Below are 72,089 nucleotides of genomic sequence, written 5' to 3' on the forward strand. Positions count from 1 at the left end.
CCAAAAGTTTTCAGTTTACTCTCTACCCGTCTGACTACCATCCTCTGAATAATAACAATTCCATTCTTTTTTTTTTGTTGCTTAAACAGCATGCACACCTTAAAATAGATTAAAAAGCAAAATGTGTTGTTTCACATATTCAGATGTGAGATAGGAGATCATTCTCTTCAGCAAATATGTTACTCTTTATAACCTAACTGTTTCATGTTAGACATTAGAGTTCAATGTTAGTTTGTTACCAAGTGTAATATTAAAAACTTTATATATTGGTTTTCTATGTTGCAGTTATTAATGGTCTGAATTACATACTCTACATCATTTTTACACTCAATAGTAAACCATTTGCATTAAATCATGATGCTACTCTTACTTTCACCAAATTCACACGTTGACAAGAGCTTCAAATACATGGTTTGCAGACAAGCAGAAAAGTTGTAATATCTGCATGCATATGCATCTTTAGATCTATATTTTCCAATAACCCATTTATTTGAACTAGGAATGGAAGATATCACTGTGGCACTCCATGTTTAACTTCAAGTGGATTTGAATGCTGACTTTCTGAGCTCACCACGTTTTCTTATATTTAGACATGACATGATTAGCTTTAAACTTTTGGCACAAATTCCATGGTACTCAAGTTTAGAGAGAAAAACACAGTGGTTAACACTGTCGAAGACCTTATTCAGTTCACAAAAGGGTACTTGAGTGTGAGTATGGTCCTCGAATGCTGATAAAAAGTCTCTCACTAACACTTCTATTGCATGCTTTACAACAGTATCATGTTGCTTAAAATAAGGGATTTAGAAACACAAGTACGTCATTATGAACACACTGTAACGGAAAGCGTGGGTTATGATGGCTGTGAAGACACAAAATCTGTTAAGACTAAAATAACTATTTTTAAAGATTCAGGCAGGAAATTGCAACACACATTAAAGTGCTAAATTGTGGTTGGGATCATCCTGAACTAAATCATTCATTGAAAATAGGTAATGAAAAGTGTAGCACATTGACAACAAATAACAACAATGTGAAGTTCTTATCACAGTGACTGTCAAGGAAGACATCATGGGAAATTACTACAGGACAAACAGGTAAGCATTTCATTGTGTAGTGTATTATAAAAGCTAGTGGTCAAGTGAAGGAAGTTGTTAAAAGGAGGAAAATATACTGAGGTGAAAAAAGTCATGTGATACCTCCTACCTCGGCTGCTCTAGTCCATAATGCCTAATTTCACCACACTGTCCTAATTAATGCCTTCGTCGAACGTCCCACACTGATTTACTGATTTCTGCGTTTATTTCATGAAGTGTTACTTGTCTGTCAGCACTGACAACACTTTGCAAATGTCACTGCTGTTGCTCATTAAGTGAAGGCTGTTGGCCACTGCTTTGTCTGTAGTGAGAGGAAATGCCTGAAATTTGGTCTTCTCAGCACGCTCTTGACCCTGTGGATTTGGGAATATCGAATTTCCTAACGACTTCCGAAATGGAATGTCCAGAACGTCTAGCTCTCGTTACCATTCCGCTTACAAAGTCCGTTAATTTCCGTTGTGCGGCCATAATCACATCGGAAACTTTTTCATATGGACCATATGAGTACAAAGTACAGCTTTGGCAATGCACTTCTCTTTTGTACCCTGTATAGGCAATACTACTACCACCTGTATATGGACATATCGCTATCCCATGATTTTTGTCTCTTCAGTGTGCATTAATAGTTATTAGTGCCTCGAATTACTGTGAGAAAGTTCTGGAGGAATTTCAAAGGAACCTGACAGATCCTCTGGAATTCGTATCGAAACTAACACACAAAAGGAATGTAATTATTCCTTCAGTATCTCTTAGACATGACACTAATGGCCTGAATGGAAAAATAATGTCTGTGAATTGCTTCATGACAGAAAAAAATTAGTAGTCCATAGGAAGAGAGTATTCGTAATTTTCGAAGTCGAATGACTGGAAAGAAACGAATAAATATCTCACGATCCATATTTAAACAGACAGATCCATATTTACAATAGGCTTACCAATTCCGAAGACATAGTGATAATAGAAAAACGAATAACAGTAATAAAGCATACATAAAGGGACTAACAACAAAACGCCTATCCTGAAGTGACAATAGGTAAAGAGTGACTATGTTCAGATGGAAGTACCAAATAAGAACTGAGATTTTGGACCAATATGGGCATTAATGGACTACAGCAGCCGACAACTGATGCGAGTGCCTTTGTTAATAACACGACATCACCAGCAGCGCCGCTTCTGGACCCGTGACTGTATTGGTTGCATCCCAGACGACTGGGAAACCATGGCTTGGTCAGATGAGTCCAGATTTAAGTTGATAAGAGCTGATGGTAGTGTTCGAGTGTGGCGCAAATCCCCCGAAGTCATGGACCCAAGTTGTCAACAAGGCACTGTGCAAGCTGATCGTAGCTACATAATGGTGTGGGCTGTGTTTACATGGAATGGACTGGATCATCTGGTGCAACAGAGCCGATCATTGACTGGAAATGATTACGTTTGGCTACTGCAGGGGATTTCCAACGACTTTTTGAGTCCATACCACGTCGGGTTGCTGCACTGTTCCAGGCTAAAGAAGATGCAATACAATGTTAGGAGATATCACATGACTTTTTTCACCTCAGTATATTTTCCTCCTTTTAACAACTTCCTTCACTTGACCACTAGCTTTTATAATACTCTACACAATGAAATGCTTACCTGTTTGTCCTGTAGAAATTTCCCATGATTTCTTCCTTGACAGTCACTGTGATAAGAACTTCACATTGTGGTTATTTGTTGTCAATGTGCTACACTTTTCATTACCTATTTTCAATGAATGATTTAGTTCAGGATGATCCCAACCACAATTTAGCACTTTAATGTGTGTTGCAATTTTCTGCCTGAATTTTTAATAATAGTTATTTTAGGCTTAACAGATTCTGTGTCTTCACAGCCATCATAACCCACACTTTCCATTACAGCTTGTTCATAATGACTTACTTGTGTTTCTAAATCCCTTATTTTAAGCAACATGATACTGTTGTAAAGCATGCAATAGACGTGTTAATGAGATTCTTTTTATCACCATTCAAGAACCATACTCACACCCAAGTAGCCTTCTGTAAACTGAAATAAGGCCTTCGACTGTGTTGACCACTGTGTTTTGCTCTCTAAACTTGAGTATTTGTGCCAAAAGTTTAGAGCTAGTCATGTCATGTCTAAATATAAGAAAACATGTGGTGAGCTCAGAAAGTCAGCATTCAGATCCACTTGAAGTTAAACATGGAGTGCCACAGCGGTATCTTCTATTCCTAGTTCAAATAAATGGCTAAATAAATCTAAAAATTTTAATATTACACTTGGTAACAAGCTAACATGGAACTCTAATGTCTAACATGAAACAGTTTTGCTGAAGAGACTGATCTTCTATCTCACTTCTGAATGTGTGAAACAGCACATTTACCTTTTTAATCGATTTTAAGGCGTGGATGGTGATTAGGCAACAAAAGAAAGAATGGAATTGTTGTTATTCAGAGGACAGTAGTCAGATAGGTAGAGAGTAAACTGAAAACTTTTGGGTAATATTTAGCAGCAGTTAATATATCCTTGATAGTTTTAATAACAAGGTTGCTGAACTGCCTAATTTAATTGTAAGAAAACAAAGACAGGATTATATTACAAGGAACTGTACTTCTCTGCTCTTTCCATAAAACAGAGCAGCAAAAAGAAATAACAGCTATATTTAAATAGCAATCAAAATGTATAACAACTTCACTACATATGTTAAACTATGCAAATCGAATTATTTTAAAAAAGTTGCACACCTTCTTGTTAGTGAACCAGGTTCATCCTCCAGAAGAATTTTTGAAATTTCCGACATATATATATAACCCTGGATAGCTGATACCAGTATGAGCAAAATGACTAATGTTGTGTAGGTTGACAACACATAATTTTTAAACTATGGAAGCTTGGCACCACGCTCTCCGATTGGCCGTAGGATTGCCCTGTTGCCAGATGCTCTGCCTGCCGGAAATCACGATGTATCGAAACCGGCCGACATGCTCGGTGGGAACGCTCCAGCCTTCCACTCTGGGGGCCTGGGGACGAATCTGCCGGGGTCCTGACACATCCATTGTAGTTTCATGGTAATACATACAGGGAAAAAACCCATCGACAGCTGTTAGTTCGCGTGTAGAAAGTCTTGTACAAATTGTGTCAGCACTGAAAATTACTTTTTTCATAGCTAGGATATTGTTTACTTAAAGCAGGTGCTCGTACTGGCGACCCTCTGACGCAACACAAGCTTGGTAACGTCGAAAGTTGTTTTGCCGAGCTCTTTCAAAGAATCCTGGCATTGTTCTGATGTGATTCGCGGCATGTTGAATGTGATCCATTAATTCCTCTGCGTTTCTAGGTGGTTCATGTGGGGGGGGGGGGGTGAGCTAGAACCTCGAACAATTCCCACAGAATAATGTCCAGTGGTGTGAGGTCTGGTGATCACAGGGGCCATGCCTTACTAGCACCTCTGCCAATTACCAAGCTGTCAAAGAGTTCATTTAAATATCTGCACACAGCACGACTATAATGTGTCGGTGCCCTACCATGCTGCAACCACGTGTTTAGCCATGTGTCCAGGGGAACATCTTCCAGCAGGCCAAGTAGAGTTTCATGCAAAAAGTGAAGAGATTTGCACTGGTGAATCAAGGAGGTAGACTGACCAGCCCAGTCAGATGATCACCCACAATGCCTGCCTGAATGTTGAGCGAAAATCGTTCCTAGTGTCTGTGGACATACGGGACGTGAGGATTTCCCCTTGCCCAGTAATGAACATTACGAGTGTTGTAAAGGCCATCCCGATGGAAGGTCCACTCATCAGTAAACAACACAATGGCGGGGAGGTTGGGATATCATGCAACACATTGCAGTAGCCACCAGCAAAACACTAGCATGTGTTCATGGTCCATCGTGGGATTTAGGTCTTGGAAAGGGTGGAAACTAAATAGATGTCAGGCATAATCCCTCAAAACCTCCTAGACTAACCAATGAGCCACCTCCATGTGTTGTCCAACCCCTCGAGTACTTATCATATGTGCTTCCTCGAAGCGCTCGAGAACAGTCTCTTCAAATGCAACAGCCCGTTGTGTTCGAGGTCTTCCAGCATCACCACGACATCTCACTATTGAGTCTGTTTCGCCAAGTCGACGGTGAATTGCTGTAAACGTTTGCGAGTGTGGGTGGTGTCTTGCTGGATACCGTACCTCATACAACTGCCGAGCTTCATGCACATTATCGGCGGCTAGTCCGTAAACGTTCTTCAAACGATTACTGTGCCACCATGCTGTATGCTGTATGACTACATAGCAAGTGATGTGTGTGTGCTCTGAAGCGAAGCTTATGTGTGAATGCCTCTGACTTGAGGTGGAGACAAACAGCAAGACCAATTCGACATGTGTGTGTATCACGTTGGGGCAGTGATGGGGCGAGGGACGTTAGTATGTGTGAATTGACACCATAGCACTGCCCGTCAACCGATGAACGTCAACAGGGCAATCCCATGGCCAATCGGAGTGCGTGGCGCGAAACTCCAGTACTTTAAATATGATATGTTGTCGACCTACACAACATTAGTAATTTTGGTTCCTACTGGCATCAGCTATCCAGACTTAAAATTTCGTGACACAATTTTTCTCCACCCTGTATCTCTCTCTCTCTCTCTCTCTCTCTGTGTGTGTGTGTGTGTGTGTGTGTGTGTGTGTGTGTGTGAATTTTTATGAAATTAAATATCCTAACAGACTATTTTGCATGTATCAATGCAAAATGACTAAATAAAAATCTGAATCTGAACAATTGTCAAGTTGCCACTCGCAACCACTACATAAGTCCATGAACTATAATATAACAGTTTTTCAGTTAAATGAAACTGGTAGTTTTGTGAACAGTGAAGTGACACAATACTAATAGTTTCATAAATGTAGTAATTTTTGCAATCGGAATAGAAAAAGCTTTTTTCTTTATTGGACTATGTTTTTTGAGATATATTATCTCACTGTAGAATCTGTTGTATCCTAGATGCAGAAATGTTGATACTGCTGTAGCTGCAGGTGTGTTAAAATGAAACTTCTGTAACTATTCCACTGTATATGGTAGCACTTGAACTATTCATTCGTCTAATCACAGACGTACATCATTAATAAGTTGTTCTTTCTAGCATCAGCTACCAACAATGAGTGCAACATAGCAATTAAATGAGACATAATAATATTCACATAAAGAGCTAAATGAACTATTTACAGTGCCTACTGTAATTTAGAAGATGGCCGACAATTCGATATGATGCTGCTATGCATAGCACTGTTGACAGCAAATAAATAATAATATGATCTGCCTAAAGGCAGAACGTGGCTTTGGAAGTCTGGGCAATTCCCCAGAACCACCAAAAACTAGTGTCCCCACTTACTCAAAAAAAAGGAAGGAAGGGAAAAAAACGGCAAAGTTAAAAGCACAAGTGAAAAGTTTGATAAGTGCTACATGCATTGTTACACATTCATGATTTTTTTTAGTATGTTAATGATAAGCAATTGCGTTATGGAAGTAGCTGGAAGCTGAGCTGCATGGGTTTCAGTCCTTTTAGACTGTACTAACAGTACACATACATCTTAGAGATACATGGTATTTGTGGACATGCAGCCAAGTGGATAAAATCGTACATCAGCAACAGAAAGCAGTATGTGGAAAAAGAAACTGGATGCAGGTATGAAATCAGGAATATTAAGTATAGAGTGCCTCAAGGATCTGTGTTTCGCCCACTTTTGTTCAACCTATTTGTAAACAATACTGATGTTAGTCAGAAAGATTAAAAAAGATTATATGCAGATGACATGAGTCTAATGAATGTGGAAAAAATTCTGCAAACACTGGAAAGAAGTGTGTTTATTTCAATTACTAACACAGCAAAGTGGCTTATACAACATGGTCTAATTTTAAATCTAAAAAAGACAATGTCCATGGTGTTCACAAATATACAAGATGAAGAACACATAGATTTATTCATAAGTGAAACAAGACTGGAAGAAGCTACCACTATTAAATTTTTGGCGATTACAGGTGACAATATGCTCCAGTGTAGTCTATATATATATACACTCCTGGAAATTGAAATAAGAACACCGTGAATTCATTGTCCCAGGAAGGGGAAACTTTATTGACACATTCCTGGGGTCAGATACATCACATGATCACACTGACAGAACCACAGGCACATAGACACAGGCAACAGAGCATGCACAATGTCGGCACTAGTACAGTGTACATCCACCTTTCGCAGCAATGCAGGCTGCTATTCTCCCATGGAGACGGTCGTAGAGATGCTGGATGTAGTCCTGTGGAACGGCTTGCCATGCCATTTCCACCTGGCGCCTCAGTTGGACCAGTGTTCGTGCTGGACGTGCAGACCGCGTGAGACGACACTTCATCCAGTCCCAAACATGCTCAATGGGGGACATATCCGGAGATCTTGCTGGCCAGGGTAGTTGACTTACACCTTCTAGAGCACGTTGGGTGGCACGGGATACATGCGGACGTGCATTGTCCTGTTGGAACAGCAAGTTCCCTTGCCGGTCTAGGAATGGTAGAACGATGGGTTCGATGACGGTTTGGATGTACCGTGCACTATTCAGTGTCCCCTCGACGATCACCAGTGGTGTACGGCCAGTGTAGGAGATCGCTCCCCACACCATGATGCCGGGTGTAGGCCCTGTGTGCCTCGGTTGTATGCAGTCCTGAATGTGGCGCTTACCTGCACGGCGCCAAACACGCATACGACCATCATTGCCACCAAGGCAGAAGCGACTCTCATCGCTGAAGACGACACGTCTCCATTCGTCCCTCCATTCACGCCTGTCGCTACACCACTGGAGGTGGGCTGCACGATGTTGGGGCGTGAGCGGAAGACAGCCTAACGGTGTGCGGAACCGTAGCCCAGCTTCATGGAGACGGTTGCGAATGGTCCTCGCCGATACCCCAGGAGCAACAGTGTCCCTAATTTGCTGGGAAGTGGCGGTGCGGTCCCCTACGGCACTGCGTAGGATCCTACGGTCTTGGCGTGCATCCGTGCGTCGCTGCGGTCCGGCCCCAGGTCGACGGGCACGTGCACCTTCCGCCGACCACTGGCGACAACATCGATGTACTGTGGAGACTTCACGCCCCACGTGTTGAGCAATTCGGCGGTACGTCCACCCGGCCTCCCGCATGCCCACTATACGCCCTCGCTCAAAGTCCGTCAACTGCACATACGGTTCACGTCCACGCTGTCGCGGCATGCTACCAGTGTTAAAGACTGCGATGGAGCTCCGTATGCCACGGCAAACTGGCTGACACTGACGGCGGCGGTGCACAAATGCTGCGCAGCTAGCGCCATTCGACGGCCAACACCGCGGTTCCTGGTGTGTCCGCTGTGCCGTGCGTGTGATCATTGCTTGTACAGCCCTCTTGCAGTGTCCGGAGCAAGTATGGTGGGTCTGACACACCGGTGTCAATGTGTTCTTTTTTCCATTTCCAGGAGTGTATAGTGTTTGCTGTAAATTAGGCACTGCAACATTTGTTATGAAACAGATTGCACATTATGCCAGTAAGAAGCTTCTATGGACAGTGCACCATGCTCTATTTGAACAATACCTACAATATGGAATTACTGTTTGGGGAAATTCCAGCAGCAAAAATACAAAAAGGAGTTTTACATTGCGAAAAAAGCTGTTAGGACCATCTTGAGCAAGAAACAAAGAGACTCATGCAGAACTGTTTTGCATAGTCTAAAAATAATGATATTTCCATCTCTATACATTTACAAAACAATAATATCATTAATAAAAGGAAATGCAGCATTAGAAAGAAATCCAGACATTCATACATACGAAACAAGAAATAAAGGCTAGCTGAGAAGTACGCAACACAGACTGAGAGTTGCTGAAATACGTCCTTGATACTTGGGTGTCAAACTTATAAAAAGCCTTCCAAAGAGGCAGGCCAATGTGAGCAAAATGACCCTCCAAAAACTTTTACAGGATTATTTAATGGAAAAAGAATTTTATAGTGTTGAAGAGTATATGTATCAATGAAAGAAAAATGCAGACAGCATATGCTTTCACAACCAGTCTACATTCAATTTTTTTTTTTGGAAGTGCTAACTGGACAATGAAATGAATGAATGAATAACATGAAAATGTGAATACTGAGAGAAAAATGTTAATATGAGTCTGATGTAGTATGTAAACAATTTTCATGGCCTAAAAATGGGTGAAAAATGTATCCATCGTTAATATACGTATTGCCACTTTGACGTATTAAATTGGAATAAATCGGTTAAATATTAAAAGAAAACAGGTTTAAGTTGACATGTTCTATATTACAAGTACACACTTTGTACAAAATGTAATCACATGGGACCAAATAAAAATGTCAGTGAATCAATGGGCAATTAGCTTCAGCCACATTTTTAAACAGTCTTCTTTGGGGACTAATTGAACTTTCACAGTATTCTTTTAATGAACCAAAGTCTGCATCTGCTTCAGTATAGATAACTGCACCATCTTCAGAAAAGGGTCTGAGGTTGCTATTAATATCATATTACTTATGCATCTCTTGTCTACTTCCCACCCAAGGTAGCAGGTTCTGCTCTACTTATCAATGAATCTTCAACTCAGCGACGAATTTCGTTTGATACACCGTATTATTGCAGTTTCGTTAATAAGGCTTACAGGGCATAAGTTGTAATTACACAGAAACGAAGAGACTTGGTATAACTGCATAATATACACAAGTAAGGATAGCAGCATCAAATAAGCCTTTGGCCAAAGAATACAACAACTGTGTACAGTATTTTGTTTACATAAGGATGTACAGACAAATAGCTGTATCAAATGTTGATATACCAGAGAAAACAGAGTTTGTATCTTGTTTTAGTAAAGTATTAAAAATAAACTAGACTGTTTTTCTAAAAGGTTTTATTACTTATTTTGCTTTTTTTATCGAATTGGGATGAGAGTGGCTTTGGTAATGACATAGTTCTTGGATGAGGGGAGAGGAATTAGCATTGTCTGTGGAAGATGAGGTGTGGGTGGTGCTTTTGCTGAGTTGGGAGAGGGGGGAAAGGGCAAGTGTGGAGAAGAAGGAGAGGCCCCACTCTAGATACTTGCACCTAGCCCTTCCCCCCGCCCCCCCCCCCCCAACCCAACGCCACCAATGACTGTAATTGTGCCACTGCAGCTAGCATTTTAAATACTGACTTTATATATGTCTGTGAGTAGTCCAGAAATTGTCGGTGGATGTCCTCTTTTACTCGATGTAACTTTTTAAAAATTAGACTGTGTGCTGCAGAATAATTACGTTATTCCTATTGCTATTGAACAACTTATTTGTACCGTTAATGCGTTGTACCGTAATAAGTAATGTTCACACATTACGGTTTACCTGGAAAGATATCTGTGCATGAAATAAAACGCTGCAGAACTGCCGAGTTCACGCGACACTGTTCTACCAATCCGCTATCTGTCGGTTTAAAGGAAGCACTTTCAGGGCAAGTGGTTATACTCTCATGTCACCAATTCCTATTGAAACAAGTTTCTTTCTGTGATCAATATCTTCAACTTGTCCTTAAAAAAAAAAAAAAAAGAGGGGTAGCGATATTTCAGAGGCACAGAGAACAGTCGAAGTGGCCCACTCAGTGGCTCGTTAAGTGATGTCAGTTTTCCATAAGCACCTGAAGAGATACAATTATTCATCAAAGGCTTTAACTCTCACATGATACGACAGAAAACCTGTATGAAGGAATCGAATTCACCTAGTGAGAGACTGAAAGCAACATTGCGATTCATGGCAATAAAACGTTATAAAGATTTGGATTTTCTTCTGCATTATATTAAAAACTTGCACAAATGTTCACAATCATGACGAAGGAGTTTATGAAAAAGAGTAAATTTCCCAAATCGAATATAATTCATCATATTTAAGTTATCAACATAATAAGGATACTTCATTTTCCTTAACTCTCAACAGTAAACGGTCTGCAATGAATTTTTTTGCAATACAGTTTCTTTCTTTTCACAGGGTCTACAGCTCTGATTTTTTATTATTGTAATAACAATGATTATTGTTATTATTTTATTACACTGCTACTATACCCGATCGCTGTATTCCTTGCTGTCAGCATCCTACAAACATGTGTGACTCCTATATACCCACTTCAATATACCCAAAAATAAAGTTTTTGAAACACCAACGCATATCAACCATTCTAGAATTAAGTGTGCGCACACGTATTGATTAGGCTGAAGTAACAGCTGACTCAGCCACGCTTCATGAGCCAGATTTTTGGCAGTTTCAGATCCACGTACTACAATTTGTCTGTATAGATGTGTAATGCACCCATAGATTCGAGCAGTTTTTCTCCAACCTGCCTCTCCATTTGCCTCGTTAGTGTGCATCTATGCGCAGATATGATATTCGCAAATACTGGTGCAGGGATATCGTAGCGTGTGAACCAATGTATTTTTCCTTTTTATCGTTCTTGTGATCAACGGGCCGGGAGAAAATGGCATATTTAGTTTTGAGTAGTATGTAACATAACCGTCTGACGCCCCTACGTGCATGTAATTTATAAATGTACTCTACGTCATTTAGCAGAGATTCGAATAATTTATTCTCGATTGTAGGCGTCCTGCATGCAGTTGTCAGCACTGAAAAATGTAATCACTGCCCTTCTGCGCACTTTGTTTGACGCGTGACCGATGTTTATTAGCGATTGTAGCGTACGTCAAGGGGTTGTTGTCGATTGCATGTCATTGTTAGCAGCTTTAATTCGTGACGTAACTAGTTTCATGTAACGTAGAGTGCTCTACCACTTCTACCTATTTGCATGGATATTCGTCCTAGAGATCGGCGCAGAAATTCTTGAATGAAGTGACATATGAGTATGAAAGTTCATGGCAGCTAATTTGGACGCAAGTAGGTTACTCGTCGGTAAGACCTACATTTAAGTATTGTTTAAGATTTTCATGTTTTAATTTCAGCTGTACTCCAGTTATTGATTCTTGTCGTCACTTTTTTGGCAGCAAGCGACAATGGAATTGAAACACATGTTTTTTACTGATGATTATGGATAAAGAAAGTTACGGATGCTAATGGTACAAAATTTGTCGCTATGGCAGCTGACAGTAGCCCCTGTGTGAGTGAGGTGACATCGGCTATTAGTAGAATAAGAATGGGCAATAATTCTGACACGAAAGGTCCGCGTGTGGAGAACGATGTACCAACACCTTCATCTTCACCTCAGTCGCCGGAAACACCAGTGCTCGACATTACAGAAAACCATGTTGTGGATTCTTTCAGGTTCGTTTTTTAAAACAATTTACATAAATTTTGTAACTAATGCGCAATAAATACTAATTAAGTTGTTTCAAATGTTTGATGCACTGTTCCTTCCATACTCCAATGTAGGGACAGGAAGGGGTTTGTGAAATTGACCTTGTTTTGTCTTTGGAAATCTTGCCATTGGGCTGGCAGTTACCTGATTTCACAACTTTCATGCACATGCACTCTGTATGTTTTTATTATTGGAATCTGGTTCTCAAGAGTGACTTTTAAGTGATGCTTTGTATCTCTTTTTTTTAAACTAGAAATTGTAGCAGTTTGACTGGCCAAATTCTCACCAGATTGCAGGTAGTTGGTCACATGCCTTCCAGAATCTGGCTGGATCACTATCATAATTTGTGGAGAACAATCTGAAGAAACAGTGTTTGATTTATTATGTGTACCTTTTTGAATTAATATGTACGTAAAAAAACAAATAGAATATTGTTAACGCTGCTTAGTGTTACAATGTTTGCGATTGTATTTTCATTCCGTCAACACACCAGTAATAACAGTTTCAGACTAAGCTATTTCTGTTACCTTGTGCTGTATTCAGTGAATTATATGTAGCTTAAATTGATTTGTTAGCTAATGGCTCCTGACGTTTGTTTTTCAAGTTGTGAGATCACACTGTTTTTAATGTCTTTTAAGTAGCCAGTTTTGTTGGATGGTGTGATCAGGTACAAGTAGTAAATCGTTAATACTTTTGACAGATAAAATGCTTGCACAAGGGGAATAGCTTCACCTTACCAAATTCCTTTGCTACTCGGATGCCTGTTTATCTTTGTTCTCTGTTAAACCATTAAGCTTCAATCGGATGTTGGTGTCGGTTAATAAAGCAGTGTACCATTCAGGTAAACTGCATAATTCATACATCATAGACTGACTGATGTATCAGAATATACACAGCTGTGATTTCATTATAAGGTCATATTAATGAGTCCATTTCAAATTCTGTGGTATATTTTTTTTCAGTAATGTGTGTTTAATACTGTGTATTTCATAAAATGCTGTTCTTAAATTGTGGGGATTGGCTAAAAATTGGGGATGCTTTGAATAGAAGAGTAAATCAAAAGTCAGGTGGTTGGTTTTATCATCATGTGGAGCACAGGGCCTAAAGTGGTATATCCAGCTCTTGTGTTCTGTGCTGCTGTTGGCAGTTTGTTATTGTTTGTTGTGGCAGGTCAGATGATAGATTACGGTAGCCAATGAAACTTACTCGACCGTAGAATCTTGTTTATCATTAATATTTGGGTGTTTTTTTCCAAATATGTGTCAATTTCCTAGCTTGTGGTTAGGTTGGGACTTAATAGCATGGCTTCCATTCCTGGGAGTGAAGCAAGCAACAGTGAAATTTGTAATCTTGGTTGTGACAATTATTCAGATTGTTTTTGGAATATCTCACAATTTTGGAGGTGGTCGTCGGGTGGAACCTAATAGATCCACTTAAACAAAACACTGGTTAACATCATCTATAAAGCACAGGAAATTATGAACAAGCAATTTTTGTTGGCCACCCACATCCAGTTCATGATTCATCATGTTTACTTCCCATGATTCATTGGGCTAACAATTACCAACTGCAGCACTCAGTAGAAAAGCTGGGTACTCTGTAAGTATACTTCACTGTTGTTAGTAATAACTTCAAGAACCTAGACTGCAGGGTGAATTATGATGGTGTTCACATGCTTGAAACACTTGTCTAGTTACCTAGAGATTCTTACCCACACTGAACCATTAATTTATGGTGAGACAAGAATCCTGTTTGTCTGCGATATAACTTGATGATTTTACTGGTGCTGCCAGAAGCAGAGAAAATAGACTCTAGTTGAAAGATATTCATTTATCTCAGAGTCCTGCCAATGTAACATTGCTCTAGAAGGGAAGTATTACTGTGGACACTGTTAAGGGTAACAGTACCAGGACTGTGGCAAGCAGTCAACACTACCTTCCCCTCAGTGCAGCTCTTCCCTCAGCAGTGCATGGAGTGGGGGACGGGGGTGGAAGCAAGGCATGTCTCCTGCCATGACCTTCAGGCACTGCATGAATCATGTTTATTGTGGACAAACAGTACCTTGCAGTGCTCCATGCGACTGGCAGAATGTGTGACTTACGTAAACAGACGTGGGACCAATATGCAAAACTACAGATCAACGTTCTTAACTTGTGGTTGTCATTTGGTTTTGTGATGCTTTGTGCTTGTATGGAGTAACTGAAGTATCTGATATTGGCCATCGCCTTTGGTCAGAGATGTTGTCAAGGTGGGCGAACACCGTCATTTTGACCTTATGCAGTATGGCTGTAATGACATCGTGCAATCAAGATGCAAATGGGAAAACAGTCCCATTATAGAAACCAAAATAATTTGAGGAAGAACATGAAATGAATGGGACAGCTATGGGAAATAGGGAGGGAACAAACAAAATAAAAACATTCCTAATAGAAAATATGTATTCACACAAAAACTCATTCAAAAATCCAGTAAGCCAACATAACACGAAATCCATAAAATTGACGTTGGCAATTTCACTTGACACAGTTCAAATGAAGTCTATGGTACCATGAAACTGCAACTCACTCGAAAAGCTGAAGTCAAAATTTCACTTCGTCTCGGCAATGTTCCCTATACCACAAAACCACAACTCTTTTCCGGCACTAGTGTGGAAAACTTCAATAGATCCATATATCTAGAACAAAGCCCAATTATTTTTTTTTTTATATTCTGTAGATCCAGGTAAGCTAGCAAATTGCAAGAGTACCGGCATACGTATCAGACTACATGTAGTAAATATATAACATACATAAATGCAACAACAGGTACAATAGAAACAAGATATCGAATAAGGATATATATTCAATTTACAGAAAATAGTTACACTGTGGAAGAATGATATATAAAGACCAGAAACAAAGTTAAGCTAAAAATTACAATAAAGAAATACATCAATATGAAAAACCAAATTTTCACTTGTTTATAATAATGCTCAAAATGAAACTAAACTTGTTCTAAAAACAACAACAAATTAGTGGTGACATTTTATTTTTCTTGGAAGTTCATCGATTGTATAAAAATATTTCTGTGTAAGGTACTTTTTGAAAGTGTGTTTGAGTTTCAAAGATTATGTATGAAGGCATTTGATGTATGGTGGGAGTATATTAAACACCTTAATGCTGGGCTAATAAACTCCATTGTGGACCACATTGGGACCTTCTGTGTAGGCTGTTTAATGTTTTTGTCATAACATTTGCTGTTGTCTTTGTAGAGAGAGAAGCTGTTACAGACAAAGATCAGCAAGGAAAAAAATATACTGTGAAGAAGTGGTAAGGATCCACATCTTATGAAACAACTACCTGCAGGAATGTCTGTGATGGACACTACTCATTTTTGTGACTGCTATTTTTTGTGAGAGATCGGTTACCAAAGAATGTAGAATGGAGCAGTAATGAACAATAAGAAGCCAAAATAGGAAGCCTTAATGGTATCTACTTCAGCCACTGAAGCAGTAACCCACAATGAAAATATTGCTGAGCTAATTTTGAAAAGATGAAGAACATGGGTAGACCAGTTACTTTTGCAGCCTGTATAAGCACCCAGCAATTTCGTCTCCTCAACTTTATGTAGTGTTCCATATTGTTGCCTATTGTACATGCAAAAGCATACTAATGAATTTCCTTATCAAAATAAATACAAAGCAAAAATGCAATCTCCATCCATTTACAGTACACCCACCAAACTAACAGTTTCAAAGCTGAAAACAAATCTGTAGCCAATAACAACTGACTACAATAACTCACTAACAGAGTTCCAAAGATATCATTCTGATATGAAGTAATTACAGTGCTTGACAAACAGTGTCACATGCTAACACCACTCAAAAGCAAATGTGAAACTTTGACATTCAGCACTAGAGAGTGCCACAGCATACTACAAAACAATCTCTTCAAACACAATTCATTTCAAATTGGCCAGTAACCATGACGTTACACCATTATGTCACCAGTAAAAGTTGAAAATGAGAACCCACATTCAGGTTGACCCACTCGCACATGAATAATTAATTTTTCTGCCACATGTATTTTAATTGGATGATTAACAATTAGTTAATTGTCTTCATGTTTGACTTTTTAATATTTTCCTGTTTCCTCATAAGTTTGTGTTTTCTGTTCATCAGAAAATCGTAGGCATGTCATATGTCCACAAAGAATTTTTTTTCCTCTTCATTTTTAACGCTAGCATCATTAATCAGACCATGCATCTGAAATAAAAGTTCTAATGTATTATATTTGGTAGTTCATGGTGTGTGTTTTATTGTTTTTCTATATTTGCTGTGCCCTATGTCAAGAGGATGCAAACACAAATAGGGAGGAGGCTGTTAATCGGTGTTCCAAAAGTGTGGTGAATAATAACACACCTTAGGGAAATATCAGCAAGGGATGGGAAGAAACACCAGTGCGCACAGTGTGTATGCATGAGGGCCTCATTCTACAAGTTGAAAAGACTATTCCAGAAGTCATTGAGGGAACATGGTGCAACCAACTGCAGATTGTGGCACATGTTGTACCAAATGATGCCTGTCATTTTGGCTTAGAGGTTGATATCATGCTTGGATCATTCCATGACTGGTATAGAAGGATGAGAAGAAGAGCCTTGGTCAGGGAGTTTCGATAAAGCTCACAGTTTGTGGTGGTGTCCCCAGAACTGATTCTGACCTTTAGATTGTGAGTGGAGTGGTGGAAGGATTGCACCAGAGGCTTTGAAGATTCTGTGACAATCTAAGCTCTGACTTCCTGGACTTGAGCTGTAATGTTGAGAACTGTAGGTTCCCCTAAGTGGGTCAGGTGTACACTACACATCAGAAGCTGTTGTCAAGGTAGATAACCAAGTGTGGGTGCATATGAGGTTTTTTTTTTCAGTTTAGGCAACTCTCCACACTGTTCAAATAACAATAGCTTTAGGGGACCTGGGACTGTCAGTTTGAGAGCCAAATAAATGTGCGTACAGGTGAGAGTTTTAAAATTCTGGAGATTAGCTAACAAAGTGACAACTACCAAAGCATTCCGAACAAAGTGACAAAGTTTGTTCTCTCTCCCAAAAAGCAGTGGAGCTCACATAATACCAGGTACAGAAAGCTGATTAAAACCTGAAATTGAAAGGAGTAAGATTTTTAATATTTAAGTGTTTATCGAAAGGATAGACTACTGATAAATGAGGGTGGTGTATGTGTTGCAGTTGTCAAGGTATCTAAACTGTGTGCGAGATTGTCTGGGCAGGTCAAGGGTTGGCATAAACTTAAAACTGGATCCATCTATTGACCACCATACTCACCTACAGGTGTAACCAGAAACTTCAGACAAAACTTCATTTCACAAGTATCTAAGTTCCCCAATCATACTGTCATCATTGGAGACAATTTTAGTCATCCAACACTCAATTGGAAAAATTACAGTTTTATATGTGGCTGATGTGATGGAAGTTCCTATGAAACATTAGTAAAGGTGTTCTCTGAGAATTACTTAGAACAGGTTGTTTGGAAGCCCACTCATGTTGGAAATATATTGTAGCAATAGCGACACATAAAAATCACTTCTTTGAAAATTTCCACGCCTAAACTGGTAACCATGACAATGAGACAGTTGTTGCAACAATGAATACTAAAGAGCAGATGCATTGTAATCTGAGCTACGAAGTTGGCAGTTGTGTGTGCACGAGGTGTGCTTGCTTGTGCGTATGAATGGTGTGTGTTTTTCTTGTGCTGGTGAAGGCTGTGCCCAAAAGCTTTGTGTAAGTGCCTTTTAATTGTGTCTGTCTGCAACTTATTGTATCTTCTTTATTGTAAGTAGCAGTCTGTGTTTTCTTACATTGCAGATCCTCTTCCGTCATGTTGCACATCACTGACAGACGCTTGACCCTGACAAATTTGCAAATCAATCAGAAACAATCTTTCCTAAAAGTGTGAAATAATAAATGTGAGACAGTGTTGTTGGGTCAGACCTTTGTGAAAAATGTAAAAAATTCACCAACAAAAAGAAACCACCATACAAAATTACCACTTTTCCACAGTCCTTAAAAACCTTCTGGTTATACAAAAACTTCACCAGTTCTGAGAAGCCATTGTTTACAAATATCAGGTGGCAAGTCTTAAAATAATAGTAATGTCACATGTCAGTAGTGCCATCTATAAGGTTATGTGCATTCTAACAATTTCATAGGGACCAAAGAGTGTTTGTTAACTAATGAAAGCAAGACCTTCAGTAAATGAAAGTTGTCAAATTGTAATTATTTTGTGTGTTGGATAGATGTTCTTGTGATTTAGAAAAGTACTGTTTTTTTATGTGACCTAAGTTGTATGAGATGATACCAGCTTAGTTCTACGTTTCTATTTGGAAAGACAAGGTAATCGTTGTCCATTTGCTCATTTTTGATAGGTTACGAATGATAAACTCTGCATCAAATTGCTCCTCACCCAACAGAGAGAATACAAAAGCTGTATCAGACATCCAGATACCTATAGTGGGATATGAGGTGATGGAGGAACGTGCACGATTCACTGTAAGCATAATTATATTGGCATACTATCTATTTGGATTATTTGTGTGTTGTATAAATGTTTTTTGTTGATCTGTGTTTATTTTGTTTGTTTGTTCTACATTGATATTAAGGTAATGGGCATGTGACTTTAAGTATTGTTCTCCCTATTTAGTTGTTTAACCTATTCCCGACACTTGTAAAAAAAAAAAAAAAAAGGAAAAAAAAAAAAAAAAAGTGGAATATTTGTAAGAAAACAAATCACAGTTGGTAGCAATGCCATTTCCTTTTAACACATGTGGCATCAATATGATTGACTGTTATGAGTTTGCCTACAAACTGTGTGACAAGACATTGAAACTGTAATGGAACAAGGCAACAATGCTTAAGATTAAATTGTATCAGACAGTGAAACTGGGGTACTTCAGTGCACAGTAGAGAGTACACTCTTCAGCTAACATCGAGCAAGGTGGCACAGTGGTTAGCACACTGGACTCACATTTGGGAGGACAACAGTTCAATCTTGTGTCCGGCTGTCCTGATTTAGGTTTTCCTTGATTTCCCTAAATCGCTCCAGGCAAATGCTGGGATGGTTCCTTTGAAAGGGCATGGCCAACTTCCTTCCCCATCCTTCCTTAATTCGATGAGACTGATGACCTCGTTCTCTGGTCTCCTCTCCCCAACAACAACCCAACTCACCTTCAACTAACTTCTGACCTTTGTATCTGGCTAAGGTCAGTGCACATCTCTCAATAACTCAACAGTGGATGTAGCTTTTATGTAACCAGGATTGGATTGGATTGTTTGGGGGAAGAGACCAAACAGCGAGGTCATTGGTCTTTTATGCAACCAGTCTGCAGTGTACAATAAACAAAATGTTTACTTTAAAACCAAGTGCACCCAACCTTCTTTCCCTGTGTGTGTGTGTGTGTGTGTGTGTGTGTGTGTAAGTTGCCAACAATGTTCACAATCAGTATGACTTTGCACTGCATCTTGGTATTCGTGACAATCACCACAACCTAAAGCGTAGCTGCACGTGGTTCAGAAAAATAACATTCTTATAATGTCCCCATCTTATGATGAGCCTGCAGTTGCTTGAAAACTAGTTAATGACAAAAACTTGTATCAGATTCAAAAAGTGGCTGGTTGGATATCATGCCTACATAAATTGCCAGTTTAAATCACAATTGCAGTCCACCATCCACTGCCAGCAGGAATTGATCTAAAAAAAATGCACACAGTTGATTACTCAAAAAATGTAACTGCCTTGAGCCACACAGGATTTTACATTACTCTGACATCATATGTGGCAGCATTTGTGACATTATTTGTGAGCAGATTTGTACCCCCACACTGTGGTTATATACTGCCAAAGAGTCAGAAGTACAATTTTTTTTTAGGCATAAAAGGATTGCTACATTTTCAGTTTTTACCTCATAAGTGTATTCTTGATTGTCACATTGACACTGACATCACTAAAACTGCCATTGTGCTGTTCAAAACAAGCAGTAGATGATGCTTATTTAGGAATTCTGTAACACCACGAAAGACCCTATCTGCACAGTGCTTATTGCACACAGGAATTCGTATCATCATTTGTGTGAAAAGTTCTGCTACATATGTCACAAGATCCCCAATTATGCAATGAGTTCCACTTGTTTACAAAGACTGAAGTGAGTACCGGTGCAAAACTTTTACATGTGGCAATAAGGTTTTATAGCTGGTAACAAAATGCGTTACAATGAAGGCCGTGCCCGTGATGTCATGAAAATGCTCACAACATGTGAGGACATAATTTAATGTACCATATTTTATAACAGTACATGAAATGTAATTTGAAAATACAACACTATAGAAATATTTTGTAAATTATATACATTATTGCTGAGAGAATTTTTGTATTTTGCATTTAGCAACACAGTTATTTGTTTTACACAGGTTTATAAACTTCGAATTGAAAATAAGGCTTCTGGTAATTGCTGGTATGTGTTTCGTAGATACACAGACTTTGTGCGGTTGCACTCAAAGGTAAGGAACTTCTCATTTGACATATGTTTCTTACACTAAATTGTATGCTCGCTGGTGCTATGTAACTGGTGTGACATTTAATTACAGTTACGGAGTGAATTCCCTGATGTTAAGCTGCAACTACCACGAAAACGATGGTTTGGGGACAATTTTGATCCTACTTTCCTCAGTGATCGAATAAAAGGACTGCAGGGCTTTGTTAATGCCATATTGAACCATCAGGAACTTTGTAGTGCTCAAGCTGTTAAAGACTTTTTCTGTCTTGATGAACCACCATCATATACAGAAAGCCTTGAAGAGTCCAGGGTAACAAATTTATTTTCTATTTTCATGCAGATTTTAAGTTTGTAAGTACGGACATTGTTACATAAAGGTATAGCTATGTGAATCTCTCTGTATGACTAGTGTTTCTCCTCACACTCTCTAAATTTTGCTCATTAGCTTCAAAAACATCTTGAAATTAAGGAGTGAAATACGTATAATATGGTCGTGTGATTTTCTTTCAAAAATTTGATGATAATTGCCATAGAAATTATTTGTGATTAATTATATTGGAGTTTTGCCTGTCAGATTTTCTTGTTATTAGTACCAGATCAAAAATTATCTTTCATTCAGCTGAATGGTTTGGCTTAGGGAAAGTGTAGTCTTCCCATTCACAAATCTGATATACCTTATTATAGTCTGCAATTTATAATGTGCAAAAAATATACTCATGAGTTACATACGCAATACTATTTGGAGAAGATACTGATTTGATTCACTGAAACAGTTAATTTTCTGTTTTCTTTGAGAATTTTGCTTCTGTTGAGTGACACACATCTAGGAAAACAGACGATGAAAGTAAGGTGCAAATTCTGATAATTTACACTGAACGGGTGACATGGCACACCCTTGAATGATCAAGATGGGGAGGCTTGTACACCTCAACAACACAGATCTCTGTACCGTAGGTGCAATCAAAATAGAAGAGTATCTGTGGAGAGCCCAGACTAAGCTGAGTTTGTGAAGAGTAGCAGCAGTGCCCTTTTCAGTAGTTGCACGGGTAACTGTCTGGATGGTTGACTGATCTGTTCATATAGCATCAGACAATATGGCCTCACTGTCTTGGTGCTGCGAAGGGGCTGGAATCAAGAGGAAACAACAGTCATCATTATTTTCCCTGAGGGCATACAGCTTTACTTTATGGCTTCATGATGATAGCATCCTCTTGGATAAAATATTCGAGAGGTAAAATAGCCCCCACTTGTTATCTCCAGGTGGGGACTACTCGGAAGGATATCGTCATAAGGAAGAAGAAGACTGGTGTTCTACTGGTTGGACCTTGGAACAATGGATCTGTAGTGGCGAGGATTGAGACTCCTATTGTGTTGGGATGAAATGTGAAGTGTGGCGAAGCAGGCTAGTCGGCACACTGTGTACTAATGATACAACATTAGTGCAACAAGAATTTGTTTCATTAAAGCTGCTGGATGTCACTGTATAGCGTCCAGCTCATGTAATCATGGAGTCGGGTGGGTGGCAGGCTGAGTTTGTGAGCAGTGTAGCCCGTACAAGAGGCCTAGCTACCCAGGACAGAGACTGCATTTTTATCAGAGCACACTCATAGACATTGAAGTGGTGTGCTCGGTTAATCTCTCAGCAGCTCTGCACAGTGTTGAGATAAGCAACAGCATAGCCCTTTCAGTAAGGATGGCCGGGGATATCGATGGCTGCTTAAAGATATTTGTTGGTGGCAGCAGAGGTTAAGATGTTTCCTGAATACTGAGACAAGTGGGCAGGTGCCCAATACCATGCATTTGGCACAGCAAGCTGTAGGTATCAGGGGTTACGATATGGGCACCTCAAATGCAAGTATGGCAGACTAAAGATAGCAGTCTTGAAGGTGGAAGTCATGTTGTCAAACAGTAGCAGCACATCACGTTTGGCCTCTTCGCTAGTGTACTACAATGTAAAGATGGAGACCACAGCTCGGAAGCCTGAGTATTTATTAGTGCTTCTCTGAGGTAGTAATGTTATCTCTGGCACGTGATGACTGAACATAGCCTACTTTTCCAGGCTCATCTCAGTGGCATTCACCACCCCTCTATTTCACAAGAGTAGATTTCAGGGCTTCGGGTTGTTGCCTTTCTGCCATATCAGCAGGCTTATAGATGTTCTTGTGAAACTTTTACTCTCTATCTTATGAAATCAAGCTGTTCTGTTAGAATGATGTGTTGTTTTCTCCTCGTTGAGGTCATGTTGTCGAATTTAGGATTCGAGCCCTTGCCAGTGCGAGGTGAGGCAATATCATCAGAGTTTGTTCTGCTTTCTGTAATGTTGACATTCTGCCTGTTGTCATTCTGATTGTGACACAGGGATTTGGCATGGTTTGCTTTGGCTTGGTGCTTACATTTGTCCATAACAAATTTCTGTTGTTTAACATTTGCCTCTTCTTTAAAACATTCATCCCGAATTTTTCGTAGTTTGCTTCTGAAATAATCTCTTAAAATGCGTATTACGTGAGTAAATGCACATTCTACAATTTTCTGTTATTTAAACATTTGAGAAGCTTGTTCACTATGTTTCTTTGTTCTGTTCTTATTCTTGAATTGTCTCTTTTGAGCCCATATTTTATTATACAAGTTTACAATCTTATTCTGTTTTACACTTTTCTATTCATTATTGCTGCTATTTACCCACTTGACATATTTGACAGCTTGGTGAATCAGGTGCATGAATTGTTTTATGCCCTAAGCAAATTAGAGTGCACAAAGTGTTAGTGGAACCATGGCAGTCCTATCATTGGTAGCGCTTGTGGTGTGGCTAGGCTAGGCTAGGCTATCTGACGTCAGTATTTTATTCAACATCTCGAATGCTGTTGACAGTCTGTTGCTCATTCAAATTTTACACCTTTCGGCAACAGTCAGTTCAGTGGTTCACTAATTTTTGCAAAATGTTTCATGAATCTCCTGTAATAATTGCATAGGGCTAGAAATGACGGAAGTCATTTGGTTGTTTGCTATGTCGCGAAATATCATGAACTACCAAAAGTAGTTGGGAATCAGTCTTTAACACTTCTGCACTAATCACATTACCCAAGTATTTAAGATTTGTTTGTGCAAAATGACATTTATCTGCAGTAAGCATCAGATGTGCTGCTCGTAATATGTTAAATATGTCTTCCAAACACTTGATGTATTCTTCCATGTCTCTCAAAAATGCAGTTATGTGTAACTACACCACACATATCGTCTGTTTCAATCTGCGAAGTGCACCATCCAACGGTCTCTGGAACATAGGCAGTATGTTTTCAAGTCCAAATGGCATTATTTGGTACTGATAATGATGTGATGGAGCCATGAAAGCAGATTTTGGTCTGCTCAGAACTACTACTAGCTGGTGATACTGCTTCTTAGGTCCATTCCTGAAAAGCATTTGTGTTGACCCAGATTGTCCAAAGTCTCTGTAATACTGAAAATAGGACGTGTATCAGTGATGGTCTTGGCATTCAAGTATCTGTAATTGCTACAGAATCTGTACTACTTACTACCATCCAGTGACTCTTTTGGATGATGATGGTATTTGTGGTCTATGGACTATCACTATGTTATATTATTCCCTCTGCCAGTTGCTGGTTGATAAATTATCCCGTTAACAGTTGTAAACACTTGAGAATGTGGTATGGTTTCATACAGACTGGAGCATTGTTACCTGTTGGTAGGTGCTATTGAGAAACAGGCATCACTGGAAAGGACCATTTGTGCTAAACAAATCTAAAAGTGATTGCAACAAAAACGTTCCATTGCTTGTTGATCTCTTCCTTGCAAGTGATTCGCTTTTTTTGCTTAACTCAAATGCATTAATAGTTTTCTTATGGCTTGGGTCTTCACATGACCTATCAGTGTCTTCTTCATCCAGAACATCTAAACTGGCATCATCCAGACCTTTGACAGACTGGCTTCATCCATGCCAAAATCATCTAGGTTAACAGGAATCATGATCTCGCCATTTATATTACTAGTGCAAGCTGTACTTCTGCATACAAAACAGTGTGTTTCATCTACTTCTATGTTCCTTTTTCTTTGTAGTGGCTCTAACAGCCCCCCGCCACACACACCACTTCTTGCGGTATGTTGGCATCTGTAGAAATGCAAACCAACTTTCCTGTGTATGGTGGTATTTTGTCATGGGAACTAAATGTTAGCAGTTCAGTTGGTAACACCTTCATGATTGGTGTACCTTGTGGCATTGCCTTGCTTCCAGTTGTTGCTCCAAGCGGACACAAAGTTCCACCGAGTTCAGTTGTATACTGCAAAAGATCAGTTTTGACATGATGTTTAGTTACAAAGTCTAGTCCGAGAATGTCAGAATAACTTCCGACAACATTTGGCACCATGTTCATGGGTTCGTGAAAACTCTTAGTGCCATTGCTGAAGTCGAGCATTGTTGCCCATAATGACTTCACAGCATTGTCACATACTCCATGTAACCCGTATCGCGGAGATCTATGTCACCTCCTGTGTAAGAGATCCTCTCTAACTGAAACATGCACAGATGTGTCTACTTAAAAATTGTGTTACTTGCTCTGTAGCAGTTAATGAGCAGTCTCTGCATGTGTGTGTGCAGTCTTCTGTTATACTGAGAATGGCTTCCAATGGGCAATGCATATCCATTTGTATTTAACGGACACTTTTTGTTCTGATGTTTCCTTGTTTCTATTCCTGTGTGTTCGCACCTTATAACCGATTTGACCACACTCGAAACAATCTGGTTGGGAACATTGCTCCTGTGGCTGACCCTTAAAGTCCACCTGTGTAACACTTGACTGCAGAAGTGAAGACCAAAGGTCATTACGCCCTTCTGTATCAATATCCCATTTTCTCCAACATGTTGTGGTCCTAGTATATTCAGCCAGGTCAGATGGATTCTCCATCCTGACTCTAACTCTGACACACCAGCGGAGATAAGACAACATAGAGAGCCCATTTTTCACTTTCATTCAAATTAACTGCATCAGCTTCTGCTCTTTGTGTCAGCTCGTGTGTTTGTGCATGACTCTTACGGATTCTGTCTGAAGACAATTACACAGACTCATTTGTCTTCTGCACTAAGTTACTCAGTTTCTCTCAAGAAAGGAAAAAAATCTCACACTGTTTTGCTTCTGGTAGCACTTGTGTGAACCATCAGCCAGCTTCTGGAATGTTCCTGCCTTGCTAAGAACGTCATGATAAATTATATATGCTGTAGCTTCACCTGTTAACCCTATGCAAACATGTTTCAGTCATCCAATTGCACAATTCAGTGGTAGATATTAGTATCTAGTGAACACAGTGACATGCTCCATTGTTTTTCCAGAAAAAGATATTAAATTTGCTGCTGACTGACAGAGAGGTGGGGAGGGTGGACTCAGCACAATCCTTCCAACTCCTGATTGCAACTGCTGTACCATAGCTTGTAAGTTTGAACTTTTTTATGCAGGTTTTTATTTGCCTCCTCATACATTTTTACTTGTTCTGTTAAGGCAGTGACAGTTTCACCCATAATAACAGCATGTTTTCCACCATTTTGTGGATAACACCACTGCCATTCCTACAACTGACGATACATCAAATTAATTCCTATACTCATGACTGCCAACCATTATGGACTGTCTATAATTGTTATGGATTTTCACCTTAATTACAGAGTTATGGGATGTTGCAAAAAATTTTGAAAATAGACATTTTACGATTTGGGTTAAAAAAAGTAAAATAAACAAAGGCACTGTTTAGCAAAATGTAATCATATGCTACTAAGAATGATTTTGTCACCACGGCTGACTAAAGACACACTTACACTGAATTCAAATCGTGTTATGTGACATTATTCGCAGCTAGTACTGGGCTACCTATGTTGTCAACATATTGGAAACACAAAACCAGTGTTCCACGGCTGTATCTGTACAGATCAAAGGAATATTGTTCCCCAGCAGGATTCATTATCTGACTTCGGGGAAAAACAGTTGTCAGAAGGCTACGTGAGCTGCCACCATATGAAAGGATTGTGATACAACAAGAACAAAAAATTAACACAGTTTCTAGAAGGCAGAAATGAATGTATGTAGCAGGCAGCAGTCAGTAGTAAAGGTGGATGTGGCAGGGGTATCATCAACTCCAGATTCCTCCGTCAGATTCATTGGTCATGTGAGTAACATTGAGGCTGAAGTAGTTTTTGTAAATGAAAATGATAATTTGGATTAATTTTAGTGTGAAAATAAAATTAAATGCATTATCAATGAAATATATCATCTTTATTTGGTGTTGGAAAAGTCCGAAATATATTGTTTAAAGGCCTAAAACAGCCTTCTGATTTTTAAAGTTTTCTGGAATATGGTTACTGACAGCCTCTTCTCAAGGGTGGCAGCTATGCATACTATTCCCTGTTATTTCCTCTAAAAAGTGATAAGTTTGCAGGTTCCTGCAGTCTCAGAAACAACACTCTGAGAGGGGAATCAAAAGTCCCTGTGTGTTGTCACGGCCGCAACCGAGAACACAATCGGAAAGGCCAACAGAATAATTCCTTCTCACCGCAATGAATTGTCGAGATTGATATCCAGACAGTGATGACGACGATGCTGCAGAGATTGGTCACACTATGGAGGCATCAGCCGATGTTAACAGTTGTGACGTCACTTTTGTAGTGGCCTGGCTCAAAATCCCTACTGCATCAGGGCGACGGAGTGTGGAGTGCGGTGTAGCAGCCTGATTGTCAAGCTGGGTGCTAATGATACAATATTTGCATAACAAGAACATATTACATAAAAGTTTACAACTGTGACACAGAGAAGACTCTGTATCGGTGTTAAGGCCAGTGGCAGTGTGCGCCCGGCATTGGGACGTACTAATGTTGTCTCAGCAATCTCTGGCAGACATTGCCCTGCGACATCCAATTCGCATAACTGTGATGTCGGGCGGGTGGCAGGTTGTCCTGGTAAGCGGAGTGGTCCAAACAACAGGTTTTGCTGCTCAGGACGACGACTGCATTTTTACCAAATACTCTGGTAAGCATTGGAGGGTTGTGCTAGGCTTATCTCTCACTGCACGGTGTCAAGATGAGCAACAGCATATCCTTTTGAACGAGGAAGGCTGGGATGTTGATGATTGCTTACAGGTACTAGTCTGGGGCAGCAGCATTTAGCTTGCCTCCCAAATACTTTCAGACGGACAGTGCTCTAAACACCACGAGTTCGGCTCATTGAGTCGGGGGTGGAAGTCTTCAGGTCTTCTCATTAATGTTTGTGATATCGGCAGCCCACGGTAACTGAGTGCAGCAGACAGTAGCAGTTTCGAAGGTTGAAGTCATCTTGACGAGCAGTAGCAGCAATCACAGTTAGAGACTCGTAACTAGAGTACTGCCATGGATAGATGAAGACCTTGGCTTGGAAGCATGAGAATTTATTACTGCTTGTCTGAGACATTGAATTTATGTCTGGCTGCTGATGAACAAATGTGTCCTCCTTTTCTGGACTAGTCATTGGTCCTCATCACCCCTCTACTTCAGAAGAATGCATTCCAGGGCTTTAGCATGTTGCCTTTTCACCACAGCAGCTGGCTGATAAGTGTTCTCGTGAAGATTTTATTCTCTCTGATGAAATCAAGCTAATCTGTTGGAATAATGTGATGTCTTCTCCTTGCTGAGGCTATGTTGCTGAGATAATGACTAGAGCTTCTCGCCTGAACGAAGTGAGGCAATGTCTTCCTGGTTTGTTCTACTTTGCACAGTGTCAGTGTTCCACATGTTTGTCACTTTGATTATGACATAGAATGTTGGCCTGGCTCACTTCGGCTTGGTGCTGGCTGTAGAGGATGTTGAGGAAACGTCACACTTGCCCGTAATACATTTCCACTCTGTAACAGATTCCTTTGTGGGCAGGTAGGTTAGGCAATTTAAAAAGGGGAGTGGATAAGTTCAGTATGAATGCACTGGGAATTAATGAAGTGTGGTGGCAGCAAGGAGCAGGGCTCTTTTTGGGTCAGTACAGTGTTATCAACTCAAAAGATAGGAGTGATACAGGACTAGCCCTAATGTTGTTACTGTTGTGCTCTTCAGTCCAGAGGCTGGTGTGATGCAGCTCTCCATGCTACGCTATCCTGTGCAAGCTTCTACATCTCCGAGTAACTATTGCAAGCTACATCCTTCTGAATCTGTTTAGTGTATTCATCTGTTGGTTGGTCTCCCTCTACGATTTTTACCTTCCACACTGCCCTCCAATACTAAATTGGTGATCACTTGATGCCTTAGAACATGTCCTACCAACTGATCCCTTCTCTGGTCAAGTTGTGCCACAAATTCCTCCTCTCCCCAATTCTATTCAGTACCTCCTCATTAGATACGCTATCTACCCATCTAATCTTCAGCATTCTTCTGTAGCACCATACTTCAAAAGCTTCTATTTCTCCCTTGTCTAAACTATTTATCGTCCATGTTTCAAATCCATACATGGCTACACTCCATACAAATACTTTTAGAAAAGACTTCCTGACACTTAAATCTATACTCGATGTTAAAAAAATTTCTCTTCTTTAGGAACGCATTCCTTGCCATTGCCAGTCTACATTTTATATCTTCTCTACTTCGACCAACATCAGTTATTTTGCTCCCCAAATAGCAAAACTCATCTACTACTTTCAGTCTCATTTCCTAATCTAGTTCCCTCAGCATCACCTGATTTAATTTGACTACATTCCATTATCCTCATTTTGCTTTTGTTGATGTCCTTCTTATATCCTCCTTTCAAGACACTATCCATTCCGTTCAACTGCTCTTTCAGGTCCTTTTCTGTCTCTTGACAGAATTGCAATGTCATCGGCAAACTACAGAGTTTTTATTTCTTCTCCATGGATTTTAATTCCCACTCCGAATTTTTCTTTCATTTCCTTTACTGCTTGCTCAATATACTGTTTGAATAACATCAGGGATAGGCTACAACCCTGTCTCACTCTCTTCCCAACCACTGCTTCCCTTTCATGGCCCTCGACTCTTACAACTGCCTTATGGTTTCTGTACAAATTGTAAAAAGTCTTTCGCTCCCTGTATTTGACCCCTGCCACCTTCAGAATTTGAAAGAGAGTATTCCAGTCAGCATTGTCAAAAGCTTTCTCTAAGTCTACAAATGCCAGAAACATAGGTTTACCTTTCCTTAATCTAGCTTCTCCAAGATAAGTCGTAGGGTCAGTATTGCCTCGTGTTCCAACATTTCTACTGAATTTGAACTGATCTTACCCAAGGTCGGCTTTTACCAGTTTTACTATTCGTCTGTAAAGAATTTGTGTCACTGTTTGGCAGCCGTGATTTATTAAGCTGATAGTTCGGTGATTTTCACACCTGTCAACACCTGTTTTATTTAGGATTGGAATTATTATATTCCTCTTGACGCCTGAGGGTATTTCTCCTGTCTCATTTATCTTGCTCCCAAGGCTATTAGTAGTGCTAATGGAATGTTGTCTGCTCCAGGTGCCTTGTTTCCACTTAGGTCTGTCAGGGCTCTGTCAAATTGTTCACGCCGTATGATGTCTCCCATTTCATCTTCACCTACGTCTTCATCCATTTCTGTAATATTGCCCTCAAGTACATCGCCCTTGTATAGACCCTCTATATACACTCCTTCCATCTTTCTGCGTCCCCTTCTTCGCTTAGAACTGGTTTTCCACATGAGCTCTTGATATTCATACAGGTGGTTCTCTTTCCTCGAAAGATCTCTTTAATTTTCCTGTAGGCAGTATCTGTCTTAACCCTAGTGATAATATGCCTCTACATCCATACATTTGTCCTCTAGCCATCCCTGCTTAGCCATTTTGCACATCCTGTCGATCTCATTTTTGAGACGTTTGCATTCCATTTTGCCTGGTTCATTTACTGCATTTTTATATTTTCTCCTTTCATCAATTAAATTCAGTATCTCTTCTATTACCCAAGGATTTTTACTAGGCCTCATCTTTTTATCTACTTGATCCTCTGCTGCCTTCACTACTTCATCTCTCAAAGCTAACCATTCTTCTTCTGCTGTATTTCAGTAGAAGAATGGGTAGCTATGAGAGATGAAATACTGAAGGCAGCCCTAATAATGAATAAGAAAATAAGAATATCAGTAAGCCACTAGATGCCAATCTCAGAGATCTGTGTTCAGGAGAAAGTTAGGAACACTTGAGATAATAGTAATGCTATGACTTATTGTGGAAAATAAATTAAAGAAAAGAAAATCTAAATTTATAGCCTTCATAGAGTTTCATAGAGTTGACTGGACTACACTCTTCAAAATGCAGAAGGTAACAGGAATGAAATACAGGGAGTGGAAAGGTATTTACAACTTGCATAGAAAGCAAAGTGCAGTTATAACGAGGAAAGATGCACTTGAGAAGGGAGTGCACTTGAGAAGGGTTGTAGCTTATTCCAGATATTGTTTAATTTGTACTTTGAGCAAGTGATAAAGAATACCAAGGAGAGATTTAGAAAGGAATAAGTTCAGAGAGAATAAATAAAAACTTTAAGGTTTTGCTGATAGATTGTAATTCTGCCAGAGATGTCAGAGGGTTTGGAGGAATATAGTGGATAGTGTCTTGAAATGTGATTAGAAGATGAATGCCAACAAAAGTAATACAAGGGTAATGGTGTGTAATCGAATTAAATGATGTGATGCTGAGGGAGTTAGAGTAGCAAATGAGAAATGAAAAGTAGTTAGATTAGTTTTCCTATTTGGACAATAAAATAACTGATGGCCAGAGTTGAGAGGATATGAAATGCAGACTGACAATAACAGGGAAAGCATTTCTGAAAGAGAGGTATTGTTAATGTCTCATGCAAGTTTCAGTCTTATGAAGACTTTTCTGAAGGCATCTGTGTGGAGTGTAGCCTTACATGCAAATGAAATGTGGACAAAAAGCAGTTCAGACGTGAAAAGAGTAGATGCTTTTAAAATGTGGTGCTATAGAAGAATGCTGAAGAATGAGTGGGTGGGTCACATAGCTAATGAGGAGGTTCTGAATCAAATTGGAAAGAAAAACAAAAATTTGGCACAACTTGACTAAAAGAAGAGATTGGTTGATAGGAAACAGGACACACACTGAGACATCAAGGAATTGTCAGTTTGGCGTTGGAGGAGGAGGGGGGGGGGGGTAAAAATTATAGAGGGAGAGCAACACTTGTATACAGTTATTAGGCTCAAAAGGATGTAGTACAGTAGCCCTGCAAAGATGAGACTTGCACAAGGTAGGCTAGCAGGGAGAGCTGCATCAGAGCAGTCTTTAGACTGAAGACCACAACAGTGAATGTGAAATGGCATGTGTTTCCCAGTTAGTAGGTTGCTGTTCATAAAAATTTGATTGCGAAAGACAAATACATAAGCTACACTATCTTGGCTACAGTACCTTTTTTCCTCCTTGCTCCCACCCAATTATTATCTTTTCTATCTTAAATTATTTTATTAGCGTACTTATTTGCCGTGATTTGCTCTTTTGCAGAAGGGATGTGATGTGATGTCTACTAAGTATTAAATTTTGTGTGTCCAGTCAATTTATTCTGTGAGCATTGTTGGATATTATTTGGTATTGTGTTGAGCTCAATGAACTTTTATGCTGTGTATTTGTTTTGGAACAAAATACTTCATTATCCCTTTTTTTATAGAAAATTTTCAGGGTTGTGGTGAAAAAGATTTTTTATCTTTCTAGGCAATATTTGAAGCTTTGGAGGAAACAATATATCATTTACGGAGCCAGTTAAGAGAGAAAGAAACTGAACTTACACGAATGAAGTTCACTTTGGACATAGAAATGAAGAAGAATAACAGAATGGTCCAGCTAGTAAGGTAGTGATCCAGTCAGTCAGTAACTTGCAGAAGCAGTTCATTCTTATTATGTTTTGATTCTGTTGTTCTTACATTCCTTGTTTTACATTTGTTTTCATATTTATTATTGACTATATGTTTTTGAAATGTAATAAAATAAAGATTCACAGCCCAGTAGTGAGTTGAAACAATAAACTGTCTCACACTTACCAAAGTATTCTGTGTTATAATACCATGATTGAACCAATTTTTCTTTCTGCTTCCATTGCACTATGGTATTATGGTCTGGAATATTTTAATAACTGTGACATTTCTGCCAATGAAAGTGTACATTTTAAAGTAAATTGTCTGTAACAGACTGTGAGTAAACATAAACAGGAAGCCTGTAAATTATATATAGAATTTATGAATTAGTTAAATGCTAAATTCTGAATTGTATTCGAATTACCAGATATGTTGGGTGAGGAGGGCACTTTGGTGTACTCATCTAAGGTCTTGTTGGTCCTCGAACAGTAACTCTGTACACACCAGACCACATAAAGCATAACAAAAATTGTGTTGGCTTTTTTACTGCCTCTGAACTGCAATGTGTGTGCCATGGGCAGATGAATGGATTAACAGAAGGAACAATTGTTAGTAGCCAAGCTTTGGGGTACCCACTGAATTGGCTTTTAATGCTCAGTGGAAGGCTTTTATCTGGATGGTTCCCATCATTCAGTAGAAAAATGTCACACTGTTTCAGTCTTAAAGTGACATTAAGGTAACACTGACAATAGATGAGGACAGGACAGTAATAAGGAAATGTTGAAAAGAACTTCTTTAAGCACAGTAACAGGATCCACAAGTGTTTCAGACATGATTTATCACTGTCACCATAAGGAAGAGGCACCATTCGCTAGGTAGAATATAAACATCATAGTCATTAGTTGGAGGAGTGGGGGGGGGGGGGGGGGGTTCAGGAGATATTACTCAGGAGCAGATCACATGCTGCTACAGGATCCACATCTTCATGGCAACTCCGCAGTTCACACTTAACTGTTTGGTAGAGTCATAGAATCACTTTCAGACTTTCTCTCTGCCACTTCACTCTTGAAGAAGCACACGGGAAAAATGAAAACCAAAATCTTTCCCTGTGACCTTGCATTTCTCTAATTTTATCATGATGGTTGTTTACTCCTGTGTAGCTAGGATTTTGTCATTCGAAGGAGAAAGTTGATGATTGCAATTCTATGAAAAGATGTCACTGCAACAAAAACTGACTTTGTTGTAATGTTTCTCAGCTCCAATTCACTTATCACATCTGTGATTATTCCCTATTATAAGCTGAAATGCAGATTCCGGCATGTGAAAGATCATCAGCTGTAAGCTATGTCATGTTTAAAACTTCGTAGTGTGCAGTGTAAATCACATTTGATTTGAAGAGTTCTTGAGACACCTGCACTTCTATAACTTCTCTGTAGTAGTTCCGTTGCATGTTCTAAGTGTTCTGCCAATAAAATGTCAATTTCGGTTAGCATTTCTACAACATTTTCTGTATTATTGTTCCAGTTGATGTTGTTTGTAGTTGTAATGTGTAAGTATTCATTTGAATTTACAACTTTTAATTTTGTGTAATTTGTCATGTAACCAAAATTGAACTGGATTTTTTCAGTGCTGATGTAGAGAAACTCTCTATTGCTGAGGGTTAGTTACCACCTTTTGTACTATGTAGGTACCTTTTCTAAATCATTTTGTAATTCATTTTGATCTTCTTATGACTTGATGGTAAACAATGACATCTTCTGCAAACACTCTAAGAGGGGCGTTCAGATCGGCTTCCGAATCATAATTATGTAAATTAAGAACAGTAGAGGGCCTATAATACTTCTTTGGGGAACCCCAGATATAACTTCAGTTTCACATTATGTCAATTACTATGTACCATGACGCTTCTGACAGGAAATGATGAATCCAGTCACACCATAGGCATACAGTTTCAAGCAGCTTGTGAGGCAAAAAGCCTCCTGGTAATTTAGATATATGGAACCAGCCTGAAATAGTGCTCATTCCTTTGTGGGAATAATGGGATAGCTTGTTTCAGGAGAATAATATTTTCTTAATCTGTACTGTCTGTGTGTCATTTTTCTTTTAGGTATTATTTCCATATGTTGAAACACAGAATATGCTCCAAAATTGTACTACAAATTGATGTCGGTAAACTGGGCCTATATTTCAGATTTTTCTTGCATTTATTTTCTTTTGTAAAGGTGTGACCTGTACAATTTTTCAATCTTTAAATGCAGGTTTAAGTGAGTGCCATATTTGTTTCTTTTGGAAAGGTCACAGCTCATTTGGATCAGTGTCTTATCTTGGCTGGAATTCTACCTCTCATGACCTCATCAGTTGACATAGCTTCTGGGAATGTCTTCCTGTCTCTGTTAGTATGCTCAACACATTTTAAATTCAGTGTTTATGAAGTGTGATATTGAATTATTAATTATCTAACAAGTAGCTGGAGAAGTAAAGAGGGAGAACAGGGTGCTTAGGAGTTGTAAACTAAACAATTCTATGTGTGTTTACTTTTAAGTGCATTTTTCGATACAAGCAGGTTTTGGTTGCGAAGACTTTCAAAATTTGGGATCCAAAAAGTGCAGTCTCGCAAAGAACTCAACATTGTAGATAAACTTTGTGGAGATTTGGAATGGTTGTGATTCTATTATGTGTTTGAAACGTATTGACCTACATTGATGTCATGTTCAAAGATATGGGTTGTGGATTGCCATGTGGAATTCACACCTTCCCCAGTGTTGTTTACGACTTTCTGTGAGCCTAACCTGTATGCTTTATTTTAAGACATCAGCTAGGTCCCTCTTAACATGGATACGTCTCCTTGTCATCCTTTCTAACCTTTGCCAACTTACATCCCTGAGGGAGAAACTAACAGTTCAAAAAGCTGCAACAGTTTTTTTTTTTTATTTTATTTTTTTTTTTTATCCGTGTCTTTCAGTAATACTAATTGAAATTTTGGTATTGAAGTGAAGCACTGGCCAACCATACTGTCACTTTCCAATTCAGTTAGTTTTTTTTTGTAGTTTTGTTTTCTGAGCCATAAAAACTTGATTTGTTGAAATAGTGGTTAAAATAACATTTGTATGTAATTGTTTTCAGGACAGCTGTTGAAAAATGCACAACTTGTTCTCGAGTGCTACCAGTCCTTGATGGCCCTAATTTGACATCAACACCTGTTAAGGCAGCTGATAAAACCCCAGTTGGACCACGTGCTGAAATGCAGACATCGGCAGGCGAAAGATCATCAGCTGGAAGCCATCGATAGAATATGTTATGTTTAAAACTTCTTAGTGTGCAGTATAAATCGCACATTTGATTTGAAGAGTACTTGAGACACTTGTACTTCTGTGAGTACACTTGCTTCTTCAATTGGTGATCTGCTTAAATTAAGCAAGATTGTGAACTCAAGTTACTTGATGATTTATTGTGTTGACAATACTTAAATATTATTCTCAGAAAGCAATTTTTTGCTAACTTACATGTTTAGGCTGTGTCGTGTTATGGGTTTGTGTGTGTGTGTGTGTGTGTGTGTGTGTGTGTGTGTGTGTGTGTGTGTGTGTGTAGGGCAGAGGGGGGGCTTAGTCAATAGCTCTCTTGAGAAGTATTACCATGGTGATTATTCTCAAAATTACATTATGGTGCTCATGGTACTTGTGTTGAACCTTGACTTTTTTCATTTCATGAATGCTCCAATGTATGTGCTCCACGCAATGAGCTCATTATGAATTCTTAAATGTAAAATGTAATTATGACTTATTATGAGAAAAAATCTAATGTTATGTTTTATACATACATCTGCTAGTTTTCTTCCATGTTAATATTTGTTTCTGTTTTACTAAATTGCACTTTGATTTTGTATAGTCAGTGTATTTTCCAGTGTGTATCACTGAAGGCGACAACTTTCTGTTCATTATAATAAAAAATTCACACACACACTTTGAGGATATAGTCTGCCAGGTCGGTAGATTACAATAAGGGGAGTCACAAATATCACGTTTTTGTTTAGAATTTAGTTACACACACCACCAATAAACATCACAAAAGTTTTGTTTAAAGCCTGTCTTCTTATCACTGCCATGGTGTCAAATGCTGAGTGGCACAGCAAAAGCACAAAAAAGTGAAGGATTTTTGTGGCCAAAAATAGTGTATAATACTGTTAGAGCTCATACTTTCTATGGAATCAAAGTTTATAAAACAAAATGATTTATTTTATATACTCGTGTTCTTTTGAAAATAGTGGTTAAGACTTTGAACTCTACGGTTAATGTTACAGTGAAAATGATGCTATAAACAATATAGAACTTTGTTTGGGGCCATATATATTTGTATCTACACCTGATAACTTTTGTTTGTTGTTGTTTGAAAGTAATAGCTACTGAGTACTGTATGTTCTGAAGATAATTATAATACTAACGGTCCTATGATCATCTGTTACGTGGTGCAGGAAAGCTGCATTTTTCTGTGATGCAAAAGGTTGTTAATGTTCTGAAAGTTATCAGCTGTATTGATGGTAATGCAAAGTCTAAGCAGGAAATACAATTTTATGATGTTCTTACGCCAATGTAGGTTATCCTTTGTGTAAAATCAACATAATGCATTGATTATTCTATGTATCATACATGAATTAATGTTATGTGTGAAAAAGTAATTTTTCAGAATGAAATCAAAAGAGCAGAAATAAAATTTCAGGTATCAGAATGTTGGAGCTGATATTGAAACGTTGCTTTATGATAAGTTGAAGTTAATACTTCAATCATTTTGCTTGAAGAAAGCATTTGATTTGTAGGTTGCTGTGTGTGTTTGTGTGTGTGTGTGTGTGAGAGAGAGAGAGAGAGAGAGAGAGAGAGAGAGAGAGAGAGAGGCTGATAAAGATGTCGGACTGCAACATATTCAGCAACAAAAATAAATGTTGGTCTATGTTTGAAAATGGTGACCTACTTGTATAATTAATTTTTAAAAATCGTGACATCACATTTGTTCAATATAATCTGTCAAATTCATCTTTTGTTTATCATCATAAAAACCTTTTGCTATGTAATTTTTGTTATGGTCTGATCTGTTATGTCACCTAGTCTTCCATTTCCAGTGTATCTTCCAAACTGAAACATTCTTTTGTCTGAACATCAAGTTGTTCAGATAATTGAGTCTAAAGCAGTGTATGCAATGACTTTTTTGAACTAATGATTAGCAGCATCACATGATATGTTTTTTATTTGTTGATGACTTTCTCTCAAGTTGGCTGTTGTGATTACTGTATTAGAAAGCTCAAAATTTTATGTACAAATAATATAAGAAATTATATGCAAAGTTAATGTATGGATGTGATTCAGTCGTAGTAATGGTGCTGTTGCTGTATTATGTTTTTTGTTTTACACGTGTAATAAATTTCATGCTCTAAAAGTAGACTTCCATTATTGAACACACCATTTGGATAAGAATGTGAGTTATCGGCAGAAAAGTACCTTGAAGTGTGCGTAGTTTATAGCACTGCATGGTGTCAATTTCACTCATGTACACAGAAATGTATTTCTTCAGGGAAATCATTGTCCTGCATTGGTTGTTTTTATTTTTAAAATAAACACTTTATTTCATGATTTTTTTTTCCCTAATAGCTAATTTCACCCGCTTGGAAATTTCAAGCTACCAGATAGTGAAACAAATGCCAAAATTTACAGCAGTTTCAAGAATAGAAAAATAAAATCAGAAATATGCATAAAAACTTTTTACAAACTTCGGTCACAGTGAAGAACTACAATTGCATTATCTTATTGAGGAAGCTCCATCTTCAATCTAAAACATCAAATGGTATGCATGTTAGCAAATTTAACTGTATGATTGTGTCAACAGAGAGATAAATATAGCTTAAACAAAAGAAATAAAAGACTTGATCAAAATTATTACTGCATATTCCTAAACTAAAAGTTATGCAAAAATCCCATAAGTGAAATTGCTTATATCAGTGACATTTGGAGTTTCAAACATTCTGAGGAATAATCATCTTGTGAATGTTGCAGTTCTTATTTCTGTGCTTGCTAAGAATTTTGGAATGTACAAGACTTTCACTATGTGTATTGGGGAGCAGAGAGCAGGCCTAAACACAGCAAATACAAAAACATGGTTCAGTTGCAAAATTGCCGCAATACGCATATGAAACCTAAGAACCTTGTTCTGCAAGTCTTCTACCGGCTCTCTGAGCGATTGCATACAATAGGCTCACAGCCAGTGAGACCACTTTTTATAACCCCCCTGCCTGTTATCTTGCAGAACAGGATCTTTTTAAAACAGTAGTACAGATAACAAATGAAATATTAAAATTAATGCTTGTGTGGACCCAATACAACGAAACAAAACTGCTTCGTGTATTCAGGAATCGTACACAACTTGTGGCAAGAAGGTCCATGTAATTGGCAACAATTACATCTAAACCACTTGAGACAGGAAGGTCCATTATAAAAAGTTAAGCTTACACACAATTATTAGTAGGGTGGCCCATTACAAACACAAGGGATAACCGCATAAAATTATAACTGTTTCAAAGTTGGATGGGAACTGTCTAAAACTATTTCTTAACTCCATCTGTTTGTTTAAAATCTTTTCTGGGTGTTTATTAAAATGGTTATAAATCTCTCTCTCTTCTAAAATGTTAATGTCACTGTCTTTATCTACTTTGTGCAGAGTGTGTAGTGTACCTTTCTGCCACACCTCACTTCGGATATAATGGTTATCAATTGTGTTGACCTTCCTGCTATGAGTGGTGTATGGTTCCTGGATACTTCAGGCAGTTTTTATTTCATTGTATTGCATCCTTAACATGTAGCCATTTTAATATTTTTTGTTATCTGTAATACTGTTTTAAAAGCTCCTGTTTTGTAGGACAACATGCAGCAGCTAAATGAAATGGTCCCATCGGCTGTGGGAGTATTGTGTGCAATTGTTCGTTGAGCTGGAAGGAGACTTGGAGCATATGGCCCCTAGTTTCTTTGGCGTATTGTAGCAAATTTTTGACAGAGATGTGTTGGTGTTTTTGTCATGTCTAGGCCTGCTTCTTGTTCCCTCACACATGTATTGAAAGGCTAGTGCACTCCCCACCTTTCCTCAAAATGTTTCAAGCTTCTCATGTCTCCGATGTAAGTACATTTTACTTAAGAGATTTTTGCATAATGTTTAATTTAGGCATATGCAGTAATGCCTTTGACCAAGTGTTTATTTCTTTTGTTTAAGCTATTTTTATATCTCTGACGGCATAACCATACAGTTAAATTCTCTGATTGTACGCTGTTTGATTTTTAGATGTTGACCATGGCATGTGCAGTTTTATTTTAAATACAGACCAACAGATTTAGTGTGACTGATTCAGGCTTGGCGACAAGACCTGCATAAGGGTTGCATTTTATCATTTTAGACAGAATTCACGTCTGTTGAGGAAGCTGTAACATTGTTTTATGTTAATACCAAATGTAGCTCATATTATTCCATTTTTATGTGAAATTGTGCTGACTAATGACATATATGCAACTTGTACCTGTTATCACCATGTTCATAAACACCCTTTATTAGAGATACTATTAGATGGAGTTACTTCAATCATAAATATTTGCCTGTTATTGAATCTGTTGTAACTTTTGTCATTTGTTTCATTACCAGGTAGCTTGAAAATGCCCAAGGGAGCGAAATCAACTAATAGAAAAAAATCATAAAATAAACTGTTTATTACAAAAACAGCCTATCCAGGACAATTACTTTCCTAAAGTGATTCACAGTTTTTGTGGATCCATATATACAGAAGCGTATTGAGAAATGTATTTTTCATTACAAGCATTAATTTTTATTTCCAGATGTAACTTGCAGAATTACCTTGTACCCTGAGTATTATGAATACTAAGAAAGTTGTGGGATACGTTTTTACACGAACTGAAATGGATTGTGTGCATAATGTCTGTTGAAAGAGATTCTCATTATGTGGAAGAACTGCAACAACATTTCTGTAAGAATCAGATATTCAAATGATAACTCCAACCAGTATTATTACATAATCAACAGCAGATGCTACGGAAAGTTCAACTATTTTCATTTCCATCTATATTGTTATATTCAACAGGGCTGAATTTATTTAGCCATATCATAAGACCCTGGCCAGCTTTTCCAGAAGACTGCTGGTTGCTTCACGTGCTTCTGATTCACCAATGCTTTTGTCACCCATGCAGCACTGACTCTTACATATTTTTGTTTACATGTGAACAGCTGCCACCAACCGTCTCAAACAACGGGTGTTCACCTTGCCCTTGCCCACATCTCTTTCATGAGTATGTGCTGGGCCAGCACGGAGCCCTGGCCCTTGCAGTGTGATTTCCCTTTCTGTGCTGCAAGTCCATCCCTCTAGTCTTCGTATTCCTCTCTGTCTTTCCATTGGATGGTCATATTGGTAGTGACCATGCTTGGGCTTGATTTGTGATTCTGGACACGTTTTTTTTTCTTCTTCCGGCTCTTTATATATGCTACAAAGTATCCACTGTTTGGTATGGTCTACCTCTTCCAACTTTTACAGAAGTGTACATTTCACTTTTATGCCTTTCATCTTTGCCTCCTTCCTTTCTGGCAAAAGTAGAACACCCAAAACCGTACGTGGTAATCATCCTATTGTGGGGGTCATCAAGTACCTGCATGCTAGAAGTCTCCTGACCACGCAGAGATTGCACTGTAGGTGCCTGCACAGGAATGCCCATATGTCGAGGGGTATGTGCCCTTTGGGGCAGGGGAAAGGGCTCTGGGCAGCCTTTCACTGGTGGCTGCATGGTCCTGGCGGTCTCTCTATTCTCAAGGAAAGGATTACTACAGTGTGGAGAGATTATGACCCCACAATATCTCCTTCTGTAACTATGCTATGGGAGTAACTTAGGGCTAAGAGACCAGGAGAGAAATACTCCCTACAATACTTAGCTTGCTGTAGGGTCAACGGAGAGGCCATTTTTAGCCACAAAACATTTGTTCTTTATTAAACATGTTGAGGACATGTTTGGGGAAGTAGCAGTGATTTCAGAGATGGAAAAATGGTTCAGTTGTGAACAAAACTGCATCCTTGCTCAGTTGCTGGCGTGCTCACCTGTGACAAACTGAATGACAGTCCTCTACCACCCCACCCGTAACAGTCTCAGGGTATCACCTTCCGCCTCAACCTCCTTTCACAGACCAATTACGAGTTATGTGCCTGTCTGAAGCAATGGGATGTACATTTCATCTCTTGTGTCCAGCAGGGACTAAACGACAGTAGGGTTGCTACTAGGTCTATCTTGGCCATTGAAAGCAACTCATTGTCTGAAAAGGTCAAGATGACAGTGTATCAATGCAATGTTAAACCTTACATCACCCATCACACGTGATGCTTCAAATGCATGGGATTTGGACACATCTTCGCATTGTAATGCCAATCCCATCTATAGGGATTGTGGACACAAGTTGTACATGAATACTTTTTGGTGAAGTGTCTCAGAAAGTGGTGCTTACACTGATTTATCATCTCCTCCCCAATCTCCCTCACTGTGGGGGACCCTTTGTGGGGTGGAACTGCGTTCACTGGCCATGGTAAACCTATTTAAACCTTGCCCACAGAACTCAATCTTTGTCTCTTGAATACCAGGACCCCTACACACTTCAGTGTGGCTTATGGATCTTAAGCCATTCATCTTTCCATTTGCAGCCTTGGTCTTCTCCCATCCATCCATTGAGAATCCTGATGACCTGTGTGACTGGTCATTTTCTGATCATTCTGTTCCTCTCTCAGTATCACTTGGATGTCCACCCAGATGGGCTCTCTAAAATGCTGCCTGGGATGCATTTGCTTCTTCCATTGCCCTTAGCATCCTGTCACTTGGGAGTATTGTTTGGCTGTCCATCCAGAACGCAATATAGCCATTCTATTGGCAGTAGAGTTAGAGATCCCCTATTCCTTGATATACCCCATAGGGAGATGGTATCCTGGCAGACTTCAGAGATTGCTGTGACTATTAGGGATCGCAGATGAGCTCTCCAACAACAAAAGCGACATCCATTGATAGAGCACCTCATTGCCTTAAAAAGCTCCGTTCTTGGGACCACCATGTAGTTAAACGACAGAAACAAGAATGTTGAAAATGACGCATTACTTGGCAAAGGTTCCACATATCTATGGATACCAGCTCCCGACAGGTGTACGTGGTAGCTCCACGAATGGTGACTTGCTCTGCTCTGAGCATCAGCAGCCTCGAACAGCGGGTGGAGTGAACTCGCCTTTCACTACATGTCACCTGGAGCCATTTAATGCTTGTTTAATTTGTGGGAATTCCTCAGTGTCTAAGCCCTTCCGCCCTGACATGGCTCCAGGGCCAGACCACATCCACACTCAAATGCTCAAACACCTATTGAGAGATTGCCAACACCATGTTGCTACCATATTCAACTGTATTCGGAGCATCTCAATGGCAGGAAAGTGTGATTGTACCTGTACTGAAACAGGGTAAATACCCTCTTGAGATGGTCAGCTGTCGCCTAATTAGTCTCACAGATGTTCTTTCCAAGTTGCTCGAAAATATGGGGAGTTGGGGACTCTGTTTGCACCTTGAATGTCGGGGTCTTTTGGCCCTGTTCCAGGGTGTTCTTCGCCAAGGCCTTTCTACTGCTGACAGTCTTGTCTGCCAGTTAGTGAATTTTTGCCCAGTGTCAACACCTCATTGCTGTCTTCTTTGACTTGCGAAAAGCCTATGACACCACGTGGCACCATCCCTTCCTTGTTACCCTATGTAAATGGGGTCTCAGGGGTCCACTCCTGATTATTCTCTGGATCTTCCTGTCACAGTGTCATTTCCAAGTTTGTGCTTCCCACATACCCCTACCTCCAAATGGGTCGCACAGGGCTGGTACTGAGTGTGCCACTTTTTAGGGTGGATATCAATGGTCTAGCTGCAGCTGAGTGATTGACATTGTCACCTGCTTTGTATACTGAAGATTTTTACAATTAATATTGATCCTCCGTTATGCGTGATGCTGAATGCCAACTGCAGGGCGCCATATGTAAGGTGCACTCCTGGGCTGCCACCGGTTCTGCACTTTTGCAACTTTACAAAGTTTGCTCCTGTCCCTTCTTGATTATGGGAGTCTGGCATACGGCTCAACATTATGTTCAGCATTGCAGATGCTGGACCCGATACACCATTGTGGGCTGCAACTTGCGACAGTGCCTTTCAGACCAGACCTGTGAACTGCTGCTTGGCTGTGTGATACACATTTGTTGCTACTCTGAGCATCCAAACTGTTGAATTCTTTTTCCTGATAGGAAATCAACTTTCCACAACAAGAGACCTAGCACTGGAGTCATGATTGCTGTTCGCATACAGTGTCTCTGCTCTGAACTCCCATCTTCTCCCACTGTTGCCCCTTGTCAGAGCGCAAACACACATGCCTCCACAGTGTACCCTGTTCTTGGATCTTCCTTGACCTATCCTTTGGATCAAAAGACTATGTTGATCCAACCAAAGCAACATTGCATTGTACTTATGAATGACACAGGTACTGCGCTATCATATTTACCCATTGACACAGGCAAGCAACTTCTGATTACAATGTCTCCCCTGTAATGGAATATACATAATACATGTATGAGTGGAGGTAGTAGACATTGGCTGATGACATGTGGAAGTTTGGGTCCACCTGTGAGAAATGCTTGAATAGCCTAATTGTAAGGTGACTGTGCATGATAAGTGGGAAATCTGGGTTTGAGTCACGGTCTGGCAGAATTTTCAGTGTCGTCATTCCATTATAAAGCTGATGGTTATTCATATTTGCAACTGCGAATACATTTAATGTGTTTCATGACTGTAATCACTGCAGTGCCCATTCTTTCTGACATGCATGCGTGTCCAAAGGAACATTGCATTGTACTGATGGACAACATAGGCACTGCAATATTGTAGTGTATCTGTTACGTTATTCATTACGTAGCGATAATCAGTAAGTGAAATCGACCTAAGTAGGAGTATCATCAGAAATTAAAAACACCATTGAATAGAAACTGTTTTAAACTAACATAAGTTTATGTTTTTAACACACATAAGATTGTAAAAACATTAAAGAAATTCAGTTCATTTGATCTCATAAATTTTTTTTTACAGATGCTGCACAAAACACAAACTCATCTCTTACAACAAAAAAATAGCAGAAAATGCCAGAAACTGCTTATGGTGGTCACTAATATGCATTTCAGGTGGGATTCTAAAATTGTTCACTAGATTGAAACACTGACTAACTGTTCCTAGTTACATTATCCTCAAGATACAACACACTCTCATAATTTAGTACAGTTATACCCTATAAATCTCTTTAACGTGCATATTTCCAGCCAAGAAACTCCCTAAGCATTCTTCAATCGTATCACGCCAATCGCCAGTCACTGATTTGGTTTGTAGTGAATCCCACTATATATATTCCATGGTACAGTGGTATAGACACTACAAGAGTTCCATGTTCCATCCCACATTTTGTTTATTCTTTATTTCTGATTATTTAGTTATTCCTTGTTTTGTCTCATTCACACTGAATGTCATACAAACCACTTACTTTTGTGTAATTAAGTTATGTGTGGGAATAAATCTTTCCATCAGTTAACCACAGGTTGTTTCATGGAACAACACTTCCTGTAGATCATACTAAATAGTTCCAGATTTTGTACTGAAATATCATTATGAGTACATAGTAGGTCAAAAGTCAACAATCGCGACATCCAGGGCACATATATAACTTACAATTTCTCTTTTGCATTTTTTGTGAAGGATATAGTGTATTTGTTTAGTCTGATGCCTGCTATATCAAGTATCTTGCAAACTTTCATTCTGTTGGCTTATATTTTTTGAGGAGCAAATGCACATTATATGAATGTAGCTTTATTCAAACCACTGGAGATTGTAATTGCACTATATGGGTTCATGAACTAATTAATTACCCACATAAAAGATCTTGAAAATTACTGCACAAACAGCTGTATCCATAACAATGAGGCCAGAGGGCACCTGAGCGGAATACGCAGATCGAGCCAAAAAGTCATTGTTCTGGACATGATGTCAGTGTCAAAGCACATGGGTTTAGAAGTGCAAAAGGTATAGTTTTGTAGAAGCTTAGATTGTGTGTGTGTGTGTGTGTGTGTGTGTGTGTGTGTGTGTGTGTGTGTGTGAGAGAGAGAGAGAGAGAGAGCACAAGTGTGTGGGCGTGCAGGAAAGTTTTGTTTATTCATGTGTTTTTGAACAAAAAGCCTGGGTATACTACTGCCAGTTGCTTGTCTTGCAACAAGAAGACAAAGGCAACTGGTATTCCCACAGTCATACAGTTTCAAAGAGTGTGGACCATGAAGTCTTGCTGAAAAGACCACTTGAATCTGTCAAATGCTACTGCTTGCTCACGGGATTATAAAATGGATGATTACATCCAGGTTTTGAGAGCAGAACTGTTGGATATGCCCATCAGGAAAAGTTCTTAAACATGATGCTGTGCAGTTTTTGCATTTTCCAACTGGTGCAAGTCATCATGCAGGTGCTGAAGAGCAATTAAAAGAGAGCAGAGAAGACTGGCATCAGGCAAAAGAAAGTCTGAAAAAGGCTTTGCACACTTTTGGGAACTTCACATCCAAGAAACTGAAGGTCGATTAGTCCACACTAACCGACTTGCCGAACCTAGAAAATAAAGAATTATGTCAGCTCAGGAATCCAATGAAACAATTAGAGTATAGGAACAAAAAACTCGAAACTATGTGCAGTGTTTTGAAAGTAAGAGAGAGATTTGTGACATGGAAAATGAAGGCCTTTTGTCAGATATAAGCAGAGCCAGTGGGCTCCAAATAATATGGTATCTAACAAAGTAAAGGACCTGGTGGGAAATTCCATGTAGGTGAGTAGGTGCAGTAACACACACACACACACACACACACACAGTTACAATGAAACTGACCAACTTTAGTTCCATATAATGAAAGACACTGAAATACATACATTAAAAACAGCTACTGTCAATGTTCTGGTCAAAGAGTTACAAAGGTAAAGACATTAAACACACACACACACACACACACACACACACAATGTTCATTGGTCGCGATTTCAGTCATAAAGGCGACCTTTTCCTGTCACTGTCCCCACAGAGCTCTCCCCTCCAGTGCAGAATGAGGAAGGTAGGGAAGACGGAGGCATTATTCACCCTGAACGTACTTGTGCAGTAAGGCCAGGGTCTGGAGCAGCCGGTCATAGTGAGAGCAGGGAGGGTTGACAGCATCAACTCGAAGTAATGACACCAATGCAACTGTCTCTTTGACCAAGGGTGAGGATAGAGCAGTTCACCATTGTGGGGATTATCAGAGGTAGGTCTTGTTAGTGGGCTGTCCTTCACTTTCTTCATCTCACATTACCCATCCTGGTTTAAGAAGTTGAACAGAGATGGTTAAGAGTTTGCTGTTAACTGAAACAGTAAATATTTGATTGTCATGCAGTAGCACTTTATGAGGTAAGGGTTACTTTAGTTGTAGGGCTGCCCCGATAGTACGATCACGCAACATATGGCTACAATCTCTCAGTGCTGTATGGACAAATACCCACTGTACATCATGCACATGATGAAGGAGTGTGCAAACTTGAGTGATATGCTGTTTACCCTAGTTACTAAAGCTCTGACGAGTTCATTAGAGACAGAGCATAAACTCAAAATAGGAAAGGATGCAAATGGAAATCGGTCATGTCCATATCGGAACAACTCACCCATCATTTACCTGAAATTAATTAGGGAAGCCACAGAAACCTTAAGTCAGGGTGGTTGGATGGGACTTGTCTTGTATCAATTCTGGTAAATATATTGACTTTTCAAGTAAATGAGATTGTGGGGCATGGTAAATCAGGATCTATGCCACCTATGGCGACTCACCTGGTTCTGATACCTAGAGGCCATTATAAGTCATATTGTCTACCTAGAGAAAACCATACAAACCAACCTCGTGAGATGCTATTGAAACCTGGCTAACTGCTACTGGATTGGACAACAGTTTGCTCTAAGGACTATATACCTGTGATGATCATGACCTTGTGAAGACTTATGGAGTTTATGGTATCTTCCGTCCATGAATAAGGTTGCTCACTGATATTGACCCACCTCATTTAGAGTGAATTGGAATTTGTTCTGTAGTTCTATTGTGTATTAATAAAAGCTGTGCTTGTTGGTACACAGGAACCAGAGAAGCATGTACAAAAGTGGCAATGAGGATTCTGGCCACATTTCTAGGACACAAGGCTTCAACCCAGCATATTTTCAGTGAAAGAGTTTCTGAAACTATTGCAGCAGCAATTAATGATGCAACAGCTACTACATCAACAACAACTTCGACAACAACAGGCCAGCCGGGGACAGTGGATGGAGTTGTAAGCCCAGATTACACAGCAACTTGTGCTATGAGCAGTACAGTTGACATACCAGCTATCACCATTTCCACTTTCTCAGCCAGATGCTGAGAAATGGGACAGCTATAACTGGCACCACCACTTGCATTCCCAGATATTTAATGCTTCTGGTAAAGTGTTACAATTTGCATGTCTTTAGAAGTTCCAGAAATTTGTACATTACTTTCTTCATATTATGAGTAAAACTGTCATGCAACTGCAGCAAGGTAAGAATTCTTTCTGTGTCATAAATGCTCTAAATCAATCATACGCAGCATGGGCAGCTGAACTTTAAGGCCTTCCTGCGAATGTCGTTTTACATCTACTAACTTTAATTGTACTCAATCATATGCATATTTTCTTATGTGAGATGTAATCATTATGCTTGTTTCACATCAGGACATGTGTTTATAAGGATTACATTTAGGGAGTTCAGCCCTAGAAGAGGTTCATAAACTTGCTACAGCTCATTAGTTTTAAAGTCAGGTGTAACATTCATTCTTGGAGGAAGATGTGTCTTCTATTGATAGCTCATCCCATTCCCGTATGAATCTGAGTGACTGGGACTCGGACTACTCTGCTTTTAATGCTGATAGCTCTGCATGTTCTGTTCAAATAAGTCCCATTTCCATACTAAATCCTGGACCCTGGATTCAAATCACTTTAGTACAGGCTGCGCGAAGCTAGCTCGCCATTCTGTAACTCATAGAGCACATTTGGATAACCAACCTTCTGCATCCAATTCAGATTCAGACCAATCCCGTGATAGCTCTCCCGCCAGATGCACACAGTGTTATCACATTCACCTCCAACACCACTGTCCTCATAAAAACAAACAGTGCTTGGAATGTCACAAGGTCAACTACATTGCCATCATTTGCAGCATACGCAAACGTCCTGCGCCACAAAGCACCTTGCCTCAGTTAAATACCTGTACAGTGCTGCAGTAGAAAATATGGATCGCAGTCGCCATTTCTAATCACATGATTAGGTTTCAAGTGGATGAAGGAGCTTCTGTGTTTGTTACAAATGAGGACACCAACGCTCAGAATGGTCTCCTCAGCTACTTCCAACCCATCAGCTGCTAACGAGCTACAGCCAACAACACATACCCCTCCTTGGTCGCTATGAAGTAGTGGCCCACTAAAGAATGTAAACACTAAATCGACATTTTACTTTGCTCCTTCAGATTGCGCCCTAAATATTTTTGGTCTTGACACTTTTCATGCATTAGGCTTCCAGCTTGTTGATTCAGTAAACAAGATTTGTCCTGTGGTGCCTTTCACTGATCTCCACAGTTGTGTGAGAAATTCTCATCTCTCTTTGATCCCAGTTGTGGTTACACCAGCAAAGAGGTGGTGCACATTTACCTGAAACCATCAGACACTTGAAGCTTATTTTGTACCCACCCAATTCCCGTCACACTTCCTGACACATTCAAACCTGAAATGGACCATCTTGAAGCATTAGGCATATTGATACCCACTGATACAAGTCTGTGGCCTATTGTGGTGGCGTTTCTCCGGAAGCCTGACGGCAGAATTCGCGTCAGTGAAGATTTTAATACAACTGTCAATGCTCGACTGGTTATTGGGACTTAACCTGTTCTTTGGCCCGAGGAACTTATATCAAAACTAGTTGGAGGAAAATAGTTTTCCAAAATTGATCTAGCGGGTATCCACAACTACTATTGATCAAGGCTTCCCATTATTTCATGGCCATTAATTCTCCATTCCACCTCTGTCTCTATCATTGCTTCCCTTTCAGTGTGGTTAGTGTCCCTGTAATCCTTCAGCCTTAGCTGTAATAGGCTGGTGAAGTGAAGGAAACATATTACCATAGTCTTAGCCTTCTTTTCCAAACCTAAAATGCAGTCATCTTTGTTGCAACTTAAAGAAATGTGAATTCCATAAATCAGAGGTCGACTACCTAGGCGAATTCTTAGTACAGACAGGAATAAGGGAAATCAGAGCTCACACAGAAAGGTATAGGTGATCGTTTTCTTCGCGCGCTGTTCGAGATTGGAATTATAGAGAATTATTGTGAAGATGGTTTGATGAACCTTCTGTCATGCACTTAAGCGTGATTTGCAGAGTATCCATGTTGATGTAGATGCATGCACAATGAACACAAGTGTTGAAGCCATCATTGAACCTCCTCCACTGACTAACATTGAAGAATTACAATCCTTCATGTGCAAACTCAAGTATTAAGGGATGTTGATCCCCCAGGCTTAAAAATATCCAAACCTCTCAAGCTCCTGAGGAAAAAAAAAGGCTCCAAATTTCAGTGGACCACTGCTTGGCAACAGGCTTTTAATCGCTTAAAGTGGGGCCTTTGCTGTGTGTCACATGCCTAGCTATGTTTGATCCCAGTAAACTACAGGTCCTTGCCACCAATGCCTCCCAATGTACAATGGTGCTGTTTTACCTCATAAACATTTCACTACATACACCTGAAAACACTAAACTCTATTCAACTCAGCTATAGCTACAACAAAAAGAAAAACTGTCAATTATTTTGGCATTAAAAAATTTCCAAAAATTTACTGATTATGAATCACAAAACTCCAGTCACCCTCTTTGTATCTTGCAGCCATATACTGCAGAAAACAGCTCCATGATTACACAGGTGGTTTTATTCTGAAGAAAGCACCAATAATTACCAATACCATGTCCACTGTAGATCACCTCTCAGCATGCCAGTGTGGGTGTACTACCCTGGCTCCCCTAGGGTCCCATTCCTCTCTTTGACGAACAGAAGCTGAAGTGTTTTGCTACCGATGGGGAACCACAGAATGTTCTAGATGGAATCCTCATCACTGCAAAAGAAATTACTCAAGTCAAAGCAGAGGTAGAGAGACCAACCCTCAAACAGCTCCTCTGTTTCATCACAAAGAGCTGACCTAACTGCCTGCCCACTATCATCACTGTGATCGAGTTTTGAACCTTGCACTCATGAGGTCTCTGTAGATATCGTTAAACAAGATAACACAAGTTCACGTTTCCTGTGTTGTCCTGACCTACCTCGATAGTCAAGATGTTAGAATGTTGCCCTATCCAGCCCATTCTCCACGTCTCTGACCTACTGAAAACATTCGGTCATTGGTTGCTGAGAGACTTTCACGCCACCGCCTGTCAGCCACATTGATCGATGAACTGTGGCACAAAGCTGAAGCAGCAAGGAAAGATGTACCTATATCTGCCACCCAAGTTCAGTTTGGCTCGATGCCTAGCCAGATTATAGCCATTGTTGCGCCAGAGGTGGCAGCTCTATGTAACAAACTTCGTACCTCGTATCTCCAATCTCCATCACCTCTTCCTCCTCCTCCTCCTCCCTTGTCTGTTTTAGTTCTCTGTGGAGTCAGCAATATATTGATTGAAGCAATTTTAGTGACATTTGGTCAGATGGCCTTCCTGACCATCCTGTAACCTCCCACATTACCTACAAATTTAATCATGTATTCTTCCCACTGTACCACATATGTGCAGTAATTAATATTTCTTTATTTGCTATCATTCCTGTTGTTGCAGTTTTAATGGCCAGCAGTGTAAATATACCCACAATGAAATTTATTATATGTTAACACACGGTGAGTGTTTTAATTTAAGTCTATGGTTCTGCACTGCATGTATAGGATGGGGCCAATACGTTATTTGCTGAGAAGTTTAATAGTGTCAAAGTGCCAGCAAAGAGTGCCATGCAATACTTAGTTCGAAAATGGCGTCAGAGAAGATATGTTTTGAAAAAGTCATAACACATTCCAAAACATCCCCCCCATGAACCATGGACCTTGCCGTTGGTGGGGAGGCTTGCGTGCCTCAGCGATACAGATAGCCGTACCGTAGGTGCAACCACAACGGAGGGGTATCTGTTGAGAGGCCAGACAAACATGTGGTTCCTGAAGAGGGGCAGCAGCCTTTTCAGTAGTTGCAAGGGCAACAGTCTGGATGATTGACTGATCTGGCCTTGTAACAATAACCAAAACGGCCTTGCTGTGCTGGTACTGCGAACGGCTGAAAGCAAGGGGAAACTACACCCGTAATTTTTCCCAAGGGCATGCAGCTTTACTGTATGATTACATGATGATGGCGTCCTCTTGGGTAAAATATTCCGGAGGTAAAATAGTCCCCCATTCGGATCTCCGGGCGGGGACTAGTCAAGAGGATATCGTTATCAGGAGAAAGAAAACTGGCGTTCTACGGATCGGAGCGTGGAATGTCAGATCCCTTAATCGGGCAGGTAGGTTAGAAAATTTAAAAAGGGAAATGGATAGGTTGAAGTTAGATATAGTGGGAATTAGTGAAGTTCGGTGGCAGGAGGAACAAGACTTCTGGTCAGGTGAATGCAGGGTTATAAACACAAAATCAAATAGGGGTAATGCAGAAGTAGGTTTAATAATGAATAGGAAAATAGGAATGCGGGTAAGCTACTACAAACAGCATAGTGAACGCATTATTGTGGCCAAGATAGATACGAAGCCCACACCTACTACAGTAGTACAAGTTTATATGCCAACTAGCTCTGCAGATGACAAAGAAATTGAAGAAATGTATGATGAAATAAAAGAAATTATTCAGATTGTGAAGGGAGACGAAAATTTAATAGTCATGGGTGACTGGAATTCGTCAGTAGGAAAAGGGAGAGAAGGAAACATAGTAGGTGAATATGGATTGGGGGACAGAAATGAAAGAGGAAGCCGCCTGGTAGAATTTTGCACAGAGCACAACATAATCATAACTAACACTTGGTTTAAGAATCATGAAAGAAGGTTGTATACATGGAAGAACCCTGGAGATACTAAAAGGTATCAGATAGATTATATAATGGTAAGACAGAGATTTAGGAACCAGGTTTTAAATTGTAAGACATTTCCAGGGGCAGATGTGGACTCTGACCACAACCTATTGGTTATGAACTGTAGATTAAAACTGAAGAAACTGCAAAAAGGTGGGAATTTAAGGAGATGGGACCTGGATAAACTAAAAGAACCAGAGGTTGTACAGAGATACAGGGAGAGCATAAGGGAGCAATTGACAGGAATGGGGAAAATAAATACAGTAGAAGAAGAATGGGTAGCTTTGAGGGATGAAGTAGTGAAGGGAGCAGAGGTTCAAGTAGGTAAAAAGACGAGGGCTAGTAGAAATCCTTGGGTAACAGAAGAAATATTGAATTTAATTGATGAAAGGAGAAAATATAAAAATGCAGTAAGTGAAACAGGCAAAAAGGAATACAAACGTCTCAAAAATGAGATCGACAGGAAGTGCAAAATGGTTAAGCAGGGATGGCTAGAGGACAAATGTAAGGATGTAGAGGCCTATCTCACTAGGGGTAAGATAGATACCGCCTACAGGAAAATTAAAGAGACTTTTGGAGATAAGAGAACGACTTGTATGAATATCAAGAGCTCAGATGGAAACCCAGTTCTAAGCAAAGAAGGGAAAGCAGAAAGGTGGAAGGAGTATATAGAGGGTCTATACAAGGGTGATGTACTTGAGGACAATATTATGGAAATGGAAGAGGATGTAGATGAAGATGAAATGGGAGATATGATACTGCGTGAAGAGTTTGACAGAGCACTGAAAGACCTGAGTCGAAACAAGGCCCCCGGAGTAGACAATATTCCATTGGAACTACTGACGGCCGTGGGAGAGCCAGTCCTGACAAAACTCTACCATCTGGTGAGCAAGATGTATGAAACAGGCGAAATACCCTCAGACTTCAAGAAGAATATAATAATTCCAATCCCAAAGAAAGCAGGTGTTGACAGATGTGAAAATTACCGAACTATCAGCTTAATAAGTCACAGCTGCAAAATACTAACACGAATTCTTTACAGACGAATGGAAAAACTAGTAGAAGCCAACCTCGGGGAAGATCAGTTTGGATTCCGTAGAAACACTGGAACTCGTGAGGCAATACTGACCTTACGACTTATCTTAGAAGAAAGATTAAGGAAAGGCAAACCTACGTTTCTAGCATTTGTAGACTTAGAGAAAGCTTTTGACAACGTTGACTGGAATACTCTCTTTCAAATTCTAAAGGTGGCAGGGGTAAAATACAGGGAGCGAAAGGGTATTTACAATTTGTACAGAAACCAGATGGCAGTTATAAGAGTCGAGGGACATGAAAGGGAAGCAGTGGTTGGGAAGGGAGTAAGACAGGGCTGTAGCCTCTCCCCGATGTTGTTCAATCTGTATATTGAGCAAGCAGTAAAGGAAACAAAAGAAAAATTTGGAGTAGGTATTAAAATTCATGGAGAAGAAATAAAAACTTTGAGGTTCGCCGATGACATTGTAATTCTGTCAGAGACAGCAAAGGACTTGGAAGAGCAGTTGAATGGAATGGACAGTGTCTTGAAAGGAGGATATAAGATGAACATCAACAAAAGCAAAACAAGGATAATGGAATGTAGTCTAATTAAGTCGGGTGATGCTGAGGGAATTAGATTAGGAAATGAGGCACTTAAAGTAGTAAAGGAGTTTTGCTATTTGGGGAGCAAAATAATTGATGATGATCGAAGTAGAGAGGATATAAAATGTAGGCTGGCAATGGCAAGGAAAGCGTTTCTGAAGAAGAGAAATTTGTTAACATCCAGTATTGATTTAAGTGTCAGGAAGTCATTTCTGAAAGTATTCGTATGGAGTGTAGCCATGTATGGAAGTGAAACATGGACGATAACTAGTTTGGACAAGAAGAGAATAGAAGCTTTTGAAATGTGGTGCTACAGAAGAATGCTGAAGAATAGATGGGTAGATCACATAACTAATGAGGAAGTATTGAATAGGATTGGGGAGAAGAGAAGTTTGTGGCACAACTTGACCAGAAGAAGGGATCGGTTGGTAGGACATGTTCTGAGGCATCAAGGGATCACCAATTTAGTATTGGAGGGCAGCGTGGAGGGTAAAAATCGTAGAGCGAGACCAAGAGATGAATACACTAAGCAGATTCAGAAGGATGTAGGTTGCAGTAGGTACTGGGAGATGGAAAAGCTTGCACAGGATAGAGTAGCATGGAGAGCTGCATTAAACCTGTCTCAGGACTGAAGACCACAACAACAACAACATTCCAAAACATGCCCACACACCAGAAAATGTGGCCGCAGTTCACCAGAAAATGCCTCAGAGTCCTACCAAATCAGCATGATACCTGTCACAAGAGACTGGCATATCACGTCGATCATGCGGACGAATACCTCACCTGGACTTGCACATGTATCCCTATTGAGTATCTGTTGTTCATGCATTAAAACCAGCAGATGTTCTTCAGTGCCTCCAGTTTTGTGAGTGGTTGTTCACTGAAATAACAATGAATGGCTTGGACGTGGATCTGTTCTTGATGTCTGATGAAGCCTGGTTTCACCTGAGTGGTTACGTCAACCCACAGAATCACAGGTTCTGGGCAGTGGAGAATCTGCATAACTTCACGAAACACCACTGCATGATCAGAAGGTTAGGATTTGGTGTGCATTATCTACATGCCACATTATTGGTCCCATCTTCTTTCATCAGACACAAACTTCGGCACATTACATTGCCAACATTTTGAAACTATCTGTGGCAGCATTAATGGAGGTGGAAAAGACCTACAGTTACTTTCAACAGGATGAACCAACTGCCCATATAGCCAGCCGAATCTTGGAGCACATTTACAAAATCTTCACTCCTGACAGAGTTATTAGCAGAGATCAATCTGGTTGTGGCCCTGGCTGGCCACTGAGGTCACCCAATCTGTCTGAATGTGATTAGTTTGTGTGACGAGCCCTCAAGTCTAAGGAGCATTGCAACAACCCTCATAGCCTCCAAGTCCTGCAGCAGAACATTTCGGATGAGATTGCAGCAGTTGATCTACCTTCAGCAACTTGCTGGCCAGGGCACAAAAATGTCAAGAGGTGAATGCATATCAGGTGTGGCTACTTTACATCTGATGTTGTGGTGCCAGCTGCAGAGGTCCAGAGGCACATGCAGAATTCCAGCTGGTGACAGGTCCTGGACTGCAATGTTTCTGTGTGCTGATAAACAAGCATGAAGCACATCTTCCATACAGGCAGTACTGATGGCTTTGATCATCTGCGATTTGAATGTGGGCACAAGATTCTCAGCTTCGCAATTTGAAGTGAGATGGAAAGGGACAGTAAACAACTGTTGTATCCACAAAAGTATCTAAACCGAGCAGACAAAAACTGTGATCTTTAGTCTGAGACCAACCTAAGACCAACTTGTGGTGAGCGCCCTCTATGGCAAATATCTTTTTTAGAGTAGGGACAGTTGTAACTGAGGTCGTGGGATTTGAGCGAGCTGTATATGAAAATGTCCCCCCAAGGAAGAGGCGAGCGTAGTCAGTGTCAGAGTGAATTTGGTCCCACAGCTGCTGTGGCATGGGCCAGGGAGATAACTTAACAACTCAGAAATACAATGCTTGCTGCCCAAACTATCGGCTATGCAAATCAGAAGTGATTGTTGTGTACCTATAGCACCCATTGTATCGCATCAGATACTGGGCCTGTGTGATGATGATGAGTGCCACCTTGCAGTGTTCATTTTTGGTGATTTTGTTTCATGGACATTAGGCAAGAGCCAAAGGTGAATTTCTCTGGCGTTGACCACAGGCTAATACCCGTAAAATAAACGCCAATTAAATTCAATATACCGCTCTGCCTTGAATAAACTGAGGCCTATGTTCACGTTTTTTTGTGAATATTAAGTGGAGCTCATCCACGGCCACACTTGCATGGTGTCCATTTAAAAAGATTTACTACCACCTCTGCTTTTGTTAGTATCTAAAAAGAATTCCGCTGAAAATGCAACAAAAGCAGCAATTTATTTCCGCCTGGCTTGTTAACCATTCGCAACTATCACAGAAGCGTCATGACTGGTTTATTTTGAGTGAAACCTACATTTCTCTTGCTGCCATGCAAAAATTTGCTTCTTTTGCCAAAACACAGAGAAGTTTACACAATGTCACCTCACTAAGAGTTGGGCACACGCAATTGTGAGAGAATCCTGAAACAGTAGTTTATCAAGTAAGGAACTGAGAATATGTACTGTTTTCACTTATATTGTTCCAAACCTACAGTATCTGTCGTTTAGCCCTGAAAAATTACATTTTTTCATCAAAAAAGTCCGTAGTTAGTGGAATAACACAGTAGATAACAGAGTTTTTCATAATAACCACAAGGCAAAGTACTCTCCTCTTTGCGTGCTATCATTTTGCCAAAATTTCATTTTGATATCTGGAACAGTTTATGAAATATGAGAAATGTTGTGGATGCTTCATTCTGGCTTTATTGCTGGCACACGCGATCGCAAATGAGTGTGCTACGTCAGATCAATTTTCTCGAGATTCGTGACAGATAGACTCCTCCACTCAATTATAAGAAAAAATTCCATGTGTTGCCTATTCACATACTATATAATATGCACCAAACGCAAAATCTTAGCGACCTCAATTTTTATTGCAAACTTTTTCGTATTTCGTGTAGTGTCTTACTCAAATGCAAAAATCACAATAACTACGACAGTTAACGAAATTGATGGGCACGTCACCATGAAGCTAACATATAAAGCTATAAGTAACGAAAAAATGAAATTTTTACCGTATAATTCCTGTAAAATAGATTGAGAAAGATTGCAGAGCGCGAACCTTGATTTGTCGTCGCTGACAGGCCGATAGCAGGCAAACATAGTCAGCGTCCCCCCCTGAACAAACGAATGAACTCGTCGAGCACCTACCTTGGACGAAAAGTGGTCACTGCGCATCGGCCTGCGCATCCTGCGCGAACTGTACAATCCCGCACGGTCGAACAAACAATGTGTCCTTTTAAGACATTAGCCCCGTGATACCATTGAGACCCTGAAAGGCGTTGAACCCATCGATTCCACATGTCAATTGTGGGAGCCTTATCAACACAGACAGCAATGTAATGGCACGATAAGCTGCATTCTCAACAAGCCATGATCCTGCCGCTGTTAAATTCGGACACGTGCTGCAAGACACTTTTCCTTGTTACTCAAGGCATAACGTGAGGTTCTCACATACAATCTACATTCAAATGCTGTTTCTGCGTGAGACACCCGCCTGTCCTTATACACGTAATGTAGATGCCTCCTACCTAAATTGTGCAGTTGTGCTGGAATGCTAATCACACTACTGGCCATTAAAATTACCACACCAAGAAGAGATGCAGATGATAAACGGGCATTCATTGGACAAATATATTATGCTAGAACTACCATGTGATTACATTTTCACGCAATTTGGGTGCATAGATCCTGAGAAATCAGTACCCAGAACAACCACCTCTGGCCGTAATAACGGCCTTGATACGCCTGGGCATTGAGTCAAACAGAGCTTGGACGGCGTGTACAGGTACAGCTGCCCATGCAGCTTCAACAAGATACCACAGTTCATCAAGAGTAATGACTCGCGTATTGTGACGAGCCAGTTGCTCGGCCACCATTGACCAGACGTTTTCAATTGGTGAGAGATCTGGAGAATGTGCTGGCCAGGGCAGCAGTCGAACATTTTCAGTAACCAGAAAGGCCCGTACAGGACCTGCAACATGCGGTCGTGCATTATCCTGCTGAAATGTAGGGTTTCGCAGGGATCGAATGAAGGTTAGAGCCACAGGTCGTAACACATCTGAAATGTAACGTCCACTGTTCAAAGTGCCATCAATGCGAACAAGAGGTGACCGAGATGTGTAACAAATGGCACCCTATACCATCACGCCGGGTGATACGCCAGTATGGCGATGAGGAATACACGCTTACAATGTGCGTTCACCGCGATGTCGCCAAATACGGATGCGACCATCACGATGCTGTAAACAGAACCTGGTTTCATCTGAAAAAATGACGTTTGGCTATTCGTGCACCCAGGTTCGTCGTTGAGTACACCATCGCGGGTGCTCCTGTCTGAGATGCAGCGTCAAGGGTAGCCGCAGCCGTGGTCTCCGGGCTGATAGTCCACGCTGCTGTAAACGTCGTCGAACTGTTCGTGCAGATGGTTGTTGTCTTGCAAACTTCCCCATCTATTGATTCAGGGATCGAGACGTGGCTGCACGATCCGTTACAGCCATGCGGATAAGACGCCTGTCCTCTCGACTGCTAGTGATACGAGGCCGTTGGGATCCAGCACGGCGTTCCGTATTACCCTCCTGAACCCACCGATTCCATATTCTGCTAACAGTCATTGGATCTCGACCAACGCGAGCAGCAATGTCGCGATATGATGGGCGCAATCGAGTTATGCTACAATCCGACCTTTATCAAAGTCGGAAACGTGAGGGTACGCATTTCTCCTCCTTATACGAGGCATCACAACGACGTTTCACCAGGCAACGCCGGTCAACTGCTGTTTGTGTATGAGAAATCGGTTGGAAACTTTCGTCATGTCAGCACGTTGTAGATGTCGCCACCGGCGCCAACCTTGTGTGAATGCTCTGAAAAGCTAATCATTTGCATATCACAGCTTCTTCTTCCTGTCGGTTAAATTTCACGTCTGTAGCACGTGATCTTCGTGGTGTACCACTTTTAATGGCCAGTATTGTATTTACAAATCCAAGCACGTAGTGCACTTCTTACCAGTTTCATGGTTGTTGCATGCTGTCTCCATAATGCTGTAATTGCGCAGATCATATTCTCCAGTTCCTCAAATTTCTCTTTTCTATTGATCTACCGTCTGCACAACATAGAAGCGTGTTTGAGATCATTGTCCTGCTGCAGAACAAAGCCATGAACAATAAGTTTGTTGCTGGATGGAACTGCGTTGTTTGTCAGTATCCTGTGATATCTTTCGCCCTTTAATGTTCCATTAATTCTCACCAGATCATCGGCTTTATCGCCCGTAAAGCATCCCAACATCATGACCGACCTTCCACCATGCCTCACCGTTGGGGTCAGTCACTGGCTCTTCATACGTTCTCCACGAAGTCGAAGATCAAACATTCAACGATGGCTTCCAAGTACTTCCGACTTACATTCGTCCGTGAATAAGACGAATGACGCCTTGGAACATTGCTTCACGCTCCAGTTTTTGTGCTGTTGCGCCCACTGCAGTCATTTCACCTAATAAGGTTTGCGTAACCAGGTTTTTTAGCCTCTATGCATCCCTTTAAACCTTGTTCACAGAGACAGCACTGCACTTTTGAAACAGAGGTTGGAGCTGTTCGCATGCTGTTCATTTCAGGTGCAGTACGATTCTTCTAACGTTTACTCTGCACATGTATGGACTGATCTTACTGATGGACTGATATTACTCAGGGTCTTCCAGATCGCGAAACACTTGTATTGGAATCAGTTTGCATGAGCCGCTGCAGTGTACACACCGCTGTAGACTGCGCTACGCCAGTTTCTGTTGCTGTTGTCTTATACACTGAAGAGCCAAAGAAACTGGCCTAATAACGTGTAGGGCCACCGCGAGCACGCAGAAGTGCCGCAACACGACGTAACATGGACTCGACTAACGTTAAAGTAGTGCTGGAGGGAACTGACACCATAATCCTGCAGGGCTGTCCATAGATCCGTAAGAGTACGAGGGGGTGGGGATATTTTCTGAACAGTACGTTGCGTGGCATCCCACATATGTTCATGTCTTGGGAGTTTGGTGGCTAGTGGAAGTGTTCAAACTCAAAAAAGTGTTCCTGGAGCCACTCTGTAGCAATTGTGAACGTTTGGTGTGTCGCGTTGTCCTGCTGGAACGCCCAAGTCCATCGGAATTCACAATGGACGTGAATGCATGCAAGTGATCAGACAGGATACTAACGTACGTGTCACCTTTCAGAGTCGTATCAGGGGTCTCATATCACTCCAACTGCACACGTCCCACACCACTACAGAGACTCCACGAGTTTGAACAGTCCCCTACTGACATACAGGATCCATGGATTTATGATGGCTGGCCGCTGTGGCTGATCGTTCTAGGCGCTTCAGTCCGAACCGCGCGACTGTTACGGTCGCAGGTTCGAATCCTGCCTCAGGTATGGATGTGGGTGATTTCCTTAGGTTAGTTAGGTTTAAGTAGTTCTAAGTTCTAGGGGACTGATGACCTCAGATGTTAAGTCCCATAGTGATCAGAGCCATTTGAACCATTTGATTCATGATGTTGTCTCCATACCCGTACCCCGACCATCCGCTTGATGTAATTTGAAAGAGACTCGTCCGACCAGGCAACATGTTTCCTTTCATCAACAGTCCAATGTCGGTGTTGATGGGCCCAGGCGAGACGTAAAGCTTTGTGTTGTGCAGTCATCAACGGTACACGAGTGGGCCTTCGGCTCTGAAAGCCCATGTCGATGGTGTTTCGTTGAATGGTTCGCACGCTGACACTTGTTGATGTCTCAGCATTGAAATCTGCAACAATTTGCGGAAGGTTTGCACTTTTGCTACGTTGAACGATTCTCTCCTGTCGTCGTTGGTCCCGTTCTTGCAGGATCTTGTTCCGGCCGCAGCGATGTCGGAGATTTGATGTTTTACCGGATTCCTGATATTCACGGTACACTAGTGAAATGGTCGTACGGGAAGATCCCCACTTCATCGCTACCTCGGAGATGCTGTGTCCCACCGCTCCTGCGCCGACTATAACACCACGCTCAAGCTCACTTAAATCTTGATAATCTGCCATTGTTGCAGCAGTAACCGATCTAGCAACTGCGCCAGACTCTTGTTGTCTTATATAGGCGTTGTCGACTACAGCGCCCTATTCTTCCCGTCTACATATCTTTGTATTTGAATACGCATGCCTATACCAGTTTCTTTGGCGCTTCGGTGTAGGATAGCCTTTCTGATGCAGAGCTAAAATTGCAGCACGTTCTACAAAATGAGCTACTCCTTCCACCCTATTGGGAGGTAATAAATTCTGAACCTGATCAGGTATAATAACACACAGCTAGCTCAACAAAATGTGCTGTAAACTAATGCGAACTGACTGGTACACAGACAGCAGAAGGAATGAGGCCTATTCGAACGGAATCATCTTAGGTAAAAGCACGTTGTCAGCGCCCTTCTATGTGGACAGATAGTCAAATACACAACAGACGCGCTTAGTCTTTACGTGTTTGTACTTGTTTTATCGTCAGAATGAGGATATGATGGAATATCCGAAAATAAATCTTTGTTTTAACTACAAATCCATAGTTGTGATTGGTGATCGAAAAATTTTGGGCGGTAGTGCACATGTGTTGTCGTTAGAGAACCCTTTGCACTCTAGTGTTGCCTAGCACGTCAAAAGAGTTTGTATAAATTACATAGATGCTATAGCCCCATAATCAGCAATCAATTTGTCAGTGGATACTTATATCAGCTCACAACATTTCTCCTTAAATCGTAGTGGCTTCTACGTTAAACTCTCTGGAGATATTTCAGACGCCGATTATGTAACTGATGAGAAGGTGCCGACCTCCATTAATCTGGGACGCGATAAAACCTCACTTGGTGTTAGGTGACAGCTCGGCTTCTGTTTGTGCCGACTCGCAGATAATGAAGGCTGTAGTGTTACAGCACTTCGAGACAAGTGCCGAGCATTACCTCATCAATGCTCCGATAACGCACCATTCGATGATCGCCTACACGTGATGTGAGACAAGACGGATAACACTACAACGCCGTGAAGAGTGTTCGGAACAGTTCTAACACATTCTGAATCCCAGGTCCCTGAACTGACTTATTGGGCGAAAGTGCAAGCCGCGTCTAGGTGTTACAACTATATTTACATGGTGAATCACAACTTCAAAGACAAAATTTAAGAGGTTGTTCAGGAGCATTTTCTGAGTTTTTTGTTATAAGGGACCGGTGGTCTCCGGTGACTCGTCATACGCAATAAGTGGATTCCGTTTGATTTCTTACCACCTTTATCTTTGTATCTGTATTGCACTGAAATTATCTGCACAACCGCGCAAAATCGACGGTATGCACCGTGTGTCCTGTCTAGAAACAAACTTGTTTCATTCGCTGCCGGCCTTGTAGCCGAGCGGTTCTAGGCGCTTCAGGCCGGAACCGCGCTGCCGCTACGGTCGCAGGTTCGAATCCTGCCTCGGGCATGGATGTGTGATGTTCAAAAATGGCTCTGAGCACTATGGGACTTAACTTCTGAGGTCATCAGTCCCCTAGAACTTAGAACTACTTAAACCTAACTAACCTAAGGACATCACACACATCCATGCCCGAGGCAGGATTAGAACCTGCAACCGTAGCGGTCGCGCGGTTCCAGACTGTAGCGCCTAGAACCGCTCGGCCACACCGGCCGGCGTGTGTGATGTCCTTAGGTTAGTTAGGTTTAAGTAGTACTTAAGTCTAGGGGACTGATGACCTCAGATGTTAAGTCCCATAGTACTTAGAGCCATCTGAACCATTTTTTTTTTCATTCACTCGCAGTATTTTTGCTGTTGCCAATAGTAATGCTCACTTTACTCTTCGGTCTCAAGTTATCTTTCAGTACTGCTTGGTTCTGTCTCGGTTTGTTTTTCGGGTATTTCAGTTGTATGATTGTAGTACAATACTGAAGCATGGGTGGGTCTACTGACGAAGAGTTCACCGATGCGTACCTCGTGTGTGGTGTTGTGGCCTTCAATTCCAAGACAGAAGCATCTACCAGAGCAGCGGAGTGCGTGTGACATGCACATGTGGTTTTTATAACAGAGAAATCCTTCCACAGTCTGATTCGAGATTGAGTAACAGAAAGGTCCAGGAACTGGTGTCACTTAATAAACAGTAACAACGCCCACATATCACTAGGGAAATAAAGCTCGCTGAAACTAGATGTCAGTAGCAATGAAATTCTAAACGCCGACTGGAATATATGTTTCAAAGATAGGTGAACGCTGGTGGTGGAGGCGTGTTTATAACATAAAAATTGATATCCAGTGAGGTTAGTACAGATTCAGACTGCGAAATAATTTTGGTGAAGACATGTGTTAAAGATGGATCAGACTTGCTCATCAGATGCCTTTATACATCTCCTGCCTCAGCAATAGTAGTGTCGGGGCACCTGAGGACTATCTTGGAGAATATTTCGCGCAAATTTCTTGGTCTTGTTGGCTAGCGTTGCTACCTCTGGATCACCAGCTTGGGGATTTTCTCTTCCCAGGGACTGGGTGTTTGTGTTGTCCTCATCATTTCGTCATCGTCATCATCAGTGAGAGTGGCTAGGTTGCACTGTGTAAAAAAATTGGACTGTGCAAAAACTGGGACTTTGTACGGGCACTGAGACCGCGCAGTTGAGCGCCCACAAACCAAACATCATCATCATCGTCATCATCATCTTGGTCTTGTAGTAGTTTTAGATGGCCATTTTAGCTTAGACTGGAAGAGTCGGCCAGTAGGGACAGATAATTGATTGAAATTGTTCTAAAGGTTTTATCCGAGAAATGTCTTAAGCAGTTAATTAAAGAACCGACTCCTGAAGATAACATCTTAGATCTGCTAGTGATAAACAGTCACGAACTTTCCGACTTAGTTAATGTAGAATTGTTAATCAGTGATCATTAGGCCGTTAGGCATCACTGAATACGGCAGTACTTAGGAACAGAAAGAAAAATAGAAAGATCTTTCTGTTTAGCAAGAGCGACAAGAGACAGTTTCAGAACACCTCACAGTTCAACACGAAAATTTTATTTCCAGCATCGATAATGCTGAACGTCAATGGAAACAGATCAATAACATTGTAAATACGCTTTAGACAGATATGTGCCGAACAAAATTGTGAAGGATGGAAAAGAATCACCGTCGTTCGACAACCGTACTACGTTCGACAAGCTGCTACTAAAGCAAAGAGAGATTAAATGCAAATTTAAACGTATCGAAAGCATCACAGTTAGACAAGTAAACGAAGCAAGTAAAAACTCTACCAGAAAATCCTAAGTAGTTTTGGTCTTATGTTAAATCAGTAAACGGATCGAAGCTATCTGTCCAGACATTCTGTAATCATAATGGTTCTGAAACAAGAGGACGAGCGGCTGAAGTATGAAAGTCTTATCCTAAGTTGTTTCACAAAGGAAGATGGCACTATTGTTCTTTCTACAAATCGTCGCACGAACGGCAGAATAACAAATACCGAAAGAAGTGATCAAGGGCTAGAAAAGCAACTAAAATCACTCATCAGAGGAACTAGACCTGACGGGATACCAATTCGATTCTATAAAAGTATGCAAAAGAACCTTCCCTCTCCTACCAGCAGTGTAAGGTAGGTCTCTTAGAGTTGCGAAGTTACTCTTGACAGGAAAAAAGCACCAGTCAGTCTTGTTTCCGAGAAGGGTCGTCGAACAGAAGACGTCTCTTGTGTCAGTCTGTCGTAGAATTTTCGAAAGTGTTTTATGCTCGCGTATTATGACTTTTCCGTAGACCAAAATTCTCCTCTTGTAGGAATCAACAAACAACGATCGTGTGAAACTTATTTCAGTCTATTAGTTCCCGAGACACAAAAAAGCACTAGATGCAGGCGTCCAGGGAATTGGTCGTGTTCCTTGATTTCCGGAAGGCATGGCGATGCGGTCCGCACTGCAGCCTAATGAACAAAATACCAACTGTGTGAATCGCTTGAAGAGTTTCTAGCAAACAGAACACTGCATGATCGAAAAGTCCACGAGTGCACTGCCGGTTCATGGTGTCCAACGGGTACAATATTTCGGCCATCAGTAATGTCGCTATCGTCAGCGCACCCGACGATGACGACATGTCGATAGCCGAAATATTGAACCCGTTGGACGCTAAGACCAGGCAGCACACCCATGGACTTTTCGGGCAACAAAAACGCCACGAGAAAGCGAAGATCACAGAACACAGCATGTCATTTTGGAAGGAGAGAAATCTTCAAAGGAAAAACTAACTACAGGCGTACCCCTTGGGAGTGTTATAGAACTATTACTTTTCACAATTTATGTAAAGGACATAGCAGACAACAACAGAAGTTTCATCAGGCTTTTCGTGGATGATACCGTTTCATATAGGGAAGTCGCTACGCTAGAAAAGTGCAGCGAAATGCAGGAAGGCCCGTAGAGGATCGACGGCTGGTACAGGGAGTGACAATTGACCTTCAGCGTAAACAAACGTAACGTGTTGGGAAGACAGAAACACAAAGACCCTTTTATTATATTATTGAACTACTGCAGAACAATCACTGGAATCAGTTGCTTCCATAAAATATCTACGTCTGTTGTTAGAAGAGGTTGACCACTAAGAAATAATTAACTTCACACTGCAACAGAAGGACTAATGGAGATATGAAAGTTGTTTATCTACCATTTAACCAAGGCAATAATCCAGCGTAATGTGCAGTTCTCGATAACTCTTTTTTCGTTCACGTTCATCAATCTAAGAATTAAAGACGGAGGTTGCGCTAAAATACGAAGTACCGGGTGATCAAAAAGTCGGTATAAATTTGAAAACTTAATAAACCACGGAATAATGTAGATAGAGAGGTAAAAATTGACACATATGCTTGGAATGACATGGGGTTTTATTAGAACAAAAAAAAAAATCTCATATTGCTAGACGCGTGAAAGATCTCCAGCGTGCGTCGTTTGGTGATGATCGTGTGCTCAGCCGCCACTTTCGTCATGCTTAGCCTCCGAGGTCCCCAGACCTCAGTCCGTGCGGTTATAGGCTTTGAGGTTACCTGAAGTCGAAAGTGTATCGTGATCGACCGACATCTCTAGGGATGCTGAAAGACAACATCCGACGCCAATGCCTCACCGTAACTCCGGACATGCTTTACAGTGCTGTCCACAACATTATTCCTCGACTACAGCTATTGTTGAGGAATGATGGTAGACATATTGAGCATTTCCTGTAAAGATCATAATCTTTGCTTTGTCTTACTTTGTTATGCTAATTATTGCTATTCTGATCAGATGAGGCACCATCTATAGGACATTTTTTGAACATTTGTATTTTTTTGGTTCTAATAAAACCCCACGTCATTCCAAGCATGTGCGTCAATTTGTACCTCTCTATATCTACATTATTACGTGATTTATTCAGTTTTTAAATTTATACTGACTTTTTGATCACCCGGTATGTTTACGAAAGTAGTTTATTTTATTGTACACTGTTTTTACTGTCCCGCCTTTGCTGTAAAGTAATAGATCTATTAACTGCACAGTATTATTTGCATAAACATATATTCATGGTTAGTAGCATAGTTTGTATGACTGACGGCGTGAGCATTTTTCATATTTATTACGACACTAGGTTAAATGCAGTTCAGTGCTATATGTTCACGTCACTAGCAAGCCTACGTCAGCCTTGCGACAGTACCTAACCGTTGCTGCAGAGCAGTTGCTCTCTCAAACGCCAGTCCATAGTTGCTTCTTTACCTGCTGTTACTCGTACTAGGTCTGTGCATGGCTCTGCTTAAAAAGAATAACTCTATGTCCTTGTAGGGGCGGGCAGCGAACGTCTGCTTTCATGCTCCGCAGCTAATTCGCTACAAATAATAACCTATAGCTCTGATCCTGCAGTCAAATAATCTGTGCATTGACCAGATTTGCAAGTTCACAAAATGCACAGAAATAAAAAATAAAAGATAAATGAATAATTTAATAAAATGGGTCTCTTCTGACGTCTGTAATTGATGAAGACCACAGAGAATTATGTTGAATAATGTTTATTCTTGCAAGGATATCTCAAATAAACAGGAAGCAATCCTACGATATTCAGTTTAAATAGACACAGAAATTACCTTTGTCAGATACAGTAAAGTTACGTAGAGGGCGTTACTAAATAGTTATCAAAGATACACGAAAACTGTGTTCATTTCGAAATCACAACACTTGAAATATTTACCAGCTCAAAACGGTTCAGAGCCACCCACGATACACAGAATAGTAACTCATACTTTGTCAATCTTCAGTTGCTTGATACAAGCAAAAAAGTTGGAGTCGTTCTCTGGAGCATATTCAGACCTCTCGTGAGTTAGCGGCCATTGATCGCCCAGATTCAAACACCTATACGACAGAATCACTCACGTCACCTCAGGCAGGTTTGCCACTTCAAGAACCCGACATAAAGTGCCTCGAATCGCCCCATTGAGCTCTTCACTCAAAAAGTTCCAGCCTTCACTAGTGATGGGACAATCGACGCTTTTTAACAATCGATTGATCAGTCGATTGTTTTTTCGTTCAGTCTGGTTTTTCAGTCGAGTGAAACAACCGAATGAAACTAATCTCTGCAGCCATGTCAGCTATATGAAAATTTTCACACTCTCGCCGCATTTGAGTGGTCATACTCAGTGTGAGACAACAGACTGAAACAAGTCTCCGTCGGTTGCAGCCGTTATATCAGCCCGGATCAACGGTATTTCCGAACCGAGGCAAACACTTTATAACGCCTCCCTCGAGCCTATGAGATAGGACGCCAGAAATGTTTTAAAAAATCAATTTAAAAAATGTTCATTTTGTAGGCACTTCTTTCTGTAGAGTTTGATAAATAAAACATATATCTTCGAGGAAATGTAAGACATGATATTTGGTCTTAAGTGTGCCACAGTTCGGTGCCACGCCTCTTCACCATAGCCTTCTTCTACGGACGTCACTGTATTTCGCACTGTGTAATTTAGGCGTGTATATTTTGTAATGGAAGTCATCAGACCGATATTCAGGACAATGGAAATTAAAATGTCCTGTAGTGCCTCTTCTGATACCAGTCGGGCGGTTTGACACCCACCCTCCCCCTCCTTGAAAAGAACTCGCAATTAATACTGGGAGGGGTTATTTATGACGGGGAGAATAAGAACTTCTCAGAAAACCTGCATTCTTTATTGCCTATTAGTTAGTAACTTTCTCTTTTGTGTGACATGAAATTAAATACAGGAATCATAAAATCAGTAAAGACAAGAGAAAAGCAAGACAGTACACATTTATCCAGTCCTTAGGTCCCAGCATTTTTTTCTCTCTGTAATCTTGCTATAGCTTTGCACGGCGTGCTTTCCTTTCTGCTAAATTATCTGTTATCTTATCAAAGTTCGTCGGTCGCTTTGCTACATGAAAAATCAAAATTTCATTGTCTTACACTGAAAAAGCTGTTAATACGAGTAGTATCCAAGACTGGTGTGGTTTCTCGATTTGATTACGTCTATTTTGTCATTGCTAGATAAAACGAAATAGTCCTTTGCAATATTGCAGCAGTTGTAACACACTCTAGTAGTCTGAATCTATGGATTTCGCTAATAATTATAACAACGCTGATCATTCGCACACCCAATCAACCACATAAGCAGCGATTGACATTCTCGCGGTCGGGCTTGTCCGGCTTAGCTCGTATGCCCGCCCCCCCCCCCCCCCTTTTGCCTGCGGGAAAGTTTTTCGTTGCTAGATGCAACGGGGATTCCCCTGGCAGAGACATCACGCACCCTAGGCACACATTCAAAAATCTACTTATGAACCGTTCAGAAATCAACTTAGAGTGTGTTCAAAAATGTTCTAAAACCAGTAGGGATGCGTTTCAAAATCATATGCATAATCGATAGACTAATGTGCGCTGGATGATAGAGGCTTTGTGAACCATGTCTCTTTTTTTTTTTTTTTTTCTTCAATAATATTTGGCGGCCCCTGAAATTGCCGCCCGCGGCAGGTACATGGGTTTGCTCCCTGCCCCTCTCCCTACCCCGCCCTCAGATCCGGGCCTGTGTTACAGGATGTTTTCCTCACTCACCGTGTTAGAGTGATTTTACTTACATATTTTTCATCCTTTTCGTTTATAAAAGGACCATTACTAGTGTTGATGTCCGTCCCCGGTAGCTGAGTGGTCAGCGGGACAGAATGTCAATCCCAAGAGCCCGGATTCGATTCCCGGCTGGGTCGGAGATTTTCTCCGCTTAGGGACTGGGTGTTGTGTTGTCCTAATGATCATCATTTCATCCCCATCGACGCTCAAGTCGCCGAAGTGGCGTCAAATCGAAACACTTCACCCGGCGAACGGTCTACCCGACGGGAGGCCCTAGTCACACGACATTATTATTATACTAGTGTTTACAACTTTTTTTAGGGACAAATAAAGGATCTGATTTGAAGAGGATGTGAATGAAAAGTGTGTTTCTAAAAATAAAGTATTTTCAAAATGTACATATTTATTTGCTGAAATGCGAATTTTCGTATTTGTGGCATTAAATATATATATATTTTGTTGATTTTAATAGTTTAATATCTGGTGCTGCACTGTAGATTTGTGAATATATAAATGGATAATCACTTTTTTAGGTCTGTTTCTTGTCTGTTTTTCTCGGTGCAAATTTTTCAGTTGATTTTAAACTAGCTTCCCGATAAGCTAGTACTTGAGACTTCCAACATAGCTCAGAACTGGATGACACTGTAATATTAACTCGCTTTCGAATCTGGTGTGTGACGGAGGGTACAATGTTTTTCGGTCCGTCTGTCTGTCTGTCGGTCTGTTCAGTACAAATTTTGCAACTGACTTCCTTATAAGCTATAGACTTGAAACTTTCAACTTATCTCAGAACTGTATGACAATTCAGTATTAACCGGCCTTCTCTTCTTGTGTGTGGCGGAGAGTAGGTACTGCTATTTCCCTATTTTCTTGTTCCAGTCGCGAATGTTTCGCAGTTAAGAACGATTCTACATCTACATCTACATCTACATCTACATAGATACTCCGCAAGCCACCGTACCGTGCGTGGCGAGTTGTACCATGCACCACTACACGTCGTTTCCTTTCCTGTTCCACTCGCAAATAGAGCGAGGAAAAAACGACTGTCTGTTATGCCTCCGTATGAGCTCTGAATTCTCGTACCTTATCTTGGTGGTCCTTACTCAAATGGTTCAAATGGCTCTGAGCACTATGGGACTTAACATCTGAGGTCATCAGTCCCCTAGAACTTAGAACTACTTAAACCTAACTAACCTAAGGACATCACACACATCCATGCCGGAGGCAGGTTTCGAACCTGCGACCGTAGCGGCCGCGCGGTTCCGGACTGAAGCGCCTAGAACCGCTCAGCCACAACGGCCGGCTGGTCCTTACTCGGAATATATGTAGGCGACAGTAGAATCGTTCGATAGTCAGCTTCAAATGCCGGTTCTCTAAATTATCTCACTAGTGTTTCTCGAAAAGAACGTCGCCTTCCCTTCAGAGATTCTCATTTGAGCTCCCGAAGCACCTCCGTAACACTTAGGTGTTGTTCGAACCTACCGGTAACAAATCTAGCAGCCCGCCTCTGAATTGCTTAGATGTCTTCCTTCAGTCCGACCTGTTAAGGATCCCAAACACTCGAGCAGTACTCAAGAACAGGAAGCACCAGCGTCCTATACGCGGTCTTCTTTAAGTGAATCACTCTTTCCTAAAATTCTCCCAATAAATTGAAGTCGACCATTCATCTTCCCTACCACAGTTCCCACATGCTCGTTCCACCTCATATCGCTTTCCAACGTTATGCCCAGATATTTAAACGACTTGACTGTGTTAAGCAGGACACTAGTAATACTGTATGCGAACATTACAAGTTTCTTCTTCCTACTCATTCGCATTAATTTACATTTTTCCATATTTAGGGCTAACTGCCATTCATCACACCAACTGTAAATTTTGTCAGAGTTGTCTTGTATCTTCCTACATTCACTCAACTTAGACACATTGCCGTACACCACGGTTTCATCAGCAAACAACCGCAAATGCAGCCCACCCTGTCCGCCAAATCATTTATGTACGCAGAGTACAACAGCGATACTATCACATTTCCCTGGAGCACTCCTGACGACACCCTTGTCTCTGGTGACCGCCCGCCGTCGAGGACAACATTCTGCGTTTTGTTGTTCCCTGTGAGCTCGATTCTCTCTCGTTTTTAAATTTGCGAACTTTTCGTGAGATATGCGTATGAGGAAGCAATATACT

General features: G+C 40.5%; 1 protein-coding gene across 5 annotated transcripts; it reads left to right on the forward strand.

Moving 5' to 3' along the window:
- The first annotated feature begins 11,703 nt into the window (after nt 1–11,703).
- Nucleotides 11,704–38,271, forward strand: LOC124613028 (sorting nexin-16). Of its 5 annotated transcripts, none has more exons than XM_047141592.1 (7): nt 11,710–12,026; nt 12,122–12,395; nt 18,843–18,966; nt 20,881–20,970; nt 21,058–21,276; nt 32,652–32,788; nt 35,915–38,271. In XM_047141592.1, the coding sequence occupies exons 2-7, from the start codon at nt 12,208–12,210 to the stop codon at nt 36,078–36,080; spliced, it is 924 nt and encodes a 307-aa protein (XP_046997548.1). In that variant the 5' UTR covers nt 11,710–12,026; nt 12,122–12,207; the 3' UTR covers nt 36,081–38,271. The 5 variants fall into 5 exon arrangements, with proteins under 5 accessions (XP_046997550.1, XP_046997548.1, XP_046997549.1 ...); XM_047141593.1 differs by having other exon boundaries at nt 11,710–12,011; XM_047141591.1 differs by having other exon boundaries at nt 11,711–12,011; nt 12,119–12,395.
- The last annotated feature ends 33,818 nt before the right edge of the window (nt 38,272–72,089 follow it).

Source organism: Schistocerca americana, chromosome 4 (genome assembly GCF_021461395.2).
Source record: "Schistocerca americana isolate TAMUIC-IGC-003095 chromosome 4, iqSchAmer2.1, whole genome shotgun sequence".
NCBI lineage: Eukaryota > Metazoa > Arthropoda > Insecta > Orthoptera > Acrididae > Schistocerca > Schistocerca americana.

Bases quoted from the DNA above. Each gene is read 5' to 3' on its own strand.
- LOC124613028 (XM_047141592.1), top strand. From the start codon at position 12,208: ATGGCAGCTGACAGTAGCCCCTGTGTGAGTGAGGTGACATCGGCTATT. The intron at 12,396-18,842 runs GTTCGTTTTTTA...CATTTTTGATAG, and splicing joins CATGTTGTGGATTCTTTCAG to GTTACGAATGATAAACTCTG. The intron at 21,277-32,651 runs GTAACAAATTTA...TTATCTTTCTAG, and splicing joins AAAGCCTTGAAGAGTCCAGG to GCAATATTTGAAGCTTTGGA.